Source organism: Vigna unguiculata, chromosome 3 (assembly GCF_004118075.2).
Source record: "Vigna unguiculata cultivar IT97K-499-35 chromosome 3, ASM411807v1, whole genome shotgun sequence".
In the NCBI taxonomy this organism is placed as follows: domain Eukaryota; kingdom Viridiplantae; phylum Streptophyta; class Magnoliopsida; order Fabales; family Fabaceae; genus Vigna; species Vigna unguiculata.
In genome coordinates, this window is record NC_040281.1 from 33,766,856 (window position 1) to 33,826,895 (window position 60,040).

Genomic DNA, 60,040 nt, shown 5'->3' on the forward strand with positions numbered 1-60,040 from the left:
GGTGATTGGGGAGCATAAATGATGTGGAGGAGAGAGTAAAGCAAAGGCATAAAGCATAAAGAAAAAGGCATAAAGCAAGTGTACCTATGTACCTTTGGTCTCCTTTGTTTTTAGCACACTTTGGCCACTTTTTGGAGACATATGAGACACATTCTTTGTTTCCTTTTGTGCTAGAACGAAATTAGCCTTGCACACACCATAGTTAGGTCTTTTGTCTCTCATTTTTGTAACCTTATTTGACCTAGTTTCTAGAAGCTAGGGTTAGGTTTTTGTAGAGACATCCTTAGGTATCTTTTATTTGCTTAGAGGCCCCTAAACTCTTCTATATAAGGGTGCTCCTAGACATGTAAAAGGGATGAACATTTTGAAGTAAAAACACTCTTGTATCTCAACCATTTGTGAGAGTTTCCTCCCTAGGGAGTGAATACTTTTAAGCCTTATCTTGCATAGCAAGTGGCGGCACACATCCACTCATCTTCAAGGTTGTCATGGCTTCTAGCCTAGCCTTGTAGTGGCGTGCTTCTCACATTTTTTACCATTTCTTTCCTTTCCATTTTATGTTTTCTTCTTCCTTTAATTGTTCTTGGTTTTCTATGGTTTATGTGCTTTCCATTTCCTTTTTGTTTTTGAATCAATCCATCATCTTCTTCTCTTGAGCTTTGTGAAAGGAACCTTCACATCTAGATAGCATGCTATCTTAATGTCCAGTGGGGATTTCACTTAGCTTTCTTAATCAACTCACACCATATTCAATAATCTTAAAAAGGAACAAGATAATCCTTCATCAACCTCTTCTTTCAAAGTTACGTTGCACCATGTCATTATATTGAGGTGGCTATGAAAATTTTGACTAAATTATAACAAATGAAAACCAATTATTGGATACATTTCCAATAAATATATAGAACCCTTTATTCAAAGTTTGAAATTTAATTACTTTGAACATATCAAACCATGACTCCCTTTGCTCTTTGGATAGCTTTTTCCATGATGGTTTTACCTCCTCCAAGTTAGTGCGAATGATTGAAGCAATTGAACCAAGTTCCAACTTGTGTTGATCAAACCTATGTAAAATCAAAAAGATTGAAACAAAATCACAAACCCAAACAACAAAAATGTATATGCTAAGAAACTAAATGATTCACTAAGAAAAATTACTCACTCATCCATTCACTTAAAAACTCATTTGTGTATGCCTCTCGACCAAGAAGAAGCCTATTATATGTAACATCCCTAAGGAATATTACAAATATTTAATAAATAAAATCAGAAATAAAAATAAATACCTCATTTAATATAAAACCATTTCCAAAAAACACGGGAAATTTAAAACTTTACTATACATGTAATAAAAACAGGAGTCCATAATTTATAAAACTAAAATAATATTCACATGGCTCCCAAAGGGTTACATAGTTATCTCAAAACCAAAATAATAAACATATAAACAAAATCCCATGCTATCCCTCGCTCCGAGTCTATGCATCTCCTGGCCCACCTGTCAAATCATCTGCTCCCGGATAATGAGTTATCCGATCATCGCCACACACACAGAGAAAGGGTGAGCTATGCACAATATATAAACAGATACATGAAATAAATATACCACCCATCCCAAAATAACATAACTAAAATTTCATAATTTTCAAATTACTCAACCATGACCTCATAGTCCTTCATGAGCATATACATGAACTAGGTCTTGGGACTTCACTGTGCTCCCACAAAACTAACTCATTTGTGGTCCAACCCTATGAGCCTATCCCGCTCATAGTCCTGCCCTACAGACTCCTCGTCTATAGTAAATCATCCAAGCCTTCTCAACTTGGGCCCTGGCACGCACGCAATCACCATACTATGGACTCCTCGCCCACTAGTAGCCGACAGGAACATCACAGTTCCTTGCCCATCGTGTGTCCAATGCATGTAATCACCATACTAAGGACTCCTTGCCCAATAGTAGCCGACGAGAACTCAACCAATTCCATACCCATCATGCGTTCAACCATTCAAGCACATCCCAGACCCCTATTGGACTTAGTCCTTCAAGCCCAAACATCATAAACACCAGCATATACTTCCTATCCTTTAGGAAATAACAAGCAAACAATCCAAATAGTACACAAACACATGGCAATTCACATAAACTCGCTTAAGCCAGGGACCTTCGCCCAAGCTAAACCCTCAGCCTCGCTTAGGCTAGTTCACCTCGCCTGAGCGAGCTTAAAACAGTGGCTTCTCCACTTTATCTCGCTTAGGCGAGATCGTCTCGCCTGGGCGAGCCATACCATCGCTCAAAAACAACACACACCTCGCCTAAATGAGGATTCAATCAAACAGCCATCAACTCTCATCGCGACCCCACTTAGGCAAGCCATTCTCACCTAAGCGAGCATACCTGTCGCTCAGAACCCCAAAACCTCTCGCCTGGGCGAGAAGTCGCGCTTAAAACATCCAGGTTTCCTCGCGACCTCGCTTGGGCGAGTGTCTTTGCTTGAGCGAGAGGCCAAGTCGCTCAACCCCGTCCAGAGTCGCCTAGGCGAGATACGGTACCAGAACAAAAAATGAGACTCTGCAACTCTCGCTTAGGCGAGATGGACTCGCTTGGGCGAGACTTGCAGGGTTTCAACTCTGATTACGTACTCAATTCACCCAACCTTGCCCAATTTGCACAACAAAACATACCATTCAGTGGAGATACTATACACAATCATATAAACATAACTTGGGCACAATTTTGGTTCCCAAAAATCCAAGTTGAGACACAAACCATTTGTATAGTATAGAAAATACCCACATTCATACATTTAATTGAAAAATACCCACATTCATTCATAACTCAATTTTCATAGCATAAACCCATCAGAATTTTATGCATATCACAACAGTACGAAAACATACAATTAACAACAAAACACCAATAAGAGCTCCCAAGGACCCTTGATTCACCAATAATTTTGTTCTCCTATTCAATGTTTAATTAGGTTTTTCAGACTCTCTTGGTTGCCCTCCTTTGCCCTTTCCACTCCACTCCAAGCTAGAATTAACAAAAATAAAGCCTACTTTATGTCCAACAAGGTTTGAACTCATGACCCTCCACTCATAATGCCAAAGCACAACCACTATGCCAATTCACATTTGGTGATACACTCCAATCAATGTAAGTTTACAATACCAATTCCATACTCATACATATCATTAAAATCAATAATAAAACAACAACATATAATTGGCATACATAGGACTCGAACCCAAGTCCTCTCACACAAACCAAGTACTTTCAACCACTTAAGCTACTACTTTTCCACATCACATCAAACAATAATTAATGCCATAAAGGCTCTTTCTACCCGCATTTATTAATTAATTACTTATTTAATTAATTAATTTTCACGCATCTTACATTATACATCCATTTCCCGATATGTAGACATTTCCATTCTTAGCTTGACAAAAGCCTAGATAACATGAATCGACAAACTATAAAAGTTAGCATTTCACTAGTGAATATTGTAAGTTGTTTGAAGGTGATCTACACAAAAAACCTATTAACACAATAATAACTTTCTCTTAAAAAGTGGAAAGTTATATTTGATTGGGAAGAGGACGAGTGTATACGCATCAACTCTAGTTGTATCATAAATGATGATTTTTTGTATACAAAAATAATTAGAAAAACACATCTTAAAATTTAGAGAAATATGTTTAGGGAAATTGCTAACATTGTAGTAGAACAACCAAAATTTCTAAAATAGATTTGGTTCCCAAAGTTACATATGCATATTGAGGCATTACATCTCATTAATGATAAAACCTGTAGGCAGAGTATATTGAGGCAGATTACTAGTTTAGATTTCATCTACCTATCATTTTCAGTTCAAAATTTGAAAACTTGTAATATAATATTATATCATATATATATATATATATATATATATATATATATATACTGAACCATAGAAAAAAAAGTAAGAAAATATATGAATATTATATATTGGATAACTTCAATTAAAAATATGTTTATGAATTAAAGGAGTGACCAAACTTGGATTATGTCTCTACTTGGAAATCCTCATTGGTCACATTTTCCCCTTACTTTATCGAGGCAAGCTAGAAAAGTTTTAAAGCAAATTAAAAGGTAACTTGAAAACTATATGATGAGTGTAAGGATAAGGATTGACTTTTGAATGCAAATAAAGATTACTAACTACAAACATAAACATCAAACATTAAGAAAAGTTTAAAACACCTGATATTCCAGTAGATTGAAAACATCCAATATTTTTTGGCAGGCAGATCTAAAGACTCCAAGCTTTGAAGAGAATTAGAACACTAGAAATGCTTCAAAATATTTGGTTAGAAACGCAGACAACATATATTCTTTAGCATAAAGTACTTGTGCAAACATTATCAACTGATGTTGTTTTCTTTATCAATAAATATCTAATTAACAAAGATATCAATATGCAATCAGTTATTGGTAGCCAATTCACATTCAGGACACTAGTTCCAGTTCGATCCATGATCTATACCCTCCCACTACTAGAATATAGTTGTAAACTTATGTTATCATCTTTATGTTTATTATTCAACAAATTCACAATGACACAAGTGACATTAGGGACATGTAGTGATATGTCAACATGATACAATAACCAAATTTTAAAAGAGAAAGAAATACTAAAACTGGACTACACTTTATTCGTTTCATCTTTCACGCTCTTTAATTTTATCAAGCTCGATACACCGAGTTAGAAAAATTATCAACTTTTACAATTATTCAGAAAGGCAAGATCAACCATTATTCATTCTAAAATCTTATAATGATCCTCAACACAAAGTGCTTTTGAAAGATTTTAGAAATTTTGTATTGAACCTTTAATTTGCAAAAGTTTCCTACTATCCACTTAGCCATCTTCTCTTCCAACTCTCACCACCACACCACCACCATTCTTTTTGTCCCTGACAACGTCATACCCACTCCCTTCTCACTAACTTCTACATTCTACATTGTTAGAGGATACCAAAAAAGATAACCTATAAAATATAACACAAGGATTGTTATGCGAAGGATTATAATATGTTTGTGTGAGAGTTAGACAAAAATGAGATACAGTTAAAGCACAACTGAAAATGAAAATCAAAGAAAAAGTGAGAAAACCTAACTATTGAAATTGTAGAACCTCTGAAATGCCAAAACACTAGAACCTGTTAAAAGGAAAATAGCAATTAACAATCAAATGCTAGAACCATTTCGACAACATGTGAAAATTGCAACAATAATGTGAATTACCAAGAGAACATATGAGAGGACGAGAGCTAAATGAAGAGTGAAAACAAAACACCCAAAAAAGAGTGAATCATTGAGAACGAAATTCAAACATGTGTGCCAGGAGTGTAGACATAGAAGATAGATGCTGCTAGGAGCAAAAAAGAAAGAAGAATGTGTATGGTTAAAGATCATTTCAAAAAGACCGGAAAAGAGCATCGTGGTCGTGTGAGTTGGAGAAAAAAAAAGGACAACGTTAAAATGTCCTATAATTTAAAAAAGAGGATTAGGTTTGTTGCGAATTTCATATTTTTTAAAATAATAATTATGATAAAAACAAAATACCTTTTCTATAACTTGCAAATAATTCAACCGAAAAACAATACTTAATTTAATTATTAAAAAATCAATAATTATTATAAATAATAATTACTTTAAGATAATTTATGTAAATCCACATGAATTAATTGAAGCAGGTTTTCTAAAAAAATAATCTACACGTATTTCTTTTAATAAATAATTTTTAATATATTTTCATAGATCGATAGAAAAAGTTATTAGTAATAATTATTTTTTAATAATTAATGTAGTAAAACTTACAAAATATTGGACAAATAATTTTCCACAAAATATGTGTAGATATTTCCTACAAAATATAATTCTAAAAAAAATTACAGATATTCTTTAGTAACAATATTTCACACACAAAATGGGAAGTATTTTTTGTGAATAATTTTTCAATAAAAATGAAAAGTGATATTTTTGCGTATAATTATGTAAATATTTTTGCAAGTATTTCATGAAAAAAAAATAATAAAATTCCTAAATATTTCTGGCCAAATATATTTTATATGAAAAATCCTATGAATTTCATGCCAAAAAATTTCACAGAAAAATATGCAAGAAGTTTTTGCTAAAAATTGCTACAAATTTGTATTAACAAGAAAATATTATACAATTAACGTGTATAAATAAATTTGTTGGAGATTATAACATATCCTTTTGCTAATAATTTTTCATAAAAACATTTACTAGCATTTCATGAAAAAAAAAACACTATAAATTTTCCTGCAAAAAAAATATTTATATAAAAAATACTTGTAAATATATTTTAGCTTTCCTGCCAATTTCAAAATATTATAAGCTCTATTTGCCAATTTATTTTTCCCAAGAAAATATACATAAAACTTAAAATCATAAAAAATTTGCAAGTATTTCCTTTAAAAAAATCCTTAAAAAAGTGGCAGAAAATACCGATTTTTCAATAATGAATGTTGTTGCAAAATTTAATTCGTAAGAAAAAATATATCATAAATGTACCCGTAAGTAAATTGGCAAGTAATTACAATATTTTCTTTGCGAATAAGTTTTATAAAAAATTGTGCATGTATTTCATGTGAAAAAATGTTTTGTCATAAAATCTGCAAATATTTTCTTGCAAATTAGATTCCATATGAAAAGATGAATGAATTTCCTGTCAAAATGTTTTCTTAGAAAACTACGCATCAATTTCTTGTCAAAAAATAGTTATTAAAAATATGCAAGTAAATAACGTTTTTCTAGTAGTGAAAAGAGCAATTTGACTATATTACAAAATAATTGCATGAGACACACTTATTGTATCCTAAAACAAGCTAAAGGGGATTTCAAAAATTCATGTTATAATGTTGTAGACCTATAATCAACTTCTGCATAAGATTGGAAAACAATTGGTTGTTTTCTCATTTTCTAAGAGATGAGAAACTTGCCCAAATACTATCATATAAGGTGTACAATTGAATATTACTCTCTCCTTGCACAACATAATACCTTGCACAAGACAATCTTTTAAATATCACAAAACTCTCAATCTTGCACTACTAGTGGTAAACACGAGAATCACCCACAAACTGAGCTTACATTTGTAAAAAGTAACACAATTTAGGATATGTAATTGTTAAGTATATTAGACGTCTTATAAGTGGCTGATACTTTGTTGATCTTGAGAAAACTTCCAAAAGACCCAAAGGATTAAGATGTTTTGATCATGTTTTTAAATATGTTGATGTTGAAGGTTCAAAGTTTTAGAATCTAGATTTCTTTATTTTGTTTGTGTCTTTTATTAGCATTTCCAATCAATTAGATTATTCTATAATAGACTAAATTGTTCTTGATAGATTTCATAACAAAATAATCGATTGTCTAGCTTAAATAATCGATTAAAATAGAGAGAAATCTTATAATTAAGAAATATTGAAGAAAATAATTGATTAAGTGTTTTCATAATCAATTAAAGTATTTTTAAACTTAATCTATTAAAATGATTAAGAATCGATTATTTCAAATAAACGTTGCAAAGCATTATCAAGGTTTAATTAAAATAATAGATTAGGAGCTTGATTTAATCAATTAAATATATCATAAAACATTTTAAATAGGTAGTTTGAAAACTACACAAATAGATATACTAGCGGATCTTGACCAAAATTATTGGGAGAGCCAAAATAATATACTTAAAGTTTATATATTTAACATTACTATTACTAATTCAATAAAAAATAAATAGATAATTCAGTATAGTTATAACTATAAAAGAAATTACACATATACGAAGAATTATCCATTATTTTTTCATATTCTTGAACTTATCAAATTATTCAATCATAACTAAATTTTTCACCTATTTTTTTTTCCAATATAAATAACAATATTATCTACAAATATTCATTTTCCATTTTACTAATGTGCACATATCGATTCAAAAGTCATCACAAACATTTTATTTCATTGTTATGCGGTGACCAACTATATTGTCCTATTTTGATCTTCACTTCTCTTTTATCAATTTTAAAAAATGGATTTATTTATTTTTTTCATCAATATACCTATTTAAAAAATAAGTTTAAGACTAAAAAATAATTTATCATAATCTAATAAAAAATTAAGAGACAACAAAAAATTATGATAATCAAGTCCACTTAAAAATTGTTTATAAAAAATCACATAATACATTATTTACGCTTCTATATTCATAAAAAATAATATACAAAATGTCATGAGATAAAAAATAGTGCTAAATATTAAATAAGTATTTCACTATCAAGTGAGACAAGTTTTTTTCTTTAAAAATGGAAGAAAAGATATAAAGAATGAGAACAAAAATAATGAGTTTATGTTTAACTTGTTTTTTTATTATGGTAAATTATTTTTATTGTGTTTTCCCGATTTGATAATTGTACTATTGTACCATTGGGTGTTCTAATAGTGTTTCTTGGTGGTTGTTGCATAGAGTTGATAAGGCAAATATCTTCTTAGATGGTGAAAGGGTTGATAAAACTAAGATCCTCTTGAAGTGGTTAAAGAGAGAGTGAATAATGAGCATCAACATCTTGGTTAAAATCAAATAGTGCTTAATATTTTAGAAAATGCATGCGGGCTTTAAAATTCAAATCAAATACTTAAGAAAAAAAACTTTAAACATGTTACTTTAAAATATAAAAAAATAAAAAACAAGAGTTGCAGTAGTTTTGAATATACATTTTGCTTATTATTTTTAGACCATGAGAATGTAATATAGGATAGATGTATAGATAAACAATAAAAACGAGATGCTTATGTTTAAACGTTTTTTATTTTTTATAAAAAAATGCAGCAAATGAAAATTGTTTGAGTACAAGAAATTGTTTGAAGTGTTTGAGTCATTATATTTTGTCTCTTCTTATTTTGTTTTCTTGGTAGGGTATTTTTTTTCCTTTTATATATATATATATATATATATATATATATATATATATATATATATATATATTCATTATTCTATTTATTTTTTAACAAATTTAAATTTTTTTATTTATTTTGTCTCAATGAGTAAAAAAATATTAGTAAGATACCAAATTCTTCTAGTTCTAATTCAAAAATTTCAAGTACGTATGTTCATGTGAAAAAGTGTTCAACAAGTTGATTAGGGCACATATTAATTTATTAGACAAGGAAAAGAAGGTGGGAGAAAATAGGAGACAATCTTTTAATTTTTATAGAAAAACTTTTGAAGTTTATTCTAGAGTGAAAACTCAATTATTGAAAATTTATGAGATTGGAATTGGTGTAAATGTTAATGATGAATATTTGAATAAATTGAAATCATTTGTTGAATTAGCTAAGAATAAAGTGAAACTTGAGCATGTTCTATTACCAATTGAAGATAGACATGTAAGCACTTCACTAAAAGGAGGAAGAGTGATCCTTTAGAGACGACATTCAACTTGGATGACAAAGACAATTTCAAAATATATTCTTCATATCAGTGATGATGAATTGTGCTTGCTCGTGATTTAAAAATATGAATTGTTGTGAGATGATATTGTGTTGTTGAGCATAAGCTTGTGGTTGTCCACATTTTTCTAAAGTTCGGAAAGTTTTTCCTTGTTTGAGTAGGATCAATGATCATGGCATAATTTGTGACAAACCAAAAATTTGAACCTTGTGAGATGTTGTGCTTGGAAATTTCATTGTTAGAGCATTGTCACCTTTGATGCACAATTGACTTTGCTTGAATTTCTATGTTAAATCTTCATTTGCATGTAGGCATATGATCAAGGCCATTTTATGACTTGTATGTTTTGTTTGATTCAAACAACCAACTATGCTTTGAAATTGAACCCTTGTGCCATCCTTTTGAGCATTTATGACATTTTCCTTATTCTTAGAGCCTTAAGTTGTGTGAAAAACTCTTAGCCACCTCACTTTGAGTTGAAAGAGCAAGAATTTCATGGTCATAAGTGTGAATTAAGTGTGAATATAGTTCATGTTTGGGGAGATTACTAAAGATAACGGAGCATAAAGAAAAACTTTGAAAGGTTGGTGGTTCATGAATGATTCATGAGTACACACATACATTAAAAAAAAGGTTAAAATACCTTTTTGGTCCCAATTTTCATCAAGTTTTTTTAAATAAGTCATAATTTTGGTTTTGTGTTCAAATAGGTCCCAATTTTCGTCAATTTTGTTCAATTGGGTCTTTTTTTGCTAATACCGTTTAAATCATTAACGGCCATGAACAGTGACTGCCACGTGTCACTTCGTGGTTTTTTTTATTTTTTTTAATTTTAATTTTGATTTTTTTAAAATTTTTTTAAAATTTTTTTTAAAATTTTTTTAAAATTTTTTAAAATTTTTTTAAATGTACATGTGTCAACCTAGAAGTGTGCCACGTGTCACTTCGTGGTCTTTTGAATTTTTTATTTTATTTTTTTTGAATTTTTTTGAATTTTTTTTAAATGTCCACGTGTCAACCCAGGAGTGTGTCACGTATCAAAGTTAATATTATATATTCAATTTAGTCCTTATATTTGTTATTTTTGTTCAATTAGGTCCCAATTTTTGTTAACATTAACCAATTTGGTCCCTATCGAAGATGTGACCAAATTTAATTTTTATATCAAAATTATAATGATGTGAATTTTAATATATTATATAAAAATATTTAATAAAAAATGTGAATTTTAATATAAAAATTAAATTTGGTTTTAATTTGGAGAGGGACCAAATTAATTAATGTTAACAAAAATTGGGACCTAATTGAACAAAAATAACAAATATAGGGACCAAATTGAATTTAGAAATTTGACTTTGACACGTGACACACTACTGGGTTAACATGTGGACATTTAAAAAAATTTAAAATTTTTTTAAATAGAATTCAAAAAAAATTCAAAAAAATCACAAAGTGACACATGGCACACTCTTGGGTTGACACGTGTACATTTAAAAAAAATTTTAAAAAATTTAAAAAATTAAAAAATTTAAAGAAAAAGTAAAAAAAATTTAAAGAAAAAACACGAAGTGACACGTTTCATGGCCGTTAATGATTTAAACGGTGTTAGCAAAAAAGGACCCAATTGAACAAAATTGACAAAAATTGGGACCTATTTGAACACAAAACCAAAATTAGGACTTATTTGAAAAAACTTGACGAAAATTGGGACCAAAAAGGTATTTTAACCTAAAAAAATTGAATAATGGAATATTATGGCAGGAGGACAATATTTGGTGTCATTTGGTTTTCTATAAAAAGGAATAATGTTATTTCATGACTTGATCTTGCTTTCTTACTCAAAGTGCCTTATTATCTAGAAAAACAAATTTCTTTCGTAGTTCATCCACAATGCAACCCATAAAACTCCTTGTGATGCTAACATGATTATGAATGTTTTTGGCCTTAGTGAAACAAAAACCAAAGTTAAGTTGTATGGAGTTGGAGATGGTAGAGAGAAAAACATACATCCTTATACACTAGTGGGCTTGAGCGAAACACTTATCCTGGTGACGAATAGTTCTTTTAGTTGATCAAGGACAATTTATTTTCACCTGATTGTTGATCCCTCACAAACTTGTGTATGAAATTTGTGGTTATTATTTTGTGGGACCATAGCCGAAATTTGGCAACAACAATTTTTCTTGTTAAAGTGAATTCAGAAAAGATAATGCGTGAATGATATTTGAATTGATTGTATGGGTTTGTTTCTCAATTGTGAGACCATGGTGGATTTGATGTCATGTTGTGCCAAGTTACCTTTTTCTTGAGGACAAGCAAGGTTATAAGTTTGGAGGAGTTAATAATGTTAATTTTTACCATTGTCATAGTCATCTTTTATTAATAAAACCAACTCTTCTCTAGCTTTTAAACTTGTTATCTTCAATTTTAGCTTGTTTTTGTAAATAATTACATTTTTAGTCACATTAATCTATTTTACCATTAATCCATATTCTTTTGTGTAACTTTTGTGTCAAGAAGATTTTCTCTCAAATTGAAATCTCAAGAAGCATGAAGAAGCAATGAAGACCTTACATTAAAAGAAGTGCATGACACCGGACGCCACATAAGCTAGGTCCAGCTCCATAAAGTCATAAACCAATTCTGTTCCAGAGGTGGCCAATGTTGGTTGCCAACAAGTCATAGAATCCAGACCTTTCCAGAGCTGGCCAAAACAAGGTGCCACCTACACAGGTCTGGGCACCACAAAGTCAGAGAGCCTAGGCCACTTTAGGGCTAGCCAGTGTCGGGCGCCACTCAATTGGCCTTGGGCACCAGTTATGTTAACATGGCAATTTTGCGCTATTTCTACTTGGTTACTCAAAGGGAAACGAATTTTAGATGGTTAGAGACACGAACAATATTGTTTGGAGCACTTGGAGGTTTGTTAGGGCTTGTGGGAACCATCCCTTCTTCCTCTTTGTATCTCCTTCGTCTTCCATTTCTCAATTTGTAACTTTGGGCTCTCTATGACAATGGAGAACTAAATCCATTTTGTTGGAGTAGATGTAACCACTAAACTCTCTTATATTGTGCAAATGCTTTGAATATATATGCCTCTTCCATTGAATGCAAGTATTCTTATTTCCTCTCTTAATGCTTAGTTGGTTTTGATCACCCATAGCTTGATACTTGGTTCATTAAGTGTTGAAAAATATATTTTGAAACCTAGAAATGAAACAAAATACCTAATGTTAGTATATTAATGGAGATGATATGAGTTTTTATTTGCATGAAAGTGAAGTCGTTGAAATTTAACCCCAACAATAACATTCCATAACATTTCTCATCTTTTCCACCGTTTGAGCATCTTAACTATCAAAGTTCATGTTCTACTTGTTTATGTATAAATTTACTTTCTTACACAAAACTCAAGTTATGGAATTATTCTTTAGTCTATATTTGGTATTGCATGAGTCTCTTGGAAAATGATATTTCGATCTTACTGGTTATTACTTGCATAAATTGGCACGTTTACCATGATTTACCTAACTTGTGAGTATGAGAAGGTCAAGGTGCACTGAAATTCAGGTGTGAGGGTGGGAAATCAATTTCAAGAAAAGAATAAGAGAATAAAAAAATTGGTTGATTGATGAAACAAGAGATGAAACAAAAGCTAGAAAAAGAAAAAAATTGGGAAAAGAAAATAAAAGTGGTCTAAATTATTACAAAAGAGAAGGAATAAATAAAAGGGTGTGAAACAAAGTTGAATTGAAAGAAGAACATGATGACATATTCATTGAACTGAAACTGCACTTGAATTTCATGCTATCACTTTGTTATTCTCTTGCTCATAGGTTCGTAGCTTTACATCCCTTTTCTATATCCTATCCCAAAGCTTGGCCACATACAAGCTAAGATGAAAATCTAATGATTTAGAGTGTGCTTTGGGTTGAGTGATACAATTTAGAAGCTTTTCAAATTGATGAAGATGTGTTTTTACATGTGCTGAGTGATAAACATGTATTAAGTGCAAACACTTATCTTTTGATATTAAATATGATATATTGCTGATTTTGATTGTTTCCTACTTGCTTTTGATTGAATTAATATGTATTTAACTTGCTGACTTTGATGAAACTTGAATTTGAAAGGTTGATGGCTATTTGGCATATTTAAGCTAGGATTGATGCAATTGAATAATGTAGATTTGTAATAAGGAAGTGAGCTATGATTGGTTGTTAGGAGGTGTATTTTTTTTTTTTTTGGGGGGCCAAGAGTTCAAAAGGACTAAGTGTGGGGGTGTATATAAGTTCATTTTTTGTCATATTTTCAATAGTTAATTATGTCTTTCTTAGGATTTAATATAGTTAAATTGTTCATTTTAGTTTAGATTATTTTCTTTTAGTAATTTCACTTTTTTCCCAGAATTCATGCTAATGGAGTAATTTTTGTACACTTTTTAGGATTGAATAGGTAGTTATTAGTTTTAGTCTTCTAGTTTAGTTCTCATAAGCAATTAATATATTTTTTTCAACAAAATAAACTTGTATATAAGGCTTTTTTACCCATTTGGTGTACTTAGCTATCTTAATTATAAACATGGACAACTTTTAAAAAAAATATATCGATATAGGAAAGTCGTACCAATCTCGTACAACTTCATCAAGAAGAAGTCCTATGTTTTGTGGAATACTTCAAGAAACTTAAAGAAGTCATCGATGACCATACGACTTCAGCATGAGTACTTTTTTTAATAATACATTTTCGTATTAATTACTTGTGTTTAATTGTTTTAATACAATACATTTAAAAAATTAGTGGTAGTCATGTCAGCAAAGAAGTCGAATGAGACAATAGAGAGAGACTTCAAAAGAATAAGGAAAACAAAGAAGTTATATAAGGCAGTGGAGACTTCAGAAAAATAGAAAAGACAAAGAAGTTGTATGAGGTAGTGAAGACTTTAGAAGAATGGAAAAAACAAAGAAGTCGTATTAGTTTATACAAACTTCAAAACAATTAAAAAATATTGAACTCATATGAGTCAATAGAGACTTCAGAACAATAAAAAAAACCTAGAAGTCGTTAAAGACAAATACAACTTTTTCATATGCTGAAGTTGTTCCTAGCAAATACCGCATCATCTTTTAATAATAAGAAAAATTAATTTGTCGATTAATGTTAATAGTCGTTATAGTCATCAACAACTTCCTCTAAATTAATGAAGTCGTGTAAAGCACATGCAACTTCTTTTAAGATAAATCGTACTAGATTGGTACAACTTTTTCATATATTTTTTAAAAGTTACCCATTTTCATAATTAAGAAAGCTAATTATACCAAATGGATAAAAAGAAAGTCTTATATACAAATTTATTTTGTCGAAAAAAATATATTAAGATCCACCAAACGCCAAAAGTACAAAAGTTTTTATTTTAATTTATTAATATTTAAAGACTAATTTGAAAATGTGATACAGATAACAAATTAATTATTTTGTCTTACAACACTACTTTATTTCATCCGGATCAAATTACTTAGGGACATGTAAAATAGTTCAGAATTCTTGGAATTTCACATAGGAAAATGATATTTTAACTCACTTTTTTTGACCCACTTTTAACCCATTGTTTTAATCACCATTAGATCATCTTTTCTTATTTTTTTTAGTGATGTGATGTGATGATCTAATGGTGATTGAAGTGGTGGGTTAAAAGTGGGTCAAAAAAAGTAGGTTAAAGTATCATTGTCCTTTCACATATCACACATTTCAGTTTGCAATTATTATTAATGTAATAATAAATCGTTGCGTTTAAGAAATAATTTCATATTATTATAACAAACAGAATTAAATTATAATTATTTAAACAATCGTACTTAAACTTTTGTATTTTTTTTAACGTGCTCTAAGTCGAGTTTTTAGATAGTCTAATTCAAATAAGTGAACCAAATTCAAACAATTTTTTTCTAGTTAAACATATCTTTAAATGTTCAATTGTTCTAAACTTTTTTTAAATCCCTAATTAGCTTTATATCTCATCTCAACCTTTAATTTATTAAATCAATGATATCAGGTTAATGGTGCATCAGTGCGAACGTGAAAGGTAACATTAATAGCTTTGTAAATTTGGCAATTTCTTTATTATATATTCATAAGTTCAACCTACACTCCTATAAATTCGTATAGTTTTGATTAAATTTTGTATTTCAGAATAGATTTTTTTTTTTTTTTTAGAATCCACAATCTAAAAGACAATTTTTTATATTTCAAAATACATAATCTAAAATATAAAAATTGACTTCCTTCATATTATATAATTTGAAATACGTTTATTCAATCTGAAATGTATCTTATTTTATATTGGACAATTTAAAATATGAAAAAATGTTTTAAATTACATGTTTTAGAATACAAAATTTTATGGAAGTGCGAGAAGAAATTGTGGAGTGCAGAAAAACATGGCCTGCACCCTCTTTTAGAGATTTGTAATGGGCTTTGCCATCTTCCTTTTACAATAATGGGTCAGTTTTCACTCTTTCAGATTAATTATAAGGCTATGAACCCAATCAATATTTATCACCACCCCTTTTCAGTCTATCTCAGTGAAAAAGAAAGGCAATACAAAAGTTCGTTCATTGAATAATTGGGTTAAACTATTGAGGTGATTTTTTAAACTTAAAATTACGATGAAATTACTAAACTCCTAAGAAACGCATCAAGATGTAGTAAGTAATTGATGTTATTACTAATCAGAATGTAAAATAGTTATTTCTTTATATTAGTTATGAAAAAGTTCAAACGTTATATCCATACTGTTATTTATTTTCTCTATTCCTTATACATTTTTTAGCAACAATGTAAGAAAATATGAAAGGATATTTAAAATGAGGAATCCATCTTTCTAAAGAGCAAGGGGAACAAATTTATCATAGAGCATAAATTGTTACTACAATGATTTTATCCAAGTGACTCTTGATACAAATACATTCATGAAGAGGATTATAAAAAAAAAAAACTAAAAGAAAATAAGAATTGGTGAGATTATCGAGAAATAGATCAAATTGAAGAAGAGAAGCGAGTTAATACAAAAGGTTTGAAAGAACTAAAAAGAAATGTATCAAGAAACCGAGATCGAGGAAATAAATCAAAGTAGTGTTGTCAAGACATCACAAGAAGCATGATCGAGATAGAAAAATATCAAGAAAAGTTCAAATTGAGACAAAGGCTTAAGTTAGATCAAGAGAGAAGTTATGTACAAGTTGCAAAACGTGGAAACGGTGAAAACTCTATACCATGGGTAGTTTAATGTAGTTATTAGGGATGGCAAAGCGAGCCAGCCTGACCCGTTTTAGCCCGCCCCGCGTTTTGGCTTGCAAAGTGCAAGCCGAGTTGGCCCGCCCCGTAGTTTAATTTTGGGTTCACTTTTCTGGCCCGCGGTCCGCGGGTTGGCTCGCATTTGTAATAAGTGAATTTTTTTTTTGTGTTGAGCAAAATAAAAACTTTTTTATTTTTTCATAATAATTTATATTCATTTTCTATCGAAATAATTCCAATTAGTTTACCTAATCAAAGACAAGAAAAATAACAACGAAGATTATAGCTAAAGTACAATAGCAACATGTCACCTTACAAGACATGTACCTAAAAATACATAAAAAGATATTCCATATTCAAGAACTAAAATCATTATCTTATATACAATGATTATACATAAACATAATAATAATAATAATAATAATAATAATAATAATAATAATAATAATAATAATAATAATAATAATAATACACTACAAGAATGTTGGCAAATTTCGTCAGCTAAAATGGGACGCCCCAAACTAAAAGCCCACGCAAATAGTTAATTTGCGTCGGTCCAGAGACGAAACGTGCACCACGCCAAAAATATTGATGCAAAGCCTTCTTGCGTCGGCGAACGGGGACGAAATTTAGCTTCTTAGTTATTGTCGGCTTAGCCGACTCTAAAGAAAAAAACACAATGAAGAATTTAAACTGCGTAGGCTTAGCCCACGCATAATAAAGTATATAATAAAAAAAATTAAAATTCTTTTACGCAAACAAGGAAGAATTATGCAAATATATAACGCATCCAGTAGTGTCATTTAATTCTAAATTATACAACTTAATCAAAGGAAAAAACAGATTCATGCCATAAACCACAAATAGGAGAACAACAAACACAAAACACTTGATGTCATAAGCAAAAATTGACGTTTCACATACAAAGCAGAAATACACACCAATTATAACACTAAATCGAAATAAAACTACCCCGTTCGAAAGCCAGGAATCAAGGAATCATCAAAGATAAAATCAATTTCAACAATAAAGACACAGATAGAATCAAACCCTAAATTTAAAAATCCCAAATCACAAGAGAACATATAACATGAGAACGAGAAGAGGAATAATCAAACCCTAAGAATCTCAAAATCCCAAATTAGTGCCTGAAAATCATCCCCAACGGTGCATATATGACAAGAGGTATGTAGGCATACATAATAGCATTGACGTTGATGCCGCAGTAACTCCACCACACAGAGCATTAGGATGCAAGATATCCAGGAAGATGAAGGCGTCGAAGAAGAAAATGAGTCCTCCCCCTCTCCCGCTCTTGTCGTCAATATCGCCATCTCAAACAGCTGAGCTACTCCACTATCGACGCCCACCGCCGCCACCACCGTAGCACACAGATCCAATCGGGGAGAAGAAGTCGTCATCTAGGGCTCAATCAACAGGGCATTGCTTGGAACTTGTTTATGGCCCGACAAATTGACAAAAAAAGTTGAGCTGTGACTGGATCTAGGTTTGATTGAAGAAGAGGGTTGAGAAAATGGGAGGGAGAGGGTTTGAACGGAAAAGGGTAAAGTGAGAAGGTTTGCTGAGAGAAGGGGAAAAGTCCTTTAAAAATTTTGTTTAGATATTGATTTTTTTTTCTTTAGCGTAAAGATATAATATTTTAATGTTTTTTTTTTCATTTTTCTATATTTAAGTTGCGTACTATAAGATTTGTATCTTCTCATTCTGATAGATTTTAATAACTTTCATTATTTTTTTACGAAAAATATTTATCTTTGCGTCGGCTAGACCGACAATAGTATTTAAATAATTTTTTTGTCGGTCTAACGATGTTTTAACCCACTCAAATAACATCCGACTATAAACCCACGCAATATTCTCGACTCTAATCAAGCGCATTCTTGTAGTGATAATAATAATAATAATAACAAAAGGAACTTAAAGAAACGTGATGAATGATGTAAGAACTAAAAAAATGAGAACATATAATTTTGTAAGCGGGCTAGCGGGCTAGCCCCACCTTTAGCCCATGCGGGCTGCGGGCCTATGCGGGGTGGGCCATTGTGGGCCAGCATGTTCAACATCCTAGCCCGCCCTGCGTTTTTTTGTGCAGGCCAACCCGTCTAACCTGCCCCGAATTACCATCCCTAGTAGTTACTTCATTTTATGTATTTTTCTCTTTTATTTTATTTGTTAAGTAATTGTCCAAAAAGATAGAGAGAAATATAAATAGGTGGTTCAAATGTAAATGATGGATGACAAATTGTGGATACACGCAAACAAGAAAAATGGTTAATCCAATGTTGGTCATAGCAATTTGGTTCATCGCTTTTGTTGACTTACTTTACGTTGACTTACTTTACAAGTTCTTATTTTACCCTTGATAACTTACTTTTTTGCAATTTACATTTTTGTAAAAGCTTCATCCCCACTATCTTCTTCATCTATATCATTCCCAGTTTTATCGTTTTGATCATCCACTATTCCGCTTTTAAAGACAAAAATACCAAAAATATGATTTTAGGAGGGAAATGCATGAACTATTGAATGAGATTTGTGTTAGGAAAAAATTCAATGATTTGAAGATATTTGTGACTCTAGTTCAATATAAGTGAGTTGTTCATTAACTTGATATTTACAGTGGACTCATAAATACTCAAAACGCTTTGAGTCAGGTTGAAAAACATAAGTTTGCTAGTCCATTGTAAATAAATCCATGTTGAGTAAATTTAATTCATCAAAAAATATTGTCAAAAGGATTGAACCAAAATCCTCGAGAAATAACAATGAAACAATCACAAGAGAAACAAATATTTTTATGCCCATCATAGAAAGAATATTAAGACAACTATATCAAGGTAGAGATATAGTCAAAATGTCAAGCAACTAATGATATTTTCTAACATGAATCAACTTGATTGCTCTACACTCCACTTGCTCTCAGATGTAGTGAACATCAATTTCAAGATGTTTGATTATTTCATGGTGAGAAGAGTAGATGGTAGGGGTGGCAATGTGAACTGACCTGTCCAATTTTGCTTTGTTCCGCATTTAGCATGCAAAAAGCAGATCAGACACTACCTCGCATAAGAAATGCGAATTAATTTCTCTAGTTCGTTCCATGTAATTAACATCTGGTTTGCAGACCTGCAGGCCGGTATGCATAAGGATTGTCTATTTTTTAATTTTGTAACCAATAATTAAAAATAAAATATTCGTTTTAAACAAAATAAAAATTATACTTTTTGAATCTTGATTTTTTCAATTACAGCTATTAAATTTTTTCTATTGAAATTATGAACATTATTAAATAATTAGGTTCACACATCTATCTAAATCCTTAATTAATAACCTTCATACTTATATTCACCTTTAAGATTACAAATCACCCTTATTGCATCATGGAGTATTTCTCTTTCTATTTAATATTGAATTTGTGTAAACTATGTGGACCGGTCACCTAACTCCATCGTTGGGACATATCCGCACGACCGTCTTGCATTGTCATCTAAATCCTTAGATGGTGGCAATATGAATAGTAACCTTGTTGTCATACTAGACTACAAAATATGGTGTGTGAATACTAAAATCAATTACAAGTTTCGCAATTAAGTGGGTTCGGAAGAAACAGAAGCGAAAGATCTATATTGTTCTTCAAAAGATGACTTACTAACAAATTTTTGTCTTTTAGTCTTCCAAGAAATTGAACAAATTTCTAAGAAGATGAAAAAAATCCATTGCAGATCATCTACTGAAAATGCATGAAACCTAGTAGGGCTAAGCAAATGGAGTGAACCCGACCAAATCCATCTCATCCGAAAATGAAAATAGTTACACGGTCTATTTTAAGTGGATTCAGGTTATAATGGGTAATGGATTCGAATAAAAGAGTGTTTAAACGGTGAAATATGGATATTGAATTTTAATTTCGTGGATATCCGACCCAATCCAAAATAACTAATATAAAAGCATAAGTTTCCTTAACCTTAATGTTTCAGTCACTACCTCTTCTTTGTTCCCCAACATTACTTCTCTACCATGCCATCATCATTTTGCCTTACTTTTTCGTTTGCTCACACCAAGATGGGAGCCAAGATGTTGGAATTGAAGGAGGTGGGGAAGCTGGCATCGTTGCCGGTGGGGGCGGAGTAGGAGGCATGGCATGCATACCGTTTCTTAGCCCTAAACCCTAGCCAACATGAATACATGCATGCACTCTATTGTCAAAGTTAGCTTTGAATGCAATAACTTGACGAATAATATTCTTTAAATATATTAGAAGAACTTGTGCAACATTTATGTATTTAGAATGAGGGTTAGATACAATCTAACACAATTTGTGAACAATGTAGCAAATATTAGACATGAAATGGTTTGGTATAAGAACCTTCCAATGACTCTTTTGTATGTGTCAGAATTGTTAAGAGGAGTTCAATAATCGGTTTAGAAATTCAAATTAGCTTCCATAGGTACAATTAAAGGGTGCAGAAAGCATGTCATAGTCCTCATATTTTAGAATATTTCTAACGTTATTTTTATTTATTATAATTATACTATGGAGAAATAAAATTTTAACTCTTTCCACAAAGAGTTGCACCGGTTCATTCTGGATCTCGAAACAAAGCACCTTAGTAAAACATTGGTTGGAAGTAGATAAAGTAGAGAATTGATTCGGAGAAAAACTGAAAAGAAAGTGAAGTATTTGGTTCAATAAAAAAGTGATATATTTAAGTAAAAATTTTATAGGTATATGAAATTGATTTGATAAAGTTTTATAGCTTATTTTTAGTGTGACCTTAGATGTAGTTTTTTTAAATGTAAACATTTTTTAGGTTAAAAAATGAAAAATATTAGTAGAGAAAATTAAAATAAATTATTCAATAAAAAGTATTAATGATTTTAAAATAGTATTTATTAATTGATAAAAATTATCAAAAAAAAAAAAATGAATTGTGCACGTGAATATTGCTGTAAGGGTAAATTGATAATTTTCAAAACAATCTCTCCAAATCCACTGCTGTCCTGATCTTACACTAAATGTTCACTTCCAAAAACTTTCTCCAAAAATTATTTAAAATCACTTAGTATCTGTTCGTTTCACACTATTTGCGGGTACAATGGATTTTATATGAAAATTTGCTAGATTCGTCTTTGTTCGTTTTGAAGAATTTAGAATGATGTGGAAATACATATTTTGGAATGATCATCTCTCCGGAGAGAAGATTTTGAGGATGGTGGTTCAACTTTAATTTTTACATATAATTATTATTATTATATATTAAATAAATAATAATATTTGAATAATTATATTATTTAAATAATAATATATAATAATTATATTATTTAATTAATAATATATAATAATTATTATAATAAATAATGATAATAATAAATAATAATAAATAAATATAATAGTATACTAATTTTATCTATCATATTAATTTTTTATTTTAAATTTTTTACAAATTTCACTCTCAAATCTATTCTCTTTACCTCCAAATATATTAAAAGAAACAATTAAAATTCATCCACTCAAATCCACACAAATTCATTCAGATTCATTCACTCACCCTCTCTCAAATTCACTCTTTCAAGTTTCAAGTGAACACACCCTTAATTCAAATACGTTATAAATCATTCTTAGTTTAACAATAAATTAGTCTTACCAAACAAAGGGTAAGTAGGAACCATGGTACCCAGGTAATTTACTTTTAAAGTTTGTTTTTTTTTTTTTTTGAAATAAATAAATAAAAAATCTTCCTTTGTATGCCAAAAATTCCATAAATGAAACCATTCCTTAGCATATATCGGACATTCTTTTTACTTGGTAGCGTTGAACTTGTGAAGTAAAAGACAACAATAGCAGATGTACTTTTTTTTGTTTGTCAGAATAGCGTATGTGTACTTAAAATAAAGTAGGAGAAATCCATATTGGGTTGGGTCTACATCTGCAGAGCACTTCTCCTGTATATTCTTGGGTTGGATTCACACATGAAGACCTTTTATATGGCCCAAGTGTGTTATCAGAAAACATTGAGCATGCAATAGTTTTGAGTTGATGGAAGAGTAAAATTTGAAGTGAGAAATTGTGAGGTGAAATGTGACATTAGTTGTGATACATTCATTATATATATAGTCGGTAGCATGGTAAGAATGTAGAAGATTGGATTAGCGAATGAATTGTTGTGATGAGTGCGTGAAATGGTGTCATCTCAACTGAAGACCGTGATGGGAATAGATACAATACGGATATGGTGCCATGTTTGACTGGGAACATGGAGAAACAAGATTGTTGTAGGGTCTACGTTGGTGAGTGGTTGTTGTCGTGTTCCATGTTTTACAAACCAAGCCATTTTATGAAACTTGACAGTAGCAAGTGGGAGGAGAACCCACCGTTCCGCATCCTCTCGTCAATTATAACAAACGAACTGTCACATCATGTACGCTGAATACTGTTTGTGAAAAATGTGAAGCAACAACTGTTCCATTTGATGGAGCTGGAATCACTAGCTTTAGACGTACAAGGATTCTTGTTTCTGTTCTGTTCCTAGTTACTACGACTTTTTTTAGGAAGGTTTCTTAGGTGCATACCCAAAGGCCAAAGTAAAAGTACTTAATTTTTGCTTTGGTAAAACGGAATAGAGAGGGTTTGGTTTTGTTACATTGCGTAGGATAGAATGAATGAACTAATTAATGAATGGGTTAATGGGTCCTAGCTCACTCAAGTGTACCAAGAGATTGATAGATATAGTATGGATAGTTGGGAATGAGAAAGATAACAGAAAAAAAAGGAAACAGAAGGCATGAAGCACCATTGCCCTTATGGCTAAAAAATAAATCATAGGGTGCTCAAAGGGATCCTTGTCTATATCAGATCTTCATGCATCGCAATAATAATTAACATGCTCCTGTGGTACGGTGGCAGAAGGACCTTGAACCGTTGGGTCTGCTTGCTTCTCTGGAACAGTACATTAGGGGTCTACGCACGTGGACCAGTACAATCACACTTCTTCTCATCTCAGAAAAATAAATACAAATATTTTATTATTTGTATCAACCTCTTTTGAGGGTTTTAGGATTCTGATGTAAAACTAGGTTTAATTTAATTAGGGTGTGGAATAGTAAAACAGTGTGTTGTCCGCAATGAATAAAAGAAAATGTGACAGAAAATGAAGTGGCCATAAATGCTGTAGAGAAAGAATGGTCGAAAATGGGAAGCACAGCCCAAGTCCTTGGGTGTTGGTAGTTACAGAGTACTGTGGAGTCAGATCCAAAGGGAGAGACAGAGAGAGACAGATAATAGTCCAAATTATGAAAAGTATATCGAGCATCAAACCCTTTTACTGTGCTCTTAAAACAACCATTTGTTATGAGTTGTTAACATCAGGGAAATCATGGGAAAGTGAGATAAATGAATTTGCAATGAGGTCATCCTTCTTTGGGCCTTTTGTGGGGCTTCTTCTGTCTCAGTAGTCTTTCTCCTTTTCTTTTATGAATCAGTGTGTGTTACTGACTGTTAGGCCTCATGCCAGTCTAAAAACCCCTATCTTTATCTTTATTATCTATATGTGGCATCATAACCCTTTTTATATCCATCCTTTCTTTGGATCATTTTTCAGTTCCTCACGGAAGTCAGTAACAGTAACAGTAACCCACCATCTTATACATTCCCACACACCCTTTTACATAAATATCAAAGCTAGAAAAGGAATCCACCCTCACCCGTGCACTCAAATCATATTCTCGCTGTCAATCTTCAAATTCACTACAATGCCTATTATTATTACCTATTCCCTCCCTACTCTCTTTCCCCCCGCCGTATGTATGTAATATGTATCGGTATCAGTATCAGCTACCAACAACAAACAATCATAAAATAAATCCTTAACAATAACATGCACGCATGGACTGCTACCTCACATGTGAAACTCTTGAACCGCTTTTATTTATTTCCTCTGCAAATTGATGGTACCATAGAGTAAAACTTTTCATATTTGTCAGTTGTGAAAATTCAACTTTATTATTTTATTCTGCCCATTTGCAAGGGTGTAAAACTGGTTGCAGCCTTATAAGAAGTTGGATTGGAAATACCATATTTAATGACTTATTGAAACAACTTTAGTACTATTTCTAAATGCATACTTCTATTGTTAATGCATTTGGTCCACGGCAGACCAGAGCTCGTTGAAAATGATTTCTTCTGTCCAAACTAAGATGATTTGGTCAGATATTCACTGCCCTTGATTTTCCTTGTAGGGATGGAGTGATGCATTTACACCCTGCACCTGCAGGTACCCGTCCTTCACCATTAAGAGACGTGGGTCTTCAGCTGCAACCAATACCTCTACACCTATGCCCTAGATTGTTTAGCCTTCCACTACAATTGGACCGCTTTGACTATTTCAAAATTAACACACTCCTCCTTCAACTTCTTCTCTTTTTTTCAATCTTCTAAAACACGCCTAACCTTTATTAATTGCTGTATTTACTTTTAGTTTCAGATTTCGTATGTAATTTTGCACGCTTAAGATATGATCCTTCTTAATGACAATACTCATAATGTCTTTCACCCAGTAGTTATTATTCAACTCTTCTTTTCATGCGTCTACCCATAAACGATGTGATTGGATACTTTTCTTTCCAAATCAACCATAGTAGAGAAGTTTTTATTTACTACAAACATTGTTTAAATTCAAGATCAATTTACAGATGTAAAACAAATTCTTCACCAAAAAATTAAACATGTGAAATCTTTCAGTTTTAAAATTGTTTTAAGTTTTGTTAATTTTTAAAAAGTTTGAAATAAATAAAGAATTAGACAAGGTCGATTTCTTTGATTTGAGAGATAGATTAGAGGAATTAATATGTTAGGACAAAAGAGGCAGATATTAATTATGAGGAAAAAAGAAAAAAGGAGAGTTTGGAAAAGGTAGATGTTTTGAGACACATGCGGTTTGTGCTTCTTATTTTGATGCCTCCAGACAGGCTTAACTGACTTCCCACACGCTTGATATCGAACAGATGAAGGAGAAATATAAAGGCAAAAGATTGAGTGTTTTATCTCTTGACCCATTTGGGCTCTGGGTGTCTGCGTATACGTGTGTGTATCTGATTTCAACTATGACAAGGAAATAAAGATATGTGATGCATATAAGAAATAAAGATGTAGATGTTGTGGTGTGAGAGATATTGGGTGTTTGATTTTCAAGTACTCCCAGGGAACAGCCCCAACAGAATCTTATGGATATGCTGTACTATTAATAAAGTGGGCCATTGATACCACCACTTCTGAATTATTTTCCTATTCATGCCCCTCTGCCCTTTTATTTCACCTTGGAGACCGTATCACATTCAGCTAGGGTCATTCCAAAACCATGTTTATCAATTGTGTTCACTGTTCCAGACTACACCACATGAACCTCAAGTGTTTTGTGTTTGCTAATTGCTTCCCCTCTGTCACTTCTTGTTCCCATCAAACCTCACTTTCCTCAGCTACCATATCTGCAACCTCCCAGACACACACACATGAACCCATGCCCCAACCCCCCACCTTTCATGCTTAACACTTTTGCTTCCTCGCTTACCAAACAACTTACATCCCCATTTCAACCTCCGGATCCTGTCACAACCACTTCCCATCGCAAAAGGAATTCAATTCAATTGCCCTTTTTTTTACATACATCCGTAACTTCAACATTGTACTTTCGTTTACATCATGAGATCATGTTGTAAATTGCAACCACGATGCTCATAATTCTGATTTCATTGAAATGCTCAACGTTGTTTAAAGTCGGGGGGGTTGCAGACCATCTCTTTAAAGACAAAACTTATAACTTATATATTCCTCACTTTTTCTATCATTCGATAACGTATTAGATGACACACAACTGATCACTGACCTCGGTTAAAAAAAAAGGTATTCTTTTTTTACTAATCAGAAAAAAGTAAAAGGTTAACGTAAATGTAATAGTGTTGTTGAGGTGGGTTATACTAAAATGGAAATTAAGAAGTAAGGAGAAGAATTATTTGAGTTTTTGATGTGTTGGAAAAGAATTAATAATTGTAGTAGGTTGGTCTCAGAATAAGACTGTCCTGTCGTGATGTTTGATGACTCAGGTTCTCAGAATAGCACTAATGCAGATTGCAGAGATTTGGAAGGCAGAGTTAGAATAACTAACAAACTCTTGATTTATTTATTTTCTTGCGTTGCACAAATTTTGGTAGATGTGGACTGGTCGATCAGGTTACTTTATTCTTATTTTTGGTTGCCTACTAAGTATTAGTGCTTGAAATAGTGGGGTTGGGTTCTTGAGTTTTGAAGTGATGAGGGATGGGTCCTGGGTCTAGACTCCGGGTACAAGGGACAAGGAACCATAGGGCAATAGAGGGGATCCTAAGTAGGAAGGAAGCAGTTAGTGACAATAATGGTTGTGTGTAGGACCATGAAATGCAGACCATGCCACAGCACTGCATGTGCAAACAGGTACACATGCACACAAAAATAAACTGTGGGACTAGACAAACAAAGAAAAACACACAACCCACCCAACCACTGCTTTCAATCTCTACACACCCCTCTTCAACCCTTTTTTTTAATTATTTAATTATAATGGGATATAAATTCATATTAATTATCAAAATCAAATCTTTATTTTTATTTTTATTAAAGATACCATATCGGATCTTCTTCTGTTACTTTTTTTGGTGTCTACCATTCCCCAAGCTCCCTAGTAAACACTGATCATAACAATTCATTCAAAAGTTGAATTCTCCCGACATATACAAAGATTTGGGGATTCAACTGATCTATGCAAAGATAAAACAGAAAGATTTGCATAATGCGAGGACCGTACACTGGTGAGACCCACTCTATCTCACGTCAAATTTCCCCAATCTTAACTGCTATATTATATATAAATAGAAATATATGAAAAATAATGTAGAAAATAAAGATGTTTGTTGGGAGAAGAATAAATGAGGAGAAAGATAAATGGATTGTTAAAAATATATGATACCTGATAAAAGAAGTTTTAGTAATTTTTGTTTTTACAGTTTATATTAGTGAATAATATTGAATAAGGAAATGTAATTGTGAGTAACTAGGGTCACTGTTTTGAGTACATACATATCATGTCAGGCATCACGCTTGGGGTGTCTCCAGAACAATTTCAGCCGTCAATCGAGCACATCCTGCGCGCACGTAGTTGATGATTGTTCCATATTTTTTGGTTTGGTCTGACCAGTTTGAAACCAGGTAGACCCTTCTAATCCCTTTGCATGACCCCAAGGGTAACCACTTGTCTCCCAGCCTTCCCCAAACAAACATTGTTCTTGTCACCTTTTCAATTATAAACAACCAACAAAACTCCACACAATCATTCTTAGACTAATGTTAATTCTTCATACTTAAAACATTAGTTTTAACGATGTTCTTTAAGATATCTTCAGAAAAACAAAATAAAGGCACTACTAATCAAGAAATAATAGTATATAGGTCTTGATCAATCTTGGTGGAAAAAACATATATTTTGACTTACATCAACTTCAAATAATCTCATTTAATGCGAAAAAATTGCATTTCACATCAACTCAAAAACATCACTAATGTTACGTAAAAATAACACTAGTAAGTTTAAGTACAAGAATAATTTTGGATAACGGCCGAGAAATAACCACTGTCTATTCTAACATTAACTCATGCAACATTAGTAAAAAAAATGTAATAATAATGTTGTGCTAACAACATCCTAACAACAACCGAACTTATAATATCTTGGTCCAAGTTGACCTAACAAAGTTCCAATTGAGATGATTGAGTACAAAAATTTTAAAATTCTAATTTGTGTAATTACAATATAATTTTTTTAATTTTAAGAAATAAACCTATTTTAAAACATTTTTAATTTTCTATAAAAGTAACTTATGCATTCAAACATAGTATAAGAATTTCAAAGACATTTACTTATTGAGAGATGGAGGAGGAATGTTTCAAAACAATATTTGACATCATGAATTCATTCAATTATAATTAATATTATGTTAAAACAGATCTGTCTAATAATCTTAACCAAGAAGGGGATATGAATTGGTTATTGAGTCTTTCACTTGGTTAAGTTGAATCTTGAAAGAATCTTTAAGTCTTATAACCCAATTAATCAATTTCGCAGTTCTGTGTTAATGGACTGTTTGAGGCAATTAAGAAAGATTGTAAGAGAAGAGAGAAACCAAGACACAACAATTTATATTGGTTCGATTCAATATGAATCTACGTCCAGTCTTCTCCTAAGTAAACCCACTTAGGAGGATTCCACTAACTCAATTACGATCCAAGAATTACAAGAACATCTATATAATTCTAGAACCTAAAAACTAAGGAACTTGATCTACCAATCAAGAACTCCTCCTAGGAGCAATGCATCCACGCAATTGCACCTAGGCCTTCACTTCACACAGTGAAACAACTATAATCAGAAATACAACCAAAAAAGAATCAAGAAACGAATACACCTATTGTTGTGCATATTTGTCAATTTGCTCCTAGATCCAAGCTTGGCCCATCAAGATTGAATCCACCATCAACCTTCTTGAATCTTTACTTCAATGATCTCTCAATAATGCTTAGGAACTCTGTAAATCTCAGAAGGTAGTTTCTTAGAAATTCTCTCAGGAAATCTGTAATTTTTCTCCACACTTAAAACTGATTTCAGAAACCGGTTTTATACAGAGTTCACTGCAGTCATTAATGGATTAGGAATTTACCTAATGGATTATCACGAGTGTGTTTTAACTGCCTTAGTGCAGTACCCTCGGCTAATCCATTAGTTAAATAGCTAATTCATCTATGAATGCACATGCAAGGGTTTGATGGTTAATACAACTCAATACAAGCTTGTTTTACATATGATATTTTTGCTCTAACACCCTAATGCACAATCTAACAAAACAGGACTAATTCCAAACTAGTAATTCACATGATGTGTGGACTTGGACATCATCAAAACCATCTTCACTTGAGTTGAACAAGCTCCCCCTTTCAACATATTATTCTAATAAGTTTTTCATAAAATTCATAGATCATGAAACACATTTAAAACGTTATTAAGTTTAACAAATTTGGTTATAAGAACTAAACATACGCATTTTTTAAATTTTAAAAAAAAACTAATTTCAATTTTTACTAAAAATTAAAGAAATAAAAATATATTTAACTTGATAGTGGTGAAAGACGTTTGTGTTTGTTTCAATTAATTGCAACGATTTGTGGAAGAAGAAAAGGAGGTGATTTGTGAATGGAGATCTTCTTATAGTAAGATAGTAAGGATATGTTAGGAAAGTCACTTGTTCACGTTCTAAGTTACTCATTTATCCTTGCTTTATTAAAATTCTTTTCAACATTATTTGTATGCCCAATGGTAGATATTCGTGTAGGAGGATATGCTCCATGCATGAGGTTAATTAAAATTATTTTAATTTCAATATTTAATTAAAATATATTCAACCAATTACATTTTATTTCAAATTAATTTTTTTTATTTAAATACTAATCATTCACATTTTATTTTAAATTAATTTTAACTAAATTTATTTTATTTTACATTAATTTTTATCATAAGGACAAATTTGTAATTTTAAATTTTAATCTATTAAAAATTTCTTTTATTTATCATATCTATCAAATCATTCATAAATTTTCTCAATTTTTTTTTCAAATCTCTTTACTTTTACCTTTCTATCCTTTAAAACAAAGAATATCACTTTTCCATCTTTATTCCTTCAAATATATCCACTAGTGCAGAATCGCGTTTTTAACTCGCCTTATAGGCCTTGGTTATTGCGGAACTGAAGCCTATAAGGACGCGGTGGCATTTTTGAAAATTTTCAAACTTTTTTGGCTCGGGTCCCTATCCAACCGAAGCCTATGCTTCAGTTATCACTCAACCGAGGCCTATAACTCGTCAGTGTTTCCCAAAATTTCAAAATTGCCACTGACAGCAGAGGCTTTGGCCTCGGGTGGAATAGGACCGAGGCCTATACGACATTATGCCTCGGTTACTAATGGAACCGAGGCCATAGACCTTATTTAGGGCTCCAAATTCGCGAACCCTGCACTGTTCATCTTCTCTGCGCAAACCCCAATCGCGATCTGGTTTTTTCTCCTCTGCGCAACTCCCCCAAAACGCAACCAGACCGGGAGCCAGTGCGACGTCAGACCATCGCGTGCCATAACGACGCGAAACTAGGTTGTTGTTGCGCGTCCAGAGCCATACTTCAATGTCATAGATCGACACTGCTACGAGCGAAGACGCAGACAGCCTCTGTTACGACGCCATCAACCTCGCCACTGTTGCTCTGTCTTGCGAACCAGATCTGCCTCGCGCCTCTACCGACCACCACGAGTCACGCCGCTGAAGGAACATCACCTGCTACTCGCGCGCGACTACACCATCGACACCGCCATCGGAAACCTTCGTCGCTGCTGCTGTAGAATCACCATTGCGAGTCATATGCCGCTACAAAAAACCCCTCTCGAGTAGCGTTGACGTATGAACCACTGCTTGCTGCGGAATGCACCTGTACAGACCTGCAGAAAAGGCTCTACGAAATTTTTAACCTATGGCTTCGGTTCTCACAGACCCGAAACAAAAAGGTCTCTTTATGGCTCTGGTCTCTTTGCAACCGAGACCAAAGGACACTCCCTTTTGGCCTCGCCCCAATATGCCTCGGGTCTAAAGCCGAGGCAGAATGACGAAAATAACCGGGGTCAAAAGCCCTTACTGCACTGGTGATCCTTTCACTTTGTCCTCAAATTTATCTTTTAAAACAAACACTACAAAAATTATTGAAATTACCAATGGAAATAAATTCATCGATAAATTAGAATTATAAATGAAATTTGTTGATGAATTTTAAAATTTCAATTACCGTCAATAAATTTTGTCGGTAAAAAAAGCAACAAATTTCCTTCTCAGATCTAGCGAGAAATATATTATAAATTAAGTTAGTGTGTTAAATGAGGGAGAAGGAAGAAGAGGAGGAGGATGAGAAGAAGACGTCAGAGGCACATCAAGGTGGGGCCATAGGGTTTCGTGTGATTGGTGCATAGTAGTTAGAGTTCAAATGTGTGATTTGTGTTGTTACACGTATGGATGGAGCTTCGATCTATAGCTCTTGATACGCGCAATCTTTGGTGAGGTTGATGGCGAGGGAGAAGCGCGATATGATGCAATGGAGATGGGTTTTCAACGTGGTGTATGGTGGTGATGGGTCATGCCGTTGAACGATATCGAGGTGCAATGGTGGTGGCATGATGGTGGTACTTCAATCTGCATAGGTGGCACATGGTTAAGGTCAAACAAGTGCTCATAGTGACAGTGTGTGATTTAGGTGGTTGTCTTTGGTGGGGAAAGGTTATGGCTCGTAAGAGAGAAGAAGAAGAAGAAGAAGATAAAATGAAGAAAAAGGGAGAAGGAAGAAGATGAACCAGATCACCATATTTACCAATGAATTTTACTGACACATTTTTATGTCGATTATTATCGATGAATTTTATTGATGAATTTTTTTATTAGTAATTACCAATAGATTTTTTCAACATATTTTTTTTTTGTTGATAAAATTTATTGATGAGGATTTTACCGACAAATTTTTCACTTCAACGATTTTTATTTACCAAAAAATTTTAAGTATTACCGATGAATATTGATCATCGGTAGTATATTTTTTTGTAGTGAAACAAAGTATTAAAGATATTCAAGTAATTAATTTTAATATTAGAAAGAAAACTATATTAAAAAGAAAATACTACCTTTACATTAAATTGTTTTAATAATATTAATCACGGTTTCTAACTATGGGTAAACCATATCACTTATATCCCATTCAAATAAACTATCTTGTATGAAAATATTCATGACCTTCCACTATAAACAAATCAAAGATCATTTTGTTATCTTCAAATATTGAGGGATTCAGTGAGAGTATCTTCCGTCTCTCCAAACTTCCCTTTAACTATGGTGCGTTAAATGAGAAACAAATTATTATGTTTGGCCTCTATAGTTAATAAGTTCATTAAAGCTCATAATTATGTTTATTTTTCTGCAGTAAACATTATTTAATCAGAAGTGTTGAATAAATTAATAGTTGATGAATATATTCATTTTATCAACAAACATGTATTTGCAGAAAATTACAATTTTAGGTCTATTATTTTTCTTATTTTTTAGGTTCACAAAAAGTTAACAATTTCTTTTTAAAAATAAACATTTTATTGAAAATTAAAATCATAATATGCAGATAACATACTGATGAAAACAAATAGATACATTTTATTAATTAAATAGTGTGATATTAAATGTCATAATGCCTAAGAATTTGAATAAAGTAATAAGAGAATAAATAAATAATAATTATATAGTACAAACTATAAGCAACGTCACTTAAATAACACGAAGAAAATATCATAAATTAGTTAAACAAACTCATTTGGTAAACATGTCTCATTTAATAAAATAAAGTTGCAAATAAGAATTGATTTCGTACTCGTAATTTCATAATTTATTATTATGTATATCTCTGGTCACAATATAAATGATTGATTTCCTAATCAATAATTCTTTCTACTTTTAGGGCACATTCTGCATTCTAAAAGAGACAGATTCCAACTTTGAGAAATGAGTAAGAATCCGTTTACAACTGTCAGGTCCATATATGATTATTTATTATGAGTGTTGGTGGTTGCAGATTAAAGGAAGTGATATGGTTTGAGTTTTTGTAGCAAATAAATAATTTGTTTTTCTTTATTGAAATTTTTGGTCCTCACTATTAAGCAATAATATACATAATCCGAACGAAGTCATATCCGTTGATTGCTTACAAAAATGTCTGGAAACCTATAAAGAAAGGAATAAAATAAGAAATATTTATGCACTCCAACCAAATATTTTTTTTTAAAAAGGCATAAAGCAAATAAGAATTATTAAAGAAAAATCATAACAAGTAACAATTATTAAAGAAAAATCATCTCCCTATACTAGTTATAATTTCCACATTGCTAACTCTTACACTGTCAAAAGGTTCAGTAATGTTGATTTTCTGACGCTTAAATTTAATATTAATAAGTAAGGAATATATAATTCTTTTTTCTTTTCTGCAATTTTTTTAAATGAAGAAAATGATTGAATTTTTGTTTAACAATTACATTTAGTATGTTGGATGTAAAGGATGATTATTTCAACGGAAAATGTAAAATACTTTAAAACTGAAATCAACATAGATTTTCTAAAAAAAAACTAATGTTGCTCATCATATGTTATCTTTTTCGTCGTTACAGGTTAGTATTATTTCTCAATTAATATTAATTATATTTTTCACTTTATTGTAGTGATGTTTTGTAAGTAAATATCAATTAATTCCTAAAATGGTATTCAATCTAGGGCTAACAACCAATAAAGTAATTTCAAAACTAGGATTTCATTTCTCTTTAATATAATTGTTGCTATAATTATTTTTATGGAATATATATGTGTATTTTGGATGGACAATTTAATTTAAGAGAGAATTCAAACGAATTTATTTTTTTTTAAGAAAAATAAGTTGTTTGAATGAAAAAATAAAAAAAATTTAAAGTTTTAAAAAATATTTTAAATAATTAAAATAATAGAATTTAAAATTTTACAAATTTAAAATTTCACAAAAATAAAATTAAAATTTCACAATACAACTAGTAACTGCCTCTTTATACACATTACAACCATACATATGAAAAAAATTTAAATTTTTCAATATTATTTAAATATTTAAATTTGACTAATATTTTTTAAATTTTAAATTTTAAAATATAAGTTTAAAAAATTAAATTAAATTTTTAAAAAATTAAATAAATTTATCTAAAAAATTAAAATATAAAATATTTTAATTACTCAATCTAAATAAAATAATTAAAAAATATTATTATAAATAATTTAATAATGAAGATTTTAATGTTTTCGAATTGTTAAAATTTCTCAGTTGAAAATATTTTTGAATGGGGTAAGCTCCTTCTCCAAGTTGCTAAAATAGTTCTTAACATCATGTCAATTGTAGAAAAGAAAAAATATAAAAAAATAATAATTAATATAAGACAAATCTTAAATAATAATTAAATTTTGTGACAAAAAATAATTAGGTATTATAATGACCAATTTAGATATTAATTTATAAACTAAAAATTATTGATAACTAAAATAATTTCAAAAAATTATATTTGGTCTTTAAATTGTTAACTAAAATAATTTTTATTAGGTTAAAATACATAGTTGGTCTCTATTTTTGGTCAGTTGTGTCAATTCAGTCCTAATATTTTCTTTTTGTTCAATTAAATCTCAATTTTTGTCAAATTTGTTCAATTTGATCCTTTTTTGGAAATTCTGTTTAAATAATTAACAGTAATGAACAATGACGATTACGCATCATTTCGTAGTTTTTTTAGTTTATTTTCTATTTTTTATTTTTTATTTTTTAATTTTATTTTTATTTTATTTTTGAAAAAGTGTCCACGTGTCAATCTAGCCTGTAATGGATCTTGACAATAAGTTTTGAAGGGTCCAAAATAATATACTCAAAATTTATATATGTTCTATAAAGTTAATATGAAACTTCTCATTTGCAGCTGTAATTCTTTGAATCTTAAGAATGTTCATCTAATTCAACAATTGGATCATTCTTATCATGCTTCAATTGGATCCTTTTATCATTTTAAAAAAATGAATCTATAATTTTATTCTTCATCACTATATCTATTTAAAAGAAGGTTAAGAATACAAATTAATTTATCAAAATTTAATAAAAAATATATAGGCGTAGATACTAAAAAAAAATTATGATAATCAAGTCACAATTAAAAAACGATTACGAGAAAATATAGTACATAGAGATGACAAATAAATTTATCCTTGTGGATATTGCTTGAACCCATCTCTGTATTGATAGGGCCTGCACCGACTAGGTATGGAAAATATCCGACTTTTTCAATTAGGGATAAACATATGAGAAATGAGTCCAAAAAGATTGGGTTTGTGTCTAATTTATATGAGAGTGAAAGATATGTGAGAAACTTAAAAGATAATGAGAAAACATAAAAAATATCTTAAAAAAGTGTTTATTATTTATTGTAATTATTTTTATGTTTTATTATTCATTTAACTATAAATACTATGTTTTTATATAAATATTATAAAGATAGTTTTATTAACATTCACATTTGTATTAAATATTTTTTGTTTAAGGTTACTATTATTTTAAAATTGGAACGAAAGTTGTAAGGATGTGAGGAAGAATATTAATTTTTTTCAAAAAATATTGATTCTAATTTTAAACTAATTGTAACCCTAAACCAAAAATATTTAATAAAAATATGAATTGTAATAAAAACATAGTTATAACTTTTGTATAAAAAATAAAATTGATCCAAATTTGGAGATGAACAAAATTGCACCATTTAAAAAAAATGGGTTTAAATTGAAAAAAAAAATAACGAATATAGGGGTCAAATTGAATATAAAAAGCATTTACTCTGACACGTGACACACTGTTGGTTAACACGTGGAGATTTGACATAATTTAACGAAAATAAGGACCAAATGTATTTTTTTATTGGCAATTGTTAATTGTAATGAACCTTTCTATTATGAATTGGTCACTAACATTAGCTACCAAAAAAGTTGGTCTCTAAATTAGTCTTTATTAGCTACTGATAGTGACCAAGTTACTTAAAAATCACACAAAGAACATAAATTAAACTAATAATAATTTAAATTTAACATAGATCTTTCATCCTTTCAACTTCAATATATATTGCATGGTAATAAAAAAGATTCATTACAATTATATTAAATTATTATATTATAGTGTATAAAATCTATTTATATAATTATAGTGATAAAATTACACGTATGATAATGAGTTAAAAATAAAAATAATTATATAAAAAATATCAAAACAGTATTCTACATGATAAAAATAAACAACAAATAAAAATATTAAAAAATGATCAAATGGAAACAATTTGATAGATCGTTGAATGAAATCGCACAAAGGAAAAAAATGTAAAGTTAAGGGTATGATAAGATAAAAAAAATACCTTAGAAATCTATGAAAGCTTTTTAAATAGCAATAACATTTTTTTCTTCTCTTCTTTCTCTTCTTCTAGTCTTTCCTTCCTTAGTTCTAATAATACTTCCTTTTGTGAAGGGCTCAGTGTTATCATGATGTCTAAAAAGGAAAAATGGCATCAATAAGCGATAACAACATATTTCATGACGAGAAAAGTAAGGCATACACACAAAAGAGGTCATCTTGGGATGGGAAGAAAGAAACACCCTGAAAATTTTCCTTGAAGAAAACTTCTTAGGTAATTGTTCCAAGTACAAAAGTACGTGAAAATTTTCAACGAATCATGGTACCCAACATCGTTCTAGGTCCAAAAGAAGGGAAATTTGGGCTTGTTATTATTGAAATAAAAGTATTTAGACCTTGGCTTTATCACTAGTGAGAAGAAACCAATTTTAAACATTTTGAATGATTGAGTGTATGACCTCAACATACATTGGTGACTTTGCCCCACTAATGACAACAAAATTATAAGGTCTTGAGGGAATGTGCTATAATAATGAATGAAAACTTGAGGGTAAGGCTTTATGTGAAATACTTAACACAATAGCCTAAAGGCTTGAAAAGAAACCCAACTATTAGGTTATAATTGTGTAGGGGCCATGTTCAACACTCTAAGTACCCCCATGGTGAACCGTTGAATGGAAAGCACACATGCAACTTTGTAACCAAGGCCAAATACATCTAAAAGAATTCATGAGGGTAATCCTCTCAGCCATAGCAAACGTTATCCCTCGTACCAACCCATTTTATTCTTATAATATCATCATCTACGATTTCCAATATCATTTCCACACTCTTTGCTAGTGTAGTTACAAATGAAGACCACCTAAACCTAGAAAGGTAAGCTTTTACCCTAGGATCCACCCAATCATACCCCGAACATAACAAGACCAATATTTCATCCTCACTATCTGTATGGATGCTAACACTAATCCTAGAAGAGGATGAACTTGATCCTTGCATTCTGGCGTCACCCTTAAAACCACTAGACTTATTAGCAAGATTTCAAGAGATGGAGGAAGATGACGATATACCTAATACACACTTTATGATGAAGGATTAACCCCAACCAAGGATGGAGGCACATGCTTAAGAAGACTAAGCATGTTTAGAAAGGAAGTTCACTAATCCTTCATCCCTTTCATTTGTGTTTGTTATTTTTGATTCCCTAAGTTGACTTAGTTGAATCAACTTTAGTTGACTTGTTGACCTTTGACTAGGTTTGACTTGTTGACTATAGTTGACTTGACTTAAGCCAACATGCTAATCGATGTTTATTTGCTTTGTAGGTTAATTAGGAGTAAGAGAGCAATGCTAGGTGGCGCATGGTGATTGGGGAGCATAAATGATGTGGAGGAGAGAGTATAGCAAAGCAATAAAACATAAAGTAAAAGGCATAAAACAAGTGTACCTATGTACCTTTGGTCTCCTTTGTTTTTAGTACATTTTGGCCACTTTTTGGAGACATATGAGACACATTCTTTGTCTCCTTTTGTGCTAGAACGAAATTAGCCTTGCACACACCATAGTTGGCTCTTTTGTCTCTCATTTTTGTAACCTTATTTGACCTAGTTTATAGAAGCTAGGGTTAGGTTTTTGTAGAGACATCCTTAGGTATCTTTTTTATTTGCTTTGAGGCCCCTAAACTCTTTTATATAAGGGATGCTCCTAGACATGTAAAAGGGTTGAACATTTTGAAGTAAAAACACTCTTGTGTCTCAACCATTTGTGAGAGTTTCCTCCCTTGGGAGTGAATACTTTTAAGCCTTATCTTGCATAGCAAGTGGCGGCACACATCCACTCATCTTCAAGGTTGTCATGACTTCTAGCCTAGCCTTGTAGTGACGTGCTTCTCACATTTTTACCATTTCTTTCCTTTCCATTTTATGTTTTCTTCTTCCTTTAATTGTTCTTGGTTTTCTATGGTTTATGTGCTTTCCATTTCCTTTTTGTTTGAATAAATCCATCATCTTCTTCTCTTGAGCTTTGTGAAAGGAACCTTCATATCTAGATAGCTTGCTATCTTAATGTCCAGTGGGGATTTCACTTAACTTTCTTAATCAACTCACACCATATTCAACAATCTTAAAAGAAAATAACATAATCCTTCATCACTTTATCAACTTTATCTTAATTAGGTACTCTCGGCTATCGAGCAAGAAAGGCCCTTTGGTCTTCACTCCCCTATTTATAGCCATAGTGGTGCATCAACATGGAGTTATCTCAAGGATTATGTACTGTTACATCTTCTTAGTCCAACAGATACGATGTTCTAACCCTTAGTTTATCGTGTGTCGCAAAACATCATTTCTCTTGAACACTTTTGTAAGGCGCTAGCCTTAACCCTAACAATGCTTGCGGGCTAATATGTTAGGTAAAAGAACACACTTGCTATCTCGGATTATGGCACAAACAATATAAGACTCTCGTTACACTATGTTCACAGCAAGCATGAAGGCTAGTGTATTGTACAAGATTGAGCTAACCTCAGCTATATTGCAACGACATATCGAGCTTAGTTTGGACTGGAACATAGTAGTTATGTGCAAGTGATGCTAAGGTTGGTCTAAGGTTCTTATCATCATGTCAACATAGACATGGTGGTAAGGGGTCTGTTTGCCTTTCACAACAGGTAATTTATTAGCATATCTAAACTTTCCTAAAATATGTTAATGTAATTAATAAGGATCACAAGTATATAAAGGTGATTTATTTCAAGGTAAAAGGTATCTTGAAAGTGCGTTCTTACTAAAATGGATTACTTATATCACTTTAACTGACTTAAGCGTCAAAGTATTTGCAAGTACCCAAGCTTGTCGATTATTTTAAGGACTGTGCAGAGCATCTCGGACAATGGTGTGAAGACACACTAAACCTTACAGGACAATTTGGTTCCATACAAGAACAATTGTTTTACATCCTCATTACAAAACTACTAGTAATTACATAAAAGCCATGATTTTGAAGGCATAAATAAGACCATAAATTAAATAAAAAATAAATAAAATAATTTCGAGTTTAAACAACAGGTGCAATAAAATCCAATTATCATTATTTACACATAAACATAGGAGAGTGAGATAAATTGGTTACATGTGCCTCCAAATAGGCTAAACCAAAAAGTTTTTGACATAGGAATTGATGTTGCAAAATAAATATTGGGCCTTGGATCTTCAAATGGGAGATAAACTCGAAAAATCTCTTTTAAGATACAAAGATGATAATTGTTGTAAAATGTGAAAGTTTTAGATATAAATCATTCTTGAACTCTTCGTTGAAAGACTCTAAATGTAAATCTAACAATAATTCAAAATTTGTATTGTATTGAGCTTCTTTTCATAAAAGGTGGGTAGAACTAGTTTTGTTTTAAAAATTCACATTCAATCTTTAACTTGAAAATATAGATTTTTAAATGTAAGTTAGTAGAGATAATCTGAGATTTTTTAGTCCAACACTCATATGTACTTGGAAACACATGTGTCCACTTGTCTTCTTACTCTTTAAGTCGATATGCTCTCTATCAACGATACCGATCTGTCCTCTTCTGATATGAGATGTTGTTAATGTTTTAAGGAGAAAATATTCATGGTGTTCAGAAGAAAATCATTTGTATAATGAACCACCTTATGGTCTTGGAAAGTCTTCTGCTGAAGAAAAGCTTTACGTGAAAATTTTGACAAACTTAAATAGGATATGACAACCAAAGGTTACTGTTATCTCATACCTAAAAGATTTTAGGTTAAAATACTCGGTTGGTCTTCATATTTTAGGTTAAATGGGTTTCTATTTTTAAAAATGTGATGCAATTTGGTCTTATCCGTTAGTACTGTACTAATGACGTTAACTCATGTGCCACGTGTTAGTTCGTTTTCTTTTTTCCACTTTTTTTTTCAACTTTTTTAAAAATTTTAAAACTTTTTAAATTAAAACAATTGTCTCGTGTCAACTAAGGGTCCTGCCATATGGCAGAGGCACTATGAGGGGACAATGGTAGTGCCACATGCCACTATTGCTCAATTTAAAAAATCTCAATTTAGTCCTTGTATTTATTATTTTGATTCAATTCGGTTCATTTTTTTTTAAAATTAATCCCAAAATTGAGACCAAGTTTAACTTTTATATAAATGTTATAATGATATTTTTATTCATATTTTTAACAATATTATAATGTATAAAAATATTTAAAATATAAATTTATATACAATTATTTGAAATATAAAGTCAAATAAAAAACAATATTAAAATTTGATATAATAAAATATCAACACAAATATATTTAAAATTTTAAAATAAAATTTAAATAAAGTTCAATCTAAAATCTAAATTTAAATAAATTTAATCTTGTTAAAAATATTTAATAAAAATATCGATATAACATTTATATAAAAATTTAATTTGGTGTAAATTTGGAGAAGAATGAAATTGCTCCATCTAAAATAAAAATTGGAATTGAATTGAATCATAATAACAAATATAGAAACTAAATTTAGATTTTTCACAAAACACTTTTTGAAAGAGTGACACGTGACATTGGCATTGCCATGTCATACTCAGGGGCGGAAGTATTAAGGGACAGGGGGAGCCACGGCTCCCCCCACCGTTTTTGTTTTCATTTTTTTTTCTATATATATAAAAAATAATATTTAAAAATTATTACTCTATTTATATTAATTAATTTTTATTTTATTTTATTTTCTATATATTTAAAAAAAATATATTTATATATTACTACTTTATTTATATATTATTACTTTATTTATATATTATTATTTTATTTATATATTATTACCTTAATTTAGTTTAAAAAATCTGTTTTAAAATTTAAAAATCACGTTTTGTTCTCTATTATAATTTTTTATACTTTTCTATTTGGTTTCTCTCTTCCGTGCCTCCATCTCTTTCTCCCCTTTTATTTCCATCTCAATTTTCACCATCAATTCCTTATTATTTTCAAAATCAAATTGCACTACGGCAAAATTGAAGAGTTAAGGAATATTTTGAACCGAACAATTTCTTCTTTTGAGTAAGTTCATCTTTTCTTTTTTATTTTTGAAGCAATATGTTTTCCTCTTGTATGTGGCTTTTCTACGCTCTAGGCATATATCTATCTGTTAGAGATCATAAAATCATGCTTTAATTGTTGATCAAACTCTTCTTTGTGTAGATAGAGCTATTTTAAGCTTTGAAGTTGTGTAAGGGAAGAACAAGATTAGGAATCTACTCTAAGGTAAGGGAAGCTAATCATTTAGAAGTTATTAGTTTTCTTAAAATATTGAGTCTTGCTTTTAAGATTTAATTTGGGGTATTCATAATTTTATCTTTTTGTAAATAGGTGAGAGGTGAAAAATTTATATTAGAAAAATTATGATAAAGAGTAAAAGAATTGATTCTTTTTTCAAGAGGAAGGCTTGTGATGAAGATGAAAAAAATGCATCTACATCATCTAAAATTGAGAAACTTCATGAGAATCCAAATATTGAAGAAAATGAAAAACAACTCTCTAAGGTTCCTAAAGTTACACATAATGAATTTGAAAATACTTTAGAATGTGATCGGGGAAAGCGTCTTCAAATTTGGCAATACCCACCAAATCAAATTGATGAGGTACGAAGGGCTTATCTAAAATGGGGTCCATATCAAATGCGTCTAGAAAATTATCCATTTTCTGGTAAAGATGATCATCCAAGAAGATTTCAGTACACATGGTTTAGCTTATTTCCTTCATGGTTAGAGTATTCGCCATTAAAAGATGCTGCATATTGCTTACCATGCTATCTTTTTAGTAAAAAACCAAGCGGACAACCTGGCTCAGATGTTTTCATTGTTACAGGTAATTGAGTTTATTTTCATTGAATTCTAATTGGCAATAAGTTTATTGTCATCAACATGTTTTAACTTTTTGAATGTTATTTTATAGGTTTTAAAAATTGGAGGAAAGTTAATAATGGAAAAAATTGTGCTTTCCTTAAACACATTGGGAAGGATCCTTGTTCACCACACAATATTGCAGTGTCTGCTTGTCAAGACTTGTTAAATCAAAATTGTCACATTAGGAATGTTTTGGAAGTGCAAAGCTCAGATCAAATTATGAAGAATCGGTTACGTCTCAAGACTTCAATCGACACAGTTCGTTTTTTATCACTTCAAGCTTGTGCTTTTAGAGGTCATGATGAAAGTACTGAATCGAGGAACCAAGGTAATTTTCTTGAGATGATAAAACTCATAGCATCATACAATGATGAAGTTGCAAAAGTTGTGTTGGAAAATGCTCCATTCAATTCCAAATATACTTCACCCAAAATTCAAAAGGAGTTATTGAATATTCTTTCTAGTAAAGTGAAAAATCATATTCGTGAGGAAATTGGGGATTCCAAGTTTTGTATAGTTGTCGATGAAGCTCGTGATGAATCAAAAAAAGAGCAAATGGCTCTTGTTTTGAGATTTGTTGATAAAAATGGTTTTATTCAAGAGTGATTTTTTGATATTGTGCATGTTAAAGACACTGCAGCAATAACTTTGAAGAATGAATTGTGTGTTGTACTATCTCGACATAATCTTAATGTTTCTAATATCCGTGGTCAAGGGTATGATGGTGCTAGCAATATGAGAGGAGAATGGAATGGATTACAAGCATTATTTTTTACTGATTGTCCTTATGCATATTATGTTCATTGTTTTGCTCATCGGTTACAACTTGCCTTGGTTGCTGCATCAAGAGAAGTTATTCCAATTCACCAATTCTTTTCAAAATTGACTTTCATTGTCAATATTGTTTGCTCTTCTAGTAAACGTCATGATGAGTTACAGGCTGCCAAGTTAGATGAAATTGTATATTTGTTAGAAATTGATGAGCTTGAAAAGGGTAAAGGGGCAAATCAAATTGGTACTTTAAAATGAGCTGGGGATACCCGTTGGAGCTCCCATTTCTCTTCTATTTGTAGCTTGATCAATATGTATGATGCAACTTGTTTAGTTCTAGAAAAAATTACTGTTGATGGATCTACTTATTCACAACGTGGTGATGCTGATAATGCTTACAAAAGCTTGACCTCATTTGAGTTTATACTGATCTTGTATTTGATGAGAGAAATTATGGGGATAACAGATGTTCTTTGTCAAACATTACAACAACAATCTCAGGATATAGTTAATGTTATGCGTCTAGTTTGTTCTACAAAATGACTTATTCAAAACTTGAGAGAAAATGGTTGGGATAAGTTATTAAAAAATGTGACTTCTTTTTGTGAAAAACATGATATTGAGGTGCCTAATTTTGGGGCTTCTTATGTAGCAAGGCAAGGACGCTCTTGTCACCAAAAGGATCATATTACAGTGGAGCATTATTTCAAAGTTGAAATATTCTTTGTTACCATTGATAAGCAATTACAAGAGTTAAATAGTAGATTTAATGACCAAGCAATGGAGTTATTAATTCTAAGCTCTGCTTTGGATCCTAAGGATGCTTATAAAGCTTTTAATATTGATAAAATTTGCACTCTTGTGGAAAAATATTATCCCATGGATTTCAATGAGCAAGAGAAGATTAATTTGAATTTTCAACTTCAACATTTCATTATTGATGCTCGTCAAGATTCAAATTTGAAGAATTTATCAACAATGCAAGAGTTATGTACATGTTTGGCAACAACAAAAAAGTCTGAAGTTTACTACTTGATAGATAGATTACTTCGTCTTATCATGACTCTTCCAGTTTCTACAGCTACAACTGAAAGATCTTTTTCTGCAATGAAAATAATCAAGAACAAGTTAAGAAATAAGATGGAGGCTGAATTTTTAGCAAGCACTATGATAATCTATATTGAAAGAGATATTGCAACTAGCTTCAGCTCTGATTCAATTATTGAAGATTTTAAGTCATTGAAAGAGCGTAAAGGAGCACTATGAATAAAGGTAACTTTTGTTGTTTTTTTTATATTATTGTTGATGATAAACTTTATGTTACTCTTTCATATATATTATTGTTATATTGTTTAGATTCTATTGTCATGAATGCTTATTTTGAATAAAAAAATGATGTAAAAAAATTATTATTTTTTAATTAAAAAAAATTATATATAACAAATATAATTTGGCACCCCTACAATTTTCGGTCTAGTTCTGCCACTGGTCACACTGCCTCTATCACTTGACAAATACTCCCACTTGACAATTGAGGATATTTAAAAAAAATAAAAAATTGAAAAAATAATTAAAAAACATCATAAGTTGATACATAACACATAATTTAACATCTTTAGTACATTATTAACAGAAATAAAAAAAATTGCATCATATTTCCAAAAATAAAAATTTAATTGAGACGAAGAACTCATTTAAAATTTTCAAACAAATACGACGGTCTGTAAAATATTTTAACTAAGATTATATAATGATGAATTTCACCACCTCGGTTGTCATGTTGGCCGGGCACGAGACGGAATTATGAAGATTGAGGAAGGAAGAAGAAAAAGGGAAAAAGAATAATAACATAACTATTAAAGCTGATGTGTGAAAACTGATAAATGCACGGAAGAGAAACAAATTAATACTACCAACTAGAACGTATCTTAATAAATAACCCTAGTTTAAATTTTGTCAAAAAATAGTATCACTAGTGTCAATTAAAAAATATAAAAATTAGTTGCCATTAACTAAAAAATAATCTTTCTAATGTTGCAAAACATCCTTATTAATATTGGTAAATAAATAACCCTAACTTAAATCCTAATCGGTGTAGGTTGAAAAAACAGACGTGACTTACATCAATTGAAAACAATCCTAACGATAGTAATGGAAAAAAAAATCATATTTAATATTAGAAAAAAAAAACCATGTAAGTTGTTAGATAATACTTTCTTACATCGGTTAAAAAAAATAACATTAGCAGTAACAACAACAAAAATAACCACGGTATACTTTATTATAAAATAAACTCCACTAATATTAGTAGAAAAATTGTATTGAGTTGACAATGTCATGATATGAATCAAGATTATTACTTCCCAATAGAAGTTTAGATCACTTGATTGACACAGAACTAAAAAGAGAAAATAGAAAAGAAAAATTTCAAATACTTACATTTTAGATAAAACTTGAAATTATTTTAGTTGGAATAATTAAAGTATTTTCTTAAATGTCTAGAATTTAATTGTTTTTTATTCAAATAACATGTTTTTTCTCATAAAATTTTTAAAACTCTTTATAAAAAAGAATTACTCTTTAAACATTTCATATCCAAACAGTGGCGGAGGTTTGTAAAATTTTGATTTTTTTTTTACATTATTAGTATTTTGAATTTTTTTATATTATAGATATAGATATTAGAAGATATATTACAAATTAATGATGATGAAATCAAATATTTTATTATAGATATTAAAAAATATATTCCAAATTAATATAATTAAATCAAATATTTTATTTCTTTTATAAACATAATAATTAATGTTAATAAATAATAAAATATAAAATTAAACATAATAAAAAATAAAAAGATTTATGAATATCTTTGTTATTATTTTTTTTTCATTATGGCTTGAGTTTTTTTACAAATTGTTCTCATATCTCATTCTTACCTATTTTTTTTTATTTTTTTTTCTTGAAGAGAAAAAAAAATCTACTATTTTTGCTCTTATTTCTCCTTTGTTCTCTTCCATTTTTGAGGAAGAAAAGAAGGTAATTCTTTCGTCTCAATTGATAGTGAAATATTAGTTTAATAATTTATTTAATAGGCCTCTTTTATATTAATTTTTTATTTTATGAACATAGAAGAAAAAGTATTGTACTGTATGTTTTTTTATTAACCGGATTTTAATTATGGTTCTATTATATGTCTTGAGTTTCTCACAAATTGTTCTCATCTCCCATTCTCACCTATTTTCTTTTGTTTCTGAAGAAAAAAAGATCTATAATTTTTGCTCTCATCTATAAACTATTCTCTTCCATTTTTTTTAAAAATAAAGAAGAAGATAAACTCTCTTGTCTCTTTTAATAGTGAAATATTAGTTTAATCATTTATCTAATAAGTCTCTTGTATATTAATTTTTTGTTTTATAAATATAGAAAAAAAGTATTGTACTGTAAGGCTTATGATGTTAGTCTTTTTGTATCTCTTATGTATAGGGTTATTATTTTTTAAAGAGTTAGAATATTTCACAAGTGCTCTATTATATTAATTAATTAATTCTTTGCTGATAAGAAAAAGAAAAACTAAGATCATTTTGAATTGATGAAAGTTGGAGAATTTTTTTACTACGGTTGTTTCTTGATCATTATGGATAAAGATTTTTGAATCAACATTAGTACGTATTTGACTTAATACTAGTTAAGGTTTTTTTACAAACACTAATGAGACTTTTATAGGATCATTTATTCGTCAAAGTAGACCAAGATTATTTTTTGATTAATGTTTTTTAAAGTTCTCTATATTAATATTGGTGAAACTCTATCTTTAATGGATGTTAAATAGAAATTATTATTTTTAAGCTTAATTACTCCCTATTCCCACTTTGTTTGAAAAGTTTCAAGTTGATATTATCCGATTAACATTTTTGTTTTAACTATGTCCCAATATTTTTAAAAAAACATCTCAACTAAGTCATTTTAAAATAATACTAACGATATTAAAGACATGTCGTGTGTCAATACGTATTTTTTTCATTTTTTATTTTTGTAAAATTTTGTTGTTGTTACATGTCAAATCCTTGATAATACATGTGAGACTATCAATATCACATGTCAGAACAATGTCACGTGGTAGTGCAAGTGTTAAGTGTTCATTGTCTTGTTTTAATCAAAACATTCTTTCAAAAATTGGAATGCAATTAAAACAAAAAAGTTAAGTGGTACCAACTTAAAACTTTTTAACCAAAGCAGGAATGAGAAGATTAAGTAAACTTTATTTTTATTAACATCCTATTAATAAGTTTTATATTCGATATTTTCATTTTTCTTGATCATTAAAATGCTTTAAAAAATGAAAACTACTTATCTAAATAAAATATTCAGAATTTTAACAAATAAAAGTAATTAAAATTAAGATTTGACAAATAAATTTTTATTTTATTATATATATATATATATATATATATATATATATATATATATAAGTGATCATGTGAATTTTACATTAAGCACTATTTTAAATAATATTTTATAAATTATTTTAAATTTGAATAACACATTCAATAATAATTCTTTTACCTCAATTGAAAAGGTAAAATACAAAATCATATCATTTTAAAGATTGGGATGTGAAAACAGATAAGTCTCATCCGTTTAGGCCTGTTCTACTTTTATTTCGTTAAATTTGAGTTAAGTCGAGTAAGCCCGACACTAAAAAACGGGTTACAAAATTGAACCCGCCCTACCATTGGGTGTATAATACCTCTTTCCAGAAGTTATGTGTAATTTAAAATTTTCAAGACTTTCAAAAGAAACTCTTAGACCATCCTATTTATATAAGAATTTTCACAAGTAATTTTCATCAAAATCACTTGCCAAAATATTCATTTCAATAAAACTTTATTCACCAAACTAAAGCACCATTAAGTGTTAGTTTTGAAATGGTGATTTAAGCAGAGAAGGGGGGGTTAATTGACTTTATAAAACTTTTTCGAAAGCTTAAACCTCTTTTCAATTGAATCAAATAGACTGGAAAGTTAGGATGTAAATGCAGCAGACCAGTACACTTTCAATCGATTAAAACATAAAACAACAGACTAATTTATTCTTGAACTATGAAATAGTCGATTAAAAAGACAAATCAGTCGGCTAAAATACTGGAGATTTATGCATAATGCAAAATTCGCAGATTTAGCTCAAACAACAATCTTTTACATACAAGACTTGTTCCAATCAATATTTTTAACAAGTATACAACCTCATATTATACAAGAACGCATTAAATCAAACCAAAGAACAAATTGCTTGGTTTTCTTGAGTTTTTAAAGAGATTCAAAGTGAGTGAGATGAAGGAGAGAGAATTGCACAATTGTTTTTATACTGGTTCACTCAATCACAGAGCTACATCTAGTTTACCAGGACAACTTGAGCCTGGTTTTCACTATATTCAAAAGTTTTACAAATCACACACCAAGATTACACTTTTGAACCAAGAAACACACAAGATTTTTGTCTCACACAAAAATCTAGACACACACCCTGCAAGAATCACACTTAAAGATCTGAAATCACATCAGGCAAACCAACCAGAGGCACAAGAACATCCAAACTTGATGGTGGTTGTCCCTACTCACAAGCTAAAATGCCTCCAAGATCAACCAAGATCTTCAAACCACGAGTTGCAGCTGTGTGTTGCAGAGAGAGAGAGAGAGTTTTCCAGAGAAGAATGACAAAGTTTCATGCTCAAAAACTTAGATTCGCATCTCTGCTCTCGTAAACACAGCTTATATAGTCTTGACTTAAGTAAAATCAGTCGATTGAAAAATAATTCAACTGACTGAATGCATTCATACCAGAAACTTTATACAACAAGCCTTTTAACCTGTTAAAACTCATTTTAACATATTAAAAGAGACACACTAAGGCACACAAGACATCTAACCTATGTCATATAGCCTACCAACATGATATAACACCAAAACATTACATTTAACATATTATTTTAAGATTTAACACACTAAAACATAATCTTCAAGTGGATCTACATCAATCTTCATCAAACACCTATGATCTTCATGCACATGACTTTATCAATTCTTTGCTTCAAGCTTGCTTGTGCCAACATTAAGGGAGAATTCAGAATGGGCTGGGAAGGGTATTGAAGCTAGGCTAATTTCCTATAAGAAGAACTCTGAAGAAAAGCTTTTGGAACAAGGATTCTAGGTAATGGGAGTTGCACTCTTTGTTTAGGTAATAAATTTTTTGTGTTTTTGTATAAGTATCTGAATGTGTGAACCTTCTTCCACTTGAAAATGTTTATGATTTTCACGTTTCTAGGTTTCTTCCCAAAAACTGCCTGGCGGCAATGAAGGCCCTCTGGTGACACATGTATTCTTTACCTATTTTCTGGGCTTGGCTATGAACTGCCTAGCAGCAGTTATGAACTGCCAGGCGACGTGAACTGGGTTGTCTAGTTCTGCAATTTTGTTGATTCCAATGGCACGTTGCGGTTTTCTTAGAATTTATATAATCTCATTGAATGTGTGCGTTTATAAATTGCATGAATAATCATTGTTGTGATGATATCTGAATGACTTGATGATTGCAAGAACATGAGGGTAACTTCAGAAATTATGATGAATCAAAAGCATGATTGCCATGTTATGATTATTGTAATTTTGCAATTGTTTGTGTAATTGGATGGGTATGAATGATGGAAAATTTGAATTAATGGGTTTTGGTGCAATTGGATGAATGGGTCGCAGGTCAGGATTTTGGGATTTCTCGTAAGGGAGGAATTATGGATTCTGCCATAAGTTCTGATGCACCGCCTGACGGTAGGGACGCACCAGCAGGCGACACTCGGTGCACAACAGTTGGTTGCGTTTTGTTGTGCTTAGCGTGAGATAGGTTTTAATGAATGTTTCCTGTTGAATGAGGGATCTTAGGGATATAAATTGAACGATTTGTTATTATATGGGAAATGAGTGAGTATAGGAGTGTTGATACACATAGAAGAGGTTTTAGAAGTGAGAAAGTGAGATGGGTTTATACGTGGGTTGAGTTATTCTGTAAATGAATTGTATAAACTATGGTTTTCTGTTTTGGAGTACCTTATGAGTATTATTGATTCCTGATTTGAAGAATTCATGTTTTAAAATGAGTTCTATGTTGAATGCATGTGTGAATATAACTGAGGCATGAAATATGAATCTGTGATGGTGTTAAATTTGAGGTGGTACGGGGTATGGAAATAAAATAACTACTACAGGGGATGTTAGAGGTACGTGTGTGGCTTGGCCTGATTTTGGGATACAATGTTAGTTTCTAGTTTTGAGCCCACTATGTGCATGGTTGATTTTTTGTGCAATTCAAGTATTGACATGAGATAAATTTGGTGAATATATATTACGTGATGTGTGGTAGTACCATTGAATCATATTGAGTTATAGGAACATGTACTTGATATTCTGGATGCATATCTAGTGTAAAGGGGTGCCTTGGACACTATTTAAGGAACCTAAAACCATAAATTAGCATTACTGGTATAGTGCTTGGCGGCACGGGGAAACCACTAAGCGATAGTTAGGCACAGGGAGGCTTGTGAGGGGTTAACGCCAGACGACACTTCTATACCGCCAGGCGAGAGCAAAACCCGAGAGTTAGTGCCCAGCGGAACTAGCTGAACTACCAGGCGGGTTGCTGAATTAGGTGGCCTGGGTGCAAATCCAATGAGATGGCGCCTAACAGCACTGAAGAAACTGCCAGGCGTTCTACAGTGGGACGTCACCAGGCGACACTTAGGTAGCGCCAAGCGATATTCCAACAACATGTTGTGGTTTAGAGTGTTTTTGCACGTCTAATTGAGGCAGCCTTGAGTCTGGTATATGCTTGCATCACTTTACGAGCGGGAGGTTCATAATGGAGTTTGAGTGCATGATAATCTCGGGCGAGAGGTCCGTGATGATGGAATCTTGTGTGAGAATACGAGCGGGAGATTCGTATTGGATGGCTCCACTTGATTATTACGAGCGGGAGGTTCGTAATGGGATGGTTCCCTTCGTGTTGGACTACGAGCAGGAGGTTCGTAGAGGTTGGACCACAAGCGAAAGGTTCGTGGAAGCATGTGATATCCTTAAGGCCATAGTCAACTTGTGTAAAATATGGATGGATAGGGTAGGAGACCATGTTTCCTAATGCATGAAGAGAAAGGTTCTAAGAAGGGGTATTTGATTAAGTTAGAATGTTGTTGGTGAGGGTTTATGATATGATTTATTATGTGTGTTCACTTTCATTAAGCTCACCCTTTATGTTTGTATTTAGCGATGATCGTGTGACTTGCCACACATAAGCAAATGATATTGCAAGTGATGTTGTTGACACATAGGACTAGAGAGAGGGCTAGCTATGGGATGAATTTAAAGAAAACTATTTCTTTTATCATGTAATTGTGTTAATTCTGGTTTTAGACTTTGGAACTTGTAATAATTAAGTTGAATTTTGGATTTTGATTTTAAGCACGTTTAATACAGTTTTGAATTTCTTGCAACTTTGAAAATTTTATCATTAATTGACTTTATTTTAAATTATAAATTATTTAATTAAGTAATATATGTCTAATATGTTACAGAGCCAACATATGTTTTTAGAAGTGATGAATTGCAGGTTAACATGCAAAAACCTATCTACTAACCTGTCGAGTTGCCAACTCTGTCGGATCAAGTTGCAATGAAATTGTAAATTAAATCACTTAAAGGTAAATTGCATTGTTATAAACATGTGAATTCGGCATTAAATACTATTTTAAATAATGCTTTATAAAATATTTAATTTTTTTATAAATATTGTTTGACTCAATTATTGACAAAGTAAAAATGAAAATTTTTTCATTTTGTAGATAACTTGCATTAATTTTAAACATGTGAATTCGGCTTAAATATTATTTTAAAATAATATTTTATAAAATATTTTAAATTTCAATAATACATTTAATAATAATTGTTTTATCTCAATTGTTGGAAAAGTAAAACACTATTAAATAATGTGTATTAAAGATAGATCTTATCCATATTTTGTTTTCTTTTATTCAGAAACTATTAAGTTTAATGTAAGATAAAAATTATATATTATATTATAGATACAATATGTGACATGCTTCAATTAAATTTAGAATTTTATTTTAATAATATATAATACATTTAGTAAAATATAAATTTATAAGATGAAACTCCAAACCTAAATAAAAAATAAGAAGAACTTTACCCACATTACCGTACATAAGTTTTCTGATATCTTACATATGTGATCGGTAAAGAGATTGAAATAAAAACTAGTGCATGAAAGAGAAACCATGAAAAAAATAGTGGTTAACGAAACATTAACGATCATTGATAGAGTTTAGAAAAAACATATAGAAAGTAACACTTTATTGGTAAAGAAATTTCTGAAGAAAATTAGCAGTGAAAATGTTGTAAGTAGTGGAAGATGTTATTATCGCAGGTTCCCAATGCAAGGGGTGTCGACTACAGAGACATGATTTCATGCATCATGGAAAAGCCAAAGAAAATCTCCCAAATCTTGTTCACATGAATGAATATGCAACTTACCATTAATGGCATAAACCAGTACTATAGCCTCACCCTACACATCTGGATCATCCTTTTCAAGCTTCCATGCATAGTGATTGAGTTCTTAGTCGTAATAATAAAAAAAGTAGTGACAGAATAATGAGACCTTTGTTTAGGACCCCAATAGAAGAAGAATTCGAAGAAAAACTAACTGCCACCTACTTCAGTTTTGGAGGGTCCCTACCCCTCTCTCTCTCTCTTCCTATGATATTCTAAATACCAGTGATTAGGTTAGTTAAGTTGCAGGCTTTTCCTCATGTGAAACCCACAGTCAATTTTACACTTCTCTTATTAAAACATGTGTTATAAATAACACAGTCCAAGGTTAATTCATCTTACATTCATATGTTTTTGTGAGAATCTATGAACTTCTTTCATCTGTTATTTTTCTAACATTTATCTATCAAAATTAACCGTAATAATACTTTTAATTTTAAAGATTTATATTTCATTATTTCTGGTGGATCCAATTATAGGTTTCTATCAGATTGCATAAGGGGAAATTCAAAAGGGATGAGAGAAGGACGAACATAGAGGGGAGAGAGAGTTGAATATAAGGCATTATGCATTTTTTCTAAAAAAAAAAAATGTTTCTGCATAAGATAATTAATTCAATATATTATCATGTACAATTTTGTATAACTATGTGATTTTTAGTTAGACAATTTTTTTATTAACTTAAAACAATTTCATTATAAAATACGTATGCGTACAACTTTTTCTAACTGAAAGTAATAGTCATATTTTTATAATTAGTGAAAAGGAAAGACATTCTGTACTTTTTTATTATAAAAGAACAAAAATAGTATAATAATAATAATAGTTATATGATAAATAGTGATAATTTGTGGTATGGGATGTTCTTAAAGGATATAAATATTTTAAAAATTATGAAAATGATTATAAGAAAAAAAGTTAATTAGAAAAATAAAAATAGGACTTATTACAGCAATAATATAGTTATAAATAATAGATTGTAAGATATCAATAAAGAATTACCTTTAGACGCGTCTAAGAATGAATAAAATATATTTTTTAATGAAATAATATTTACTTTCACTGTTACTTTTTTTTTCTTTAACTCCATCTTTTTCTCCCTTCTGTGCTACACAGAACATTAGTTCTCTTTCTTTTCTTGAATAACTCAGTTGTTGACTAAGTGTTGTTGGTGGAACAGATATTGATGCACTGTACCTATCTGTTTCACTACTGTGAAAGAAGTTAATGAAACGTCTGCAATTGGATTTTCTCTATCTCAGTCAAAATTAATTTTTATCCATACAGGGTTTCATCTTTCTAAATTATCACTGTACAGTGTTAGCCATAACTTACTAGAGTAAATAAATGCAGTATTATTCAAAACTGTAACATAGGAAAAGAAAAAAAAAACAGAGGTAATAAAAGAGGAAAAATGATTTGATCAAAAAGATAAATTACAATGTACATATGTTTGAATTTAGAAAGTATGTATATTTTGTTACTTATAATTAAGATGTAATGATAAAGAGAAAAGTACATAAGTTTTTAGATGTTTTGTAAAAGAAAAATAATCTGTCAATATGTATAAGACATTAAGATACACACACACACACATATATATATACATATATATATATATATATATATATATATATATATATATATTTAATGTCTTAAGTTGACAATATTTATGATATTTTGAATGAAAAAAAAAAACAATAAATATTTAAACATTAACTAATAACTAGTAATATTAGGTTGTCACAAGTTCAGTAAAACATGCTAAAAGAATCACATTCCATTTTACTATTTTGGTGTTTCCTTGTAGGATTGGGCTACATGTGAATGTGATTCTGTTACAAAGGAAATTTAGAATGTACAGATATCTCTTCCCTGGATACTTGGTTTGAGATCAGAAACATTAATTATATCTAGTCCTGCCACCTGACTTTATTGGTGATGCAATAGTAATTATACAATTTATACAAAGATATTGTTATGCATTCAACGGCGATATATGTATTTTAAAATTTATTCCTACAACAAGTATGTTGAAAAATAAACATTAAATAAAACTTGTTTAAATTCATCTATACTATTATATGAAAAGAGGAAATTCATCTTTTTAGTATTTACAATTTTTTATAATTTTACTTTTCAATGATTATCATTTTAAATTCAAATATTACTCATAAGAAAAACTTATTTTTTAATTTTATATTGTTAGTACATATTTTTCTAATGGTTTTCATAAGAATTAATTCATTAATTCACTATAATTCAAAAATAGTCTGTTTAGTTAGTAATATTAAATTTGTTTCAAATTACATGGTTTTTAAAATTAATTTTAATATTAATAAGACATATTTTCATTAGTGTTAATTTCTTTAGTCTCCCACTACTAGAAATTCTCATATTACATAAAATTTTTTTTGTAAATTTTTTAGGTAATTCTTTCGTGAATAATTATTCCTATAAAATTTATTGCGAAAAGTGTTTTATACAAAATATTTTGCAAAAAAAAAAATTTCACAACAAAATTTCAAGTTACACTCTTCTAGAAAAAAAATTATGTATTTCATTTGCCATCTATATTAAAAATGTTATTCCTAATTAAATATATTGTATTTCATACAAAAAGTATTAGTTTAAGAAATATAATAGTTTAGTTTTTATAAAAGAAGAAAACCAAGCTTCTAATTATGTCTTATAGGTGAATATTATTTTTACGTATATAGTTTATAAAAGTTATTATTTTTTTTATAATTTATTTTGTTGGATTAATTGTACTCTATGTGAGATCTGATCAATAAAGATGAATATCAATTAATAGTATATAATGAAGTTTTTGGTTTCTAGATCAAACTCTTTAAGATATATAAATTTTATAAATGTTTTTTACTTTCGAAGTAATCATTATTAAGAAATGCAATATTTTGAGATAATGAGAGTTAATTAAAGTTCATAATTGCAACTGTTGTGAAATGCAAACCCAAGATTAGATACTAGTGAATGACTTAGATGTCTTTGAATGCTACTAGAATTAATTAGAATATTTGAAACTTTGTTAAGTTGAAGAATTTAAAAGTTTGATTTGTACAGGTTATGAATATTTGAACTTATATAGGTAGGCATATTGTTGATTGTTGAATGAATTATTGGAATGTGAGGATTATTATGGGCTAATCTGAAATGTATTATTAGCCTTGATTGTTTTACTGGTGTGATTTGGGGATAGAAAATTAATTAATCTAAAAATAGGTTTTGTTATGAATAAACTGTTGATCGGAAATCTAAAAAAAAAAAGTAATAGATCGTCTAAATTTTTGTTTAATTAAAATTTTTATTTGGGACACTTGAGTATTGTTTAAGTGATATTTAGAGCATCATTGTTGAAGTGTTAAATTAGTTGCTTAAGTGATCGTTTCTTTGTATATGTCCAAGCTTTAGTTTATGATTTGAATAAGAGTCAACATATAAATTCTCTCTCCTTTAGAAATATTTAGTTGTCTAAGTGACTATTTGGACATTCAAGTGAGAGAAAGATCATATCGATTCTCTCTTTCCAAAATATACACCGTTTAAATGCTTGAAGTTACTTAAGCTTCGGGTCTTGCTGCTCAAATACGATTCCACAACTTGAGTGAAGAAGAGATCATATAAGTTCTCTCACCTTTGAACGGAATGACACTCAAACATTATATTGGAAAACAAATGGATGGATGGATGGATTTTTTGCGAGAGGAATTCGTCGAGGAGATTCAACAACAATGAGATCTGAGCTCAACCTATGAAGAGATTGACTCCACTTTCAAACCAAATTAAGACAATGAATTTGTGGGTCTTCCTTCTTATTTGATGCTCAACTTTCTCATCTCTATCTAATGTGAGACTTAGACTCACACTTGACTGCCCAACAATTTCCCTCTCAAGAATGAGTCCTTTCCACATTGGTAAACTTCCCAACGAGCAGAAACATTCCCAACAACGAGTACCTCAATTGTGACCTTATATCATCATTATACCACAACATGATACACTTGCCTAAACTCCTGTCAAGACGACTTTTGATATAAGAAATCCTCACATCTAGGATTCTTCACCCTTATTGTACTTCATTTGAATCGATCATCGTTGGACTAATGAAAATAACACGTCTTGAGAAGTCTTACATCGCCTAAGATAACCTAGGTGGTGGGTGTTATTGACTATATAATGGTTTCTAAGTCCATGATGTTCTTTACCCTAAGTCAAAAACACTTTGAGCTAGTGTTTGACTTTTATTATACTCTTGTAGTAGGGTGTTGTGAGGTGTAGTTAAATTCTTGTTTTGGAGAGTGTGAGTGTAGTTAAATTCTTGCTTTGGAGAGTATGGGTGTACTTGGGGTCAAAGGGTTGAGAGTGTTTTCTGTGTATTATACAAATTTGCACATAATGATTATTCTCTACGATCATGGTTTTTTTTTTTCGTATTTGGAGTTTCCATGTTATATTCTTGTGTTCTTTGTATTAATCTTATTTTTTTGCTAATAGGGTGATTCTTGGATATAAAAACGATAATGTTCTTAATTGATGATATATTTTTCCCAATAATCACTAAAATAAACTATCAGCTATAATACTTGAGATAGTATTTTAAACTAGTTTTTTTTAGTTTAGTGTTAAGTATGAAACCTATTTTTGAAAAAGAGAATTTTAAATTCATTGATATTTAAATCATATAAATCAGGATAACAAATGATTTAAAATTGAAGAAGGTTATTGTATTAAACTTTGTAAAGTATATGATTTTGCTTGTTAACATACTTATACATATTTTGGTTAGTATAAACTATTATGATTGTAGTTGTTACATGAGTATATTGTAGGTTTAGACAATGATTCAAAATCAACCCACATGATTAAAATATTTTCTTCTTCCTAGAAAAATTATTAATATATTTATAATTTGTATTCTTACTATTTTCTTGGAAATACTATATTAATTAGTAATGTAATGTGTGTATATATGCAAATACCTATATGGATAATATTTATTTATTTATTGAGTTTTATTTGAATTAATTATGAACGTATTTGTTTCTCAAGTTTGTTGTTAAGTTTTTTAGGTACGAAGATTCAAGAAGAAGACTCTTTATTGAAGCAAGTTAAAAAGTTTAAAGAGAGAAAAGTGAAAGAAAAATTAACTTTAGCTTAGCATATGATTTTCTCTAAGTAATTGAGTAAAATAATGAAGTTTTATGGCTGAGTAAATTATTTTGCTGAGCTATATTTTACTAATTACGAAAACTTTTTCCTTGTGTAAATTAAATATTAAAAATTTATAGTGTACTGTATTCTTATCACCATTAAAATAATTTTATGCTGTTTAAATTGATTTTTCTTAATTTAGATCGGAAAAAAGTTAAATTAAAACAAATAAAAATAATAAATATTTTTTAGTTTTAATGTCTTATATTTAGTTAATTTGGGATTAAGGATTCCAAATAAACTGTCCTTGTGGATATTGTTTGAATCAATCTCTATTTTGACGTGAAATTCTCACACCACATTGACTGTATACAGATATGAATTTGGGTAATATTATCCATTTTTTCAATTGGTTTTGAGGGTGAATATTTACATACATGTCCGTCCGCGTTCCCACATACATACCAATACATATCTGGTCTTCAACCCATTCCCGTTTAAATTATTAATGTACCCATAATTTATTGTTGAGTATAATTTTCTCTTCTCTCTTCTGTTCGGCTTGTTCTATATTTACAAATTCATTCATATTTTCAAGGTATTTTTTCCTCTTATCACAACCTTTATTACACATTTCTCTTCTTGTGTGGTTATTTACAAATGAGATATTATCAATTTTAGTGGATAAAATAGATTTTAAGTCTCACATTTTATTATTTTTAATCCTTCTTAATATTTTTATTTATTGTTTATATTTTTTCACATAAAAATGTTTGACTCTCAATTTCAATTGTTTAACCAATCCTTATTTTTTGTTTTATTTTTTTTTTTGTTTTGCTAAAACAATTTTCATATCTAGAAAGTTTTCTCAAATCTCCAAGGTATTTTCCATCTTATCATACCCTTAACTATACTTTTTTTTCCTTTGCACTATAAGGCCTATAATTTCCTGCCCTTATGTTTAAAGGCTACCCCAAATCAATTGGGCCTGGAGCTGGCCCATAGGGTGTCCAAAGCCCCTAAGGCAGCCTAACCCCTCTCATTTCTGCCACTTTGCAAAAAGACAGCCACCTTACTCTCTTCTTTCCCCTCAACAGAAGCTCAGTTAGGGTTTGATCCTTAGTTCACTTCAAGCTACCTCAATCTCGTTTCCTCTCCATGTAAGTTGACCTCTAGTCCTTATACTCTTCCCTTAATCTCTATTTTTCGTGGGTCAATAGAGATTCATGAGTTTAACCTTGTTTTTCCCTCTGGGTCAGTATTTCCAGCTCTTAAATATGCTCTTGGAGCTGCTATGTTCGTGGGCTTAGGTGTCGAAGTAGTTTGCTAGCACTTTCCAAGTAAGGAAAGCTAGGGTTTCGTGTTTGGATGTGTTTTGCTTATTTTTCAATTCTGTTTCGTACTTATGGTGTGTGTATGATGCTCAACCTGATATGAATGTATATTCCACATTATTATGGGTGAATATGTGTACTAGCTTGCGTGAACAGTGGAGGAGATCTGATAATCTCGCCTAAGCGAGAGTATCAGAAAACCCTCCCAGGTGTTGCGCGAGCTGTCGCTCAGGCGACGAGCTCATATTTTGAGCGAGAGCCATCTCGCTCAGGCGGGGAGGTCTCGCCTAAGCGAGAGAGCGCGACAACACCACTGTTCCACTTT

At 30.5% G+C, this 60,040-nt stretch overlaps 1 pseudogene; it reads left to right on the plus strand.

The window, feature by feature from the left end:
- The first annotated feature begins 16,820 nt into the window (after positions 1-16,820).
- Positions 16,821-44,867, plus strand: LOC114175351 (annotated as a pseudogene).
- Positions 44,868-60,040: the final 15,173 nt, after the last annotated feature.